This window comes from Nicotiana sylvestris, chromosome 5 (genome assembly GCF_000393655.2).
Source record: "Nicotiana sylvestris chromosome 5, ASM39365v2, whole genome shotgun sequence".
NCBI classification, from domain to species: Eukaryota; Viridiplantae; Streptophyta; class Magnoliopsida; order Solanales; family Solanaceae; genus Nicotiana; species Nicotiana sylvestris.
The window spans coordinates 121,159,896-121,231,984 of record NC_091061.1 but is presented as its reverse complement, the minus strand read 5'-3'; the positions used below and the strand labels follow the sequence as shown (position 1 = coordinate 121,231,984).

The 72,089-nt window shown below is 38.5% G+C and overlaps 2 protein-coding genes across 3 annotated transcripts; both read right to left on the bottom strand.

The window, feature by feature from the left end:
* Positions 1-19,301: 19,301 nt before the first annotated feature.
* Positions 19,302-34,646, bottom strand: LOC104237115 (sodium/hydrogen exchanger 6-like). The gene is made up of 22 exons (XM_009791201.2): positions 34,188-34,646; positions 29,966-30,017; positions 29,792-29,851; positions 29,640-29,664; positions 29,461-29,546; positions 29,262-29,373; positions 27,953-28,015; positions 27,758-27,777; positions 27,554-27,651; positions 27,161-27,189; positions 26,734-26,765; positions 26,598-26,645; positions 26,446-26,506; positions 26,260-26,357; positions 26,083-26,158; positions 25,969-25,988; positions 25,417-25,514; positions 25,224-25,333; positions 20,425-20,508; positions 20,219-20,331; positions 19,976-20,052; positions 19,302-19,748 (listed from the first exon to the last, which is right to left on the bottom strand). The coding sequence occupies exons 1-22, from the start codon at positions 34,369-34,371 to the stop codon at positions 19,696-19,698; spliced, it is 1,599 nt and encodes a 532-aa protein (XP_009789503.1). The 5' UTR covers positions 34,372-34,646; the 3' UTR covers positions 19,302-19,695.
* A 6,891-nt stretch (positions 34,647-41,537) lies between these two features.
* LOC104237116 (uncharacterized) lies at positions 41,538-46,627 on the bottom strand. 2 transcript variants are annotated; one of them, XM_009791203.2, is made up of 7 exons: positions 46,456-46,594; positions 46,077-46,271; positions 44,619-44,964; positions 42,577-42,661; positions 42,402-42,488; positions 42,079-42,309; positions 41,538-41,995 (listed from the first exon to the last, which is right to left on the bottom strand). In XM_009791203.2, exons 2-7 carry the CDS (start codon positions 46,238-46,240, stop codon positions 41,919-41,921), a joined length of 990 nt encoding a protein of 329 aa, XP_009789505.1. In that variant the 5' UTR covers positions 46,241-46,271; positions 46,456-46,594; the 3' UTR covers positions 41,538-41,918. The 2 variants fall into 2 exon arrangements, with proteins under 2 accessions (XP_009789505.1, XP_009789504.1); XM_009791202.2 differs by having other exon boundaries at positions 46,077-46,627.
* Between the last annotated feature and the right edge of the window lie 25,462 nt (positions 46,628-72,089).

Below are 72,089 nucleotides of genomic sequence, written 5' to 3'. Positions count from 1 at the left end.
TGCACAAATCAAAGTTAAGGACATTATGTCCTAAAGTTTAAAACAGACTAATAAACTCTTTTTGATTGTTTACCTATTGTCGTCGTCTATTTTTATGTTAGTGTATGTTCCCGGTTTTTACTTTTCATCATGTACAAGTATGAAGACAATAATTCATAATTCTCTTCAGGAATTCCTCTTATTAAAGCTGAAGCACGTTGAATAGCACTCCACACCTTGTGATAACCAATGTCTAGTCCATGCAATTTTTGCATTTCTGCCATGAGAAGGCTGGTGTAACTTCAAACCTTGGTCCCGAAGATTGTCAATAATGTAACCACTAATCAACTTTGAAGTTGCATGCCTTTGATTAGTTTTCATAGTGTTAACTGAGCAATCATGATTTTTCTCAATCTGTACTATCTTGAATAGTGTTGAATCTTTAATTCTGAAAGCACGCACACACCATCAACACTTTTCATCATTGCAGTTCAATGAATATCTTGTTGAGCTTGATCTAACAACCTTGAATTCAAATGTCCTTTAATTTCTATATTCGAAAAACAGTTAATTATACTCATCTTTTTGTCAAATATTGATCCCATTTTTATTTCATCCAACGAAGCATTTTCTCTTAATATTGTAATTGGGGATTCTTTTTGTTTCGACTTTGAGCTTCGTCTAGTTAGTTGAGTAGAGGATTTTTCAGCAACTTCTTCTATTATTGGTGCACTCTCTAAGACTTGAATACCCAAAGCTTGTTGGTTGTCAATCTCTATAATGCTTTGTCCTTCTACTTGGATAGAATTAAATGTTTGAAGCACCTTTTCAATTATTGGTTCAGGTTCAACTACATCTATTTCCATTTTCTATTGGCATTTGTCTTGATTTTCTTATTGAGTTTCTATATTGACATGTTCAAAGGTGCTTGTAGAGCCAAAAACTCTTTCCGAATCATCAACAATGAAACGACAACCCTTGAAGAGTGAATGACTTTTTAGTAACTCTATACATGTGTGAAGATCTAAATCTTTGGATACAAACATTCCCTTGCTTGTTCCCAGGTTGATATCAAACCATATCATTGCTTCAAACTTGTCTCTATCCAATTTAATAACTTCAAAGACCTGGTTGATGAAATCTTCAAATTGAATTGCCTCAGGTACAAGAACAAGCTTTGTTTGATGATCCAGATACTTATAGTCTACGGTCTGTCTACCATTAAAAGCAACTATAATACATATTATATCCATCCTGCAAGTCAAGAAAATGGAAAATTCAAGACACTATGTCCTTAATATTTACACAATAATCATTAAGTTAAGGATACGATGTCCTAAAATTTATCAGTACAAGTTGCAAATATATGACACTTTGTCCTTAATATTTATACAGTAGTCATGAAGTTAAGGACACGATATCCTAAACTTTATCAATACAAGTTGCAAATACATGACATTATATCCTTAATATTTACACAGTAGTCATAAAGTTAAGGACATCGTGTCCTAAACTTTATCAATACACGTTGCACATACAAGACACTCTATCCTTAATATTTACATAGCAGTCATGAAGTTAAGGGTATCGTGTCCTAAACTTTATTAATACAAGATGCAAATACAAGACATTATGTCCTTAATATTTACACAGTAGTCATAAATTTAAGGACATCGTGTCCTAAACTTTATCAATCCAAAAAAAAGGAAAAAATATCAAATCCCTTGCATCTTATTCTCCAACAACCAAATAAAAATTCACACAAACACACAAAAGCATATAGAGATATCTGAAATTTTAGAACTTACTGTAATTTTATAGTGAAATTTGAACGAGAAAGTTGAATTCTCTAGTTTGAAATTGTGACGACCCGGACGGTCATCTTAAGAATTAACTCCCCAATCCTCTATTAACTACTTTCCCCCAAGTTTATTTCAATGAATTTGAATTGCCGGGATGTTCGGTTTTAAGTTTCGGAGAGTTTTGGGACACTTAGTCCCTAAATGAGAGCTCAATTGGAAAATTGACCGTAGTTGGAACAGTGTGAAAATGGCTCGGAATGGAAATCTGATGGTTCCGTTAGCTCTGTTGGGTAATTTTGGGGTGGGGAGCATGTTCGGAGTGTGTTTTGGAGGTACGTAGCTAATTTAGGCTTGAAATGCCGAAAGTTGAGTTTTTGAAGTTTCAGGTCCGATGGTTAGATTTTGATCCGAGGGTCAAAATGGAATTTTTGAGAGTTTCAGTAGTTCCATCATGTCATTTGGGAGGTGCGTGCAAAATTTCAGGTTATTCGGGGATGGTTTGGTTGGGTTTTTTTATCGAAAGCATATTTTGAGGAAATTTGGAGTTCTTAGGCTTAAATCCTTGATTAATCCGAGGTTTCGATGTTGTTTTAGGTATTTTAAGGATTGGTACAAGTTTGAATAAGGCATTAGGTGATATTGGTGCTTTTGGTTGAGGTCCCGAGGGCCTCGGGGTAATTTCGGATGGTTGACGGGAAGGTTAAAGAAGTGTTGCAGCAACTGTAACATTGTTGCTTCTAGTATTTTTGCATCTGCGGCTTGGGGACCGCAGATGCGGTGCCGCAGAAGCGGATAAAAGGCCGCAGAAGCAGCTTTGGGTCGATTCTTCAGAAATCGCAAATGCAGTGTGAGGCTCGCAGAAGCGGAACCGCTCCTGCGGTTAAAGGTCCGCAGATGCGAAAGCTGGCGTTTTAGTGAGAGCCGCAGATGCGATGTTTTGTCCACAAAAGCGGGACCGCAAATGCGGTCCCAGGGCCACAAATGCGGTAATCGCTGGGCAGAACATATAAATAGTTGCCTTTGCAAAATTGAGCTATTCTTCCACCATTTTCATCCGGGTTTGAAGCTTCTAAGAGTGATATTTGAGGAAAACAAAGGGGAATCACTTGGAGGTAACATCCTTGACTTCATAACTCATTTTTATGTGATTAAAGACCTAATTAGTGGTGAGAAATTTGGGAAAATGGGTAATTAGGGCTTGGGTTTAAGAGGCCTTTAAAAGGGGATTTGAAGGGTTATTTGGATTCCGATTTCAGTGTTCTTGTTATGTATAGACTCGTGAGAGTACGAGGGTTTTGAAAATGTAAATTTCACCCGATTCCGAGACATGGGCCTGAGGGGCATTTTGGTCATTTTACATAATTTTGCGTATTAGCTTAGACTTTAATTGTAGAATCAGTTATTTGAGGTGTTACTTACAATATGCAATTGAATTGAATAGATTTGGGTCATTTGGAGTCGGATACTCGTGGCAAAAGTGTGGTTTCGAGTTGATTTTGAGCCGGTTCGAGGTAAGTGGCTTGTCTAACCTTGTGTGGGGGACCTTCTCCTTAGGATATGATATTTGATTGTGGAAATGCCTTGTACGTGAGGTGACGAACACGTACCTGAGCTAATTGTTGAAAATCCGATTTTACTTTAAGTATTTAAACTGAATTCCTTTCTTACCTGTTTTTATTCTACTTGCAAACTTAGCATGTGTTAGTTTAGAAAAGCATGTTTAGTTGACTTAATTGCCTATTTGCTTAAACGACCTTAATTGCATTACGTGAAACATGTTAGGCTAGAATTAACTATTTACTTGTTATGAACTTAGTATTTATTTTGATATTCTTAAGTTGCTGCTGTGTGTTTTAATTTGGGACTACGGGACGACATCTCAGGAGATCCCCTACACGTATTTATGATCTGGACTGAGGTGCGGGATACCAAGAGATCCCTGGCACGGGTGTTGAGGATACCAAGAGATCCTCGGGATACTAAGAGATCCCTGGCATATATATTGAGGATACCAAGAGATCCTCGGGATACCAAGAGATCCTAGTGTATTTATTGAGGATACTAAGAGATCCCTAGTGTACATATTGAGGATACCAAGAGATCCTCGGGATACCAAGAGATCCCTGGTTATTATCCTTGCTGTGAGCGGTGTTTTCCTTGTGTTATGCCTTTATTTCTGTTTCCGTTATTGTACTCTTATCATACTATATAGAGTCTTACTATAGATTATCATTTATATTGTTTATCTTACCCTGTCATGTTTATTATTATTTACCTCAGTAGGGCCCTAACCTTCTTCGTCACTACACGACCGAGGTTAGGCTTGGCACTTACTGAGTACTGTTGTGGTGTACTCATGCCCCTTTCTGCATATGTTTTTCATGTGTAGATCCAGGTACCTCTACCTAGGCTTATCACCCTTGAGGCAGGGAGATCTTTCAGAGACTTCGAGGTACATCTACCGCGTTTGTAGACCAAGGAGTCTCTATCTTTATTCTGTCCTGTAGTGTTAGCCTTTCTATCTTACTGTTGATGTAGACATTCTGGAGATTAGAGCACTTTACTGTACTTCTTCTAGCTTGTGTTCCTGTGAGTTTTCGGGTTTTGGGATACTGTTGTAGAAGTTTGAGATGTCGTGATGTATATGCCGAGCGGCTTTCTATATATTGCTTCCCTTTTTGGTCATTCTTGGTTTTCCTTTATTTATATTTCCGCAAGTTTCAATTTTATTTCCGCACTTGTTAGGCTTACCTAGTCATAGAGACCAGGTGCCGTCACGACAGTTCACGGAGGGCGAACTGGGGTCGTGACAAGTTGGTATCAGAGCTCTAGGTTCATAGAAGTCATGGAACACAAGCCGGTTTCTTAGAGTCTCGCTGATCGGTACGGAGACGTCTGTACTTATCTACGAGAGGCTATGTAACTGTTAGAAAAATTTCCACTTCTTTTGATTTCCTTGTCGTGCGATATTTTGACACCGCAATTCTAAACTTCTATCTTCTATTCTCTTATAGATGGTGAGGACACGTGCCACTCAAGATGATCAGGCACCCGTGGTGTAGCCAAAGCACCTACTCGAGCTGTCGTCGAGGTACCACCAACAGATCCAACCGGAGTCTAGGCTTCTGATATGCCTACTACTACTACTACTCCAGCCCTTCAGGAGACTCTGGCACAGTTCATGAGCATGTCCACCACTTTGGCTCAGGCAGGGTTGCTTCCCCTTGCTGCAGCTACATCCCAGGCCGGGGGAGGAGCACAGATTCCCACCGCCCGCACTCCTGAGCAGCGAGTGCATGTTGAGCAGGCCCTTGAGATTATTCTTGTACCGCCTACAGTGCCAGTTCAGCCCGAGGGCAAGGCAGCGGCTTCCGAGCAGGAGCAGTTGAGGCTTGAGAGGTTCAAAGGTACAAGCCCCCTGAGTTTAGTGGTCTAGCATCAAAGGATGCTCTGGGATTTCTTGATGAGTGTTACCGCATTCTCCGTACTATGGGTATCTAAGGATCGAGTGGGGTTTCTTTCACTACTTTCCTGCTTCGAGAAGCCGCCTATGATTGGTGGTGCACCTATGAGTTAGACAGTCCAGATGAGGCTGCTTCACTAACTTTGGCTCAGTTTTCAGATCTGTTCCTAAGAGAGTATGTTCCTCAGAGCCTTAGGGATGCATGGCGCGCAGAGTTTGAGCATTTGCACCAGGGTGCTATGACTATTTCAGAGTATGCTATCCGTTACACCAGTTTGGCTACGCATGCACCAACCTTGGTTGCTACTGTTCACGAGAGGGTTCGCCGGTTTATTGAGGGGCTTATTCCCAGCATCAGGTCTAGCATGGCTCGTGAGTTGGAGATGGATATTTCTTATCAGCAGGTGGTGAGCATTGCTAGAAGGATTGAGGGTATGCATGCTAGGGAGAAAGAGGAGAGGGAGGACAAGAGGTCTTGAGAGTCGGGCCATTTCTCAGGTGCCCGTGCCCCAGCTTCACGTCGTCATGGTAGGGGTTATATGAGTCGCCCCATTCATTTAGCTTTTCCAGCAGCCAGTAGTGCTCCAGCTCTTCCTAGCCCTCAGGAGCCTTATTATGCACCTCTGGTTTCTAGCGCGCCTCCTGCGCGGGGTGCTTTCAGAGGTTAGTCTAGCAGACCTGGCCTGAGCCAGTCATAACCACCACATTCTCCTAGAGCTTGTTTTGAGTGTGGTGACACCCACCATGTGGTGAGGGATTTCCCTAGACTTGGGAGGAGTGCACCGCCACAGACTTATCAGCCACAGCGTGCTCTGCAGAGTTCTCAGGCTACGATTATAGCTCCAGTTGCTACCCCACCTGCTCAGCAAGCTAGAGGTGGAGGTCGGGGACGTAGAGGTCGCCCTAGAGGGGGAGGTCAGGCAAGATACTATGCCCTTCCTGCCCGTACCGAGGCTATCACCTCTGATTCTGTCATCATAGGTATTATATTGGTTTGTCACAGAGATGCATCGGTTCTATTTGATCCAGGATCTACTTACTCTTATGTGTCTTCTTATTTTGCTCTGCATTTGGGTATATCTCGGGATTCTTTGAGTTCCCCTGTTTATGTTTCTGATCTTGTGGGGGATTCTCTCATTGTGGATCGTGTTTATCGATCGTGTTTGGTTGCTCTCAGTGGTTTTGATACCAGAGCCAATTTATTGTTACTCAGCATGGTTGATTTTGATATTATCTTGGGCATGGACTGGTTGTCGCCCCATTATGCTATTCTTGATTGTCACGCCAAAACCGTGACGCTGGCTATGCCAGGTACACCACGTGTCGAGTGGAGAGGTACCTTAGATTACACCCCCAGTAGAGTTATTTCTTTTCTTAAAGCTTAGTGTATGGTTGAGAAGGGGTGTGATGCGTATTTATCTTATGTGAGAGATGTCAGTATTGATACCCCTTCAGTTGATTCAGTTCCAGTTGTACGGGATTTTCCCGATATGTTTCCAGCTGACCTTCCAAGCATGCCGCCTGATAGAGATATTGATTTTGGCATTGATCTATTATCGGTCACTCAGCCCATTTCTATTCCTCCGTATCGTATGGCTTCTATTGAGTTGAAGGAGTTGAAGGATCAGTTACAGGAATTGCTTGATAAGGGTTTTATTCGTCCTAGTGTATCACCTTGGGGTGCTCCTATCTTGTTTGTGAAGAAAAAGGATGGTTCTATGCATATATGTATTGATTATCACCAGTTGAATAAGGTTACAGTGAAGAACCATTATCCTTTTCCTCGTATTGATGATTTGTTTGACCAGCTTCAGGGTGCACGGGTGTTTTCTAAGATTGATTTGCGCTCAGGTTACCATCAGTTGAAGATTCGGGAGCCAGACATCCCGAAGACTGTTTTCAAGACTTGGTATAGTCATTACGAGTTCCTTGTTATGTCATTTGGGCTGACCAATGCCTCGACAGCCTTTATGCATTTGATGCATAGTGTGTTCCGGTCGTATCTTGACTCGTTCGTCATTGTCTTTATTGATGATATTTTGGTGCATTCCCGGAGCCGGAAAGATCATGAGCAACACCTGAGGACTGTGCTTCAGACTCTGAGAGAGAAGAAGTTATATGCTAAGTTCTCAAAATGTGAGTTTTGGTTGGATTCAGTGGCTTTCTTAGGTCACGTGGTATCGAGTGAGGGTATTCAGGTGGATCCAAAGAAGATAGAGGTCGTGCATAGTTGGCCCAGACCATCCTCAGCTACAGAGATTCGTAGTTTCCTTGGCTTGGCGGGCTATTACCGTCGCTTTATAGAGGGGTTTTTATCGATCGCATCCCCTATGACCAGATTGACCTAGAAGGGTGCTCCATTTCAGTGGACGGAGGAGTGTAAGGCGAGCTTTCAGAAGCTCAAGACAGCATTGACTACAGCCCCAGTTTTGGTATTACCTTCGGATTTAGGACCTTATACGGTCTATTGTGATGCCTCGAGGATTGGCCTCGAAGCGGTGTTGATGCAGTACGGTAGGATGATTGCCTATGCGTCCACACAATTGAAGATATATGAGAAGAACTACCCTTATCACGACCTTGAATTAGCTGCCATTGTTCACGCCTTGAATATTTGGCGCCATTATTTATACGGGGTTCCCTATGAGATTTATACTGATCATCGGAGCTTGCAGCACCTATTCAAGCAAAAGGATCTAAATTTGCACCAGATTAGGTGGTTAGAGTTACTAAAGGACTATGATATCACTATTTTGTATCACCCGGGCAAGGCCAATATGGTGGTTGATGCCTTGAGTCGTCGGGCAGAGAGTTTGGGGAGTTTGGCATATTTACCAGCATCGAAGAGGCCTATGGCGATGGATGTTCAAGCCTTAGCCAGCCAGTTTGTGAGATTGGATCTTTCAGAGCCTAGTCGGGTTCTAGCTTGCGTGGTTTCTCAATCTTTCTTAGTTGACTGTGTTAGGGAGCGGCAGTATGATGACCCTCATTTGCTTGTCCTCAAGGACAAGGTTCAGCGCGGTGATGCCAGAGATGTGACTATTGGTGACGATGGGGTATTGAGGATGCAGGGTCAGATTTGTGTGCCCAATGTTGATGGCCTGCAAGAGTTGATTCTAGAGGAGGCCCATAGTTCGCGGTATTCCATCCATTCGAGTGCCGCAAAAATGTATCAGGATTTGAGGCAACACTATTGGTGGAGGAAGATGAAGAAAGATAAGTTGGATTTGTAGCTCGGTGCCTCAACTGCCAGCAGGTGAAGTATGAGCACTAAAGACCAGGTGGGTTGCTTCAACAAATAGAGATTCCGGAGTGAAAGTGGGAGCGAATCACCATGGACTTTGTAGTTGGACTCCCATGGACTTTGAAAAAGTTTAATTCTATTTGGGTGATTGTGGATCGGCTGACCAAGTCCGCTCATTTCATTCCTGTGTGTACTACTTATTCTTCGGAGCGGTTGGCGGAGATTTTTATCTGGGAGATTGTTCGTCTGCATGGTATTCCAGTTTCCATCATTTCAAATAGAGGTACCCTGTTCACATCACGGTTCTGGAGAGTCGTTCAGCATAAGTTAGGTACTCGGGTAGAGTTGAGTACAACATTTCACCCTCAGACGGATGGACAGTCCGAGCGCACTCTTTATATTCTTGAGGATATGCTCCGTGCGTGTGTGATTGAGTTTGGATGATCTTGGGATCAGTTCTTGCTATTGACGGAGTTTACTTACAACAATAGGTATTAGTCCAGCATTCAGATGGCACCGTATGAGGCTTTATATGGGAGGCGGTGCAGATCTCCGATGGGTTGGTTTGAGCCGGGTGAGGCTAGACTATTGGGCACAGATTTGGTTTAGGATGCCTTGGAGAAGGTTAAGGTGATTCAGGATAGACTCCGTACGGCCCAATCCAGACAGAAGAGCTATGCAGACTGGAAGGTTCGTGATATTTCCTATATGGTTGGAGAGCGGGTTCTGCTTCGGGTTTTACCTATGAAGAGCGTTATGAGATTTGGGAATAAAGGTAAGTTGAGTCCGAGGTTTATTGGACCTTTTGAGATATTGAGGCGTGTTGGGGAGGTTGCTTACGAGTTTGCCTTACCTCCAGCTTGGCAGGAGTTTATCCGATATTTCATGTTTCGATGCTCCGGAGGTATCACGGGGATCCATCGCACGTGTTATTTCAGTTCAGTCCAGTTGGACAAGGATCTATCTTATGTTGAGGAGCCAGTGATGATATTGGACAGTCAGGTCAGAAAGCTGAGGTCAAAGAACATTGCATTAGTGAAGGTTCAGTGGCGGGGTCAGCTGGTCGAGGAGGCGACCTGGGAGACCGAGTAGGGTATGCGCAGTCGTTACCCTCATCTTTTCACTACTTCAGGTATGTCTCTATGCTTGTTCGAGGACGAACGAATGTTTAAGTGTAGGAGGATGTGACGACCCGGCCGGTCATCTTAAGAATTAACACCCCGATCCACTATTAACTACTTTCCCCCAAGTTTAATTCTGCTAATTTGAATTGTCGGGATGTTCGGTTTTAAGTTTCGGAGAGTTTTGGGACACTTAGTCCCTAAATGAGAGCTTAAGTGTTGGAAAATTGACCATAGTCAGAACAGTGCGAAGACGGCCTCGGAATGGAAATCTGATGGTTCTGTTAGCTCCGTTGGGTGATTTCGGGGTGGGAAGCATGTTCGGAGTGTACTTTGGAGGTACGTAACTAATTTAGGCTTGAAATGCCGAAAGTTGAGTTTTTGAAGTTTCCAGTCCGATAGTGAGATTTTGATCCGAGGGCCGGAATGGAATTTTCGAGAGTTTCAGTAGTTCCATCATGTCATTTGGGATATGTGTGCAACATTTCAGGTTATTCGGGGATGGTTTGGTTGGGTTTTTTATCGAAAGCGTATTTTGAGAAAAATTGGAGTTCTTAGGCTTAAACCCTTGATTAATCAGAGGTTTCGATGTTGTTTTAGGTGTTTTAAGGATTGGTACAAGTTTGAATAAGGTATTAGGTGATATTGGTGCTTTTGGTTGAGGTCTCGGGGGCCTCGGGGTGATTTCGGATGGTTAATGGGAAGGTTGAAGAAGTGTTGTAGCAACTGTAGCATTGCTGCTTTTGGTATTTTCGCATCTACGGCTTGGGGACCGCAGATGCGGCACCGCAGAAGCTGCTAAAGGGCCGCAGAAGCTGCTTTGGGTCGATTCTTCAGAAACCGCAGATGCGGTGTGAGTCTCGCAGAAGCGGAACCGCTCCTGCGGTTAAAGGTCCGCAGATGCGGAAGCTGGCGTTTTAGTGAGATTCGCATATGCGATGTTTTGTCTGTAGAAGCGGGACCGCAGATGCAGTCTCAGGGCCGTAAATGCGGTAATCGCTGGGCAGAACATATAAATAGTTGCCTTTGCAAAATTGAGCCATTCTTCCACCATTTTCATCTGGGTTTGAAGCTTCTAAGAGAGATATTTGAGGAAAACAAAGGGGAATCACTTGGAGGTAACATCTTTGACTTCATAACTCGTTTTATGTGATTAAAGACCTAATTAGTGGTGAAAATTTTGGAAAAATGGGTAATTAGGGGTTGAGTTTAAGAGGCATTTAAAAGGGGATTTGAAGGGTCATTTGGACTCCGATTTCAGTGTTCTTATTATGTATAGAGTCGTGAGAGTACGAGGGTTTTTGAAATGTAAATTTCACCTGATTCCGAGACGTGGGCCTAAGGGGCATTTTGGTCATTTTACATAATTTCACGTATTAGCTTAGATTCTAATTGTAGAATCAGTTACTTGAGGTGTTACTTACAATATGAAATTGAATTGAATAGATTTGGGCTATTTAGAGTCGGATACTTGTGGCAAAAGTGTGGTTTTGAGTTGATTTTGAGCCGGTTCGAGGTAAGTGGCTTGTCTAACCTTGTGTGAGAGACCTTACCCTTAGGATATGATATTTGATAGTTGAAATGCCTTGTACGTGAGGTGACGAGTGCGTACTTGAGCTAATTATTGAAAATCCGGTTTTACTTTAAGTATTTAAACTGAGTTCCTTTCTTACCTGTTTTTAGTTTACTTACAAACTTAGCCTGTGTTAGTTTAGAAAAGCATGCTTAGTTGACTTAATTGCCCATTTGTTAAACGGCCTTAATTGCGTTATGTGAAGCATGTTAGGCTAGAATTAACTGTTTACTTGTTACAAAATTAGTATTTATTTTGATATTCTTGAGTTGCTACTGTGTGTTTTAATTTGGGACTACGGGACGGCATCCCGGGAGATCCCGTGTACGTATTTATGATCTGGACTGAGGTGCAGGATACCAAGAGATCCCTGGCACGGGTGTTGAGGATACCAAGAGATCCCTAGTGTATTTATTAAGGATACCAAGAGATCCCTAGTGTATTTATTGAGGATACCAAAAGATCTTCGGGATACCAAGAGATCCCTAGTGTACATATTGAGGATACCAAGAGATCCCCAGTTATTATCCTTGTTGTGAGCGGTGTTTTCCTTGTGTTATGCCTTTATTTCTATTTCTGTTATTGTACTCTTATCATACTGTATAAATTCTTACTGTAGATTCTCATTTATACTATTTATCTTACCTTGTCATGTTTATTATTATTTACCTCAGTAGGGCCTTGACCTTCCTCTTCACTACTCGACCGAGGTTAGGCTTGGCACTTACTGAGTACCACTGTGGTGTACTCATGCCCCTTTCTGCGCATGTTTTTCATGTGCAGATCCAGGTACCTCTACCCAGGCTTATCACCCTTGAGGCAGGGAGATCTTTCGGAGACTTTGAGGTATATCTGCCGCGTCCGTAGACCAAGGAGTCTCTATCTTTATTCTTTCTTGTAGTGTTAGCCTTTCTATCTTACTGTTGATGTAGACATTCTGGAGATTAGAGCACTTTACTCTACTTCTTCTAGATTGTGTTCCCGTGAGTTTTCGGGTTTTGGGATAGTGTTGTAGAAGTTTGAGATGTCGTGATGTATATGCCAAATGACTTTCTATATATTGCTTCCCTTTTTGGTTATTATTGGTTTTCCTTTATTTATATTTCCGCAAGTTTCAATTTTATTTCTGCACTTGTTAGGCTTACCTAGTCATAGAGACTAGGTGCCGTCACGATAGTTCACGGAGGGCGAACTGGGGTCGTGACAGAAATAGGAGGAGAAAGGAGGATAAAAGCTTCTGTAGTTTGGACGATCATAGACAAAGTTTTAGCGAGAAAGGAGGAGAAAAGCTTCTGTAGTTTGGACGATCATAGGCAACGTTTGAGCGAAGTTCTCTGCAATCCTAAAAAGCACGTAAAATAAGCAGATAGCGTAGGTTTCAGCGAATTATAGTAGAAGGGTATTTTCGTCTGGGCGGGTAAAGATTTATTAAAGCAGTGGCTAAAGACTAAAGACATTAAAAGTAAATACATGTCTTATTACTGGCTAACTGTGCACTTCCCCCGCCATACACTTGTACAGTTTTTCTTCTTTATTTTAGTAGGGTCTTGACTTGCGTCACTACTCTAGTTAGGTTAGGCTTGACACTTACTGGGTATCGTTGTGGTGTACGCATGCTACGCTTCTGCACATCTTTTCTTGCAGATACAGGTACCTCCTACTGCCACGACCCTAAAACCGATCCGGTCGTGATGGCGCCTATCGTGAAATTAGGCCAGCCGACACAATTCCCGATTCAAACTATTATTCTATAAAAGTCATTTTTAAGCCATTAATTAACAAGAAATCTCATAATATAAGTCTACATAACCAATGCGGAATAAATACACAAGCTCGAAATCGGGGTGTCACAAGTGAAGAGCAACTACAACTCTGTCTCAATACAATAAAGTCTAAACAAGACTGGAAGACCATACTAAGTAAATCTAGGAAAGATATGAGGGATAAGAACAGGGTTATGAACATAACCCGTCGAACCTCGCCACTCAATCTGTGGCATCCTTAACATAGCCAATGCCTCCATCTTAGCGTAACAGTCTAGAATAGCACGACACAGAGACAACCAATCCATACCCAATATCAAATCAAAATCCACCATGCTAAGCAACAACGAATCCACTCGGGCCTCCCAACCACCAATAGTCACCACACAAGACCGATATACGCGGCCCACAACCACGACATAACTTGTCTATAAGAACTCTCGGTCTCCAAATCCATAAAGCACACGGATCACCATATCCGATCCCAACTCCATCCCTCGAATACATAACACACCTCTAATACTCAATCATCCCACGAGGGATACTCCTATAATTCTTCCGTGCCACCAAGAAAACTTGAATATTAGCAGTCTATCCAATAAGGGACCGCCGCAACACCAATGAAGTACCCTTAACTCAAGCACATTGCCCTTTCTAAAATGTATACCCTCATAAAGCCACACCAATTAGTGATATTATTTACCTAGTCTCCTTAAACTTCCTACGTTGTCTAAGAATTTATGACCTTCCTTTCAGAACTGAACTGTGACCTTACACATTCAAATCTCGATCTTACACAACATACCGCATATACCATACCATCCTAGGATATACATGAGAGCTCTGTATCCATTCCGAACCACAAGCAGCTACGTACTCAACTAGCCAAGAACATTCCATTTGATCACATCTAGAAGAAAATCACTATACATCACATGATCCTCACGCCAGTAGAAAATATACACCTCAAACCGTGGTAGAAACCATCAAGAGCTATCCGAATCCCATTTTCACAAAACCAAACCATCAGGACTGAATTCCTCCAACTCCACCAAGCTATGCAGGCCATCAAAACCTAAGAGCATTGCCTCGAAACACCTGTAGAAACCCACCGCATAAATAAGCACCCAAGAACCGATCATATCCATTACTATGTTGATCCAACCTACTACTAAGTTGTCCTAATTCTCTGAGTTCCTTCCGAATTACCTTCAAATTGATACGTTTCCTTGCTAGTACATTGTTATTCTTAACTAAAACTTGCCCTACGAACTTTAGCGTAAAACCACACCTCCCTAAGGCTCATAAACCGTTGTATTCTTCTGAAGCACCCCCAAAAGTACCACAACTAAGATACTCGCTCTGAAGAGACCTTCTGCGAATCTAATTCCATTACCTTCGCCTTCTTGATACTGGTATGTAGAATTCATAATGATACAGAAATGCCACAAGTCCTGACATCCTCCCATATAAATCTCAGTTTCTAGTTAACACACATCCTGAAGATTCCCAATTACTACATGTAAATCTTGAATCCTTCAAAACCATTCTCGGGAGTCATCCATTTTACTCAGGTTTCAACTAGACTGATCAAATGAATCGAACGACTTGGGCTTCATTAGCACTCCAACACCCTAGAAAGTAGCCCCACCTTAATGAAACCAAATAAATTCTTGCTCCATGCATATTACATCCTTCACCAATAACAACTTAAGTCATTCCATGATTCTTATACACCCATAAAGCATAACACAACCCCTATCCAAAATTTCCTTTACTCGAGTAATCCTCGACCTCAACCCCTGTAAGCCACAACTGATTCGCCAGTATACCTCAAGCTGAAACTGATACGACACTTAGCCGCGCAATCAACTTATCAATAGCATACTCCCCCACTTAGCTCAAAGCCACCGATCAAAACACACCATAACTCATGATACCCATACTCTATTACTGCGATAGTGAGATTAAACTAAATCCTTCATAAGCTCGCGTAACACAAACCAGCTAGTACTTCAAATCATCTGCAACTCTCGCATTCACCCTCGTAATAGTCATGCTCACTCTCATACACGATCCAAACTCAATCTGCAGCATATATAATTCACTGGTAAAGGAGGTCTCCCAACAAACAACATAAGAATCACACAAACTTTAGAACACTCCGTAGGAGATAAGCCACATGCTTCGCCTCAAACTAACATCTCTCCATACCCTTCCATCATCATAAACATCACGCAATCACTTAATCTTCCTGAGTCTGAACACATATCACAACATGAAATCTACTTCACTTCCCAACTAGACAACATGAAAAGATCCTTCAATACACCCATAACTCGGGGCTACGCATCAAATCAAGATGGAAATAAAGCACCAAATAGTTCTTTCTACCCTCAAGCAGACCCCTCTCGTCACATTCAAATCATATGAACACATATCGCAGTCACATCATACTCATAACATAGCCATCCAGTCACCACTTCCACTAATAGGGACACTACCGGACATATAAATCCAGAAGTACGTGCTCACACAATCAATGCCTCAGTGCTCAAGCTATAGGCAAAATTCGGCCTCAAGTCCTCCAGACTGGCCCAACATCAACAAACAGAAATCACATCTCGCCCTTCGATCAGGGAATCACAAATCGTCGATGCACAGTTGATACCGAGCGCTCATGCGCGCATACGAATGCGTGGAAGGAATTCAAAGAGTTACATTTCAAGCTGAATCAAGGACGCCCGATAAGAATTCAAGAATGTGGGATTTCCTAAAGGTTCTACAGCCTCCCGAGGATAAGTACAGACGTCTCCGTACTGATCTATGAGACTCTACTAAACCTACTCATGACTCGTGAGACCTATGTAACCTAGGCTCTAATACCAACTTATCATGACCCTAAAACCGACCCGGTCGTGATGGCACCTATCGTGAAACTAGGACAGCCGACACAATTTCTAATTCAAACTATTATTCTATAAAAGTCATTTTTAAGCCATTAATTAACAAGAAATCTCATAATATTAGTCTAAATAACCAGTGCGAAATAAATACACAAGCCTGACATCAGGGTGTTACAAGTCATGAGCAACTACAGCTCTATCTCAATACAATAAAGTCTAAACAAGACTAGAAGATCAAAAGAAATAAATCTAGGAAAGATATGAGGGATAAGAACAGGGCTGTGAACTCCATGCAGCTACCTTGTCGACTCCGATGAACCTGCCACTGAGTAATCAACACCCACTACTGGGTTCAGAAATACCTGAATTTGCACACAAGGTGCAGGGAGTAATGTGAGTATGCCAACTCAGTAAGTAATAAGAGTAAATAAAAACTGAACAGTAAGAAAACACATAGTCCACGTCATAACACCATAGTAAGTACAGTGTGTTTCCAAAAAAGTATATAAATCAAATCATTTCATTAAAAATCTAGTTTTCGGTAGAAATCATTTGAAGATATGTAAAATTCCATTTAAAACATCTTTCAGCAGTTTTCAAACAAATGATGAAACAGTGAGTAGAAATGATGAAAACATAGTCGGCCCCTCGGGCAAAAACTCACTCGTATACAGCCCCTCGGGCACAATGAATTATAAAGCGCCCCTCGGGCAAAATATCAACAGAACCAGCCCCTCGGGCTATCTCACAATCACTTGTAATCAGCCCCTCGGGCACTACATAAGTCAATAACAGCCCCTCAGGCAACATCACATCCCTCACACTGGGTACCCGCGCTCACTGGGGGTGTTCAGACTCCGGAGGGGATCCTACAACCCAAGCGTTATAACAAGCCATCTCGTGGCATAATCAATCAGGCCCTCGGCCTCACATAACAAGCCACCACGTGGCATCATAAATCAGGCCCTCGGTCTCTCATACATAACAAATCAGTACAATATGCTGCGGCGCACAGCCCACTCCCATTATATCCTCACAACACAAACCCTCGGCCTCACTCAGTCAAAAATCTCTCATTCCACTCGGGCGATAGTAAAACAGGATGCTGAGCCCAAAATATCATTTAAAATATCAAAACAGTGTAAATATAGCTGAGTTGTGAAATAAGTAAAGCACAGCATGATTGGGTACAGATATTAAGTTTAAACAGTGAGGAATAGTAGTAAAAAGTCCCTAAGGGTCCAAAACAGTTGGCACGAGGCCCAAATATGGCATTCAGCCCACAATATAGTAATACTTTCCAAAACACAATAGTATCAAATAGTTTTCAATCAAATACGCGACTTAAAAATCATACGGGACGGATCAAGTCACAATCCCCAATGGTGCACGCCCCCACGCTCGTCATCTAGTGTGTGTGTCACCTCAAAGTAGCACCACGATGTGAATTCCGGGGTTTCATATGCTCAGGACAACATTTATAATCATTACTTACCTCAAACCGGTTCAAGCTCTAGCCCACGATGTCTTTTGCCTCTCGACTCGGCTCCAAATGCGCCAAACCTAACCAAAATCAGTATATATTCACCAATATATGCTAAAGGAACAAAGCCCAAGCGAAAATAGTCACATTAACTCAAAAATCCCGAAATTGGCTCGAACCCGGCCTCTGGGACCACGTCTCGGAATCTGATAAAAATCACAAAACTAAAAAGCTCATTCACTCACGAGTCTACCCATATCAAATTCACCAAAATCCAACATCAAATGGCCATCCAAATCCTTAAAATCAACTCTCCAAATTTTCTTCCATTTTCCCTAATTTTCACCCCAAATTCCTAAATTAAATGATAAAAATCAAGACTTAATCATAGAATTTAACCAAATTTGAGTGAAGAACACTTACCCCAATCAATCCTCTGAAAATCCCCTCCAAAATCGCCTTTTCCCGAGCTCTCTAATGAATTTTGAAGTTATGGACTAAAACCCTTGATTTTGAACTTAAAGTTTCTGCCGAGGTGTTTTCTTCTTCGCGAACGCGGAAGCTCCCTCGCATTCGCGAAACACAAGCTTCCTCAGACCAAATTCCCTTCTTCGCGAATACGAGGGCCCAGGCGCGAACGCGAAGACCATCCAGCTCGACCCAACACGAACGCGGAACACCCATTGCGAATGTCTAGGCTTAATTGCCTGAACTCCACACCTTCGCGAACGCGGGACCTACATCGCGAATGCGAAGCACTACTAGGTTGCCCCTCTCAAGAGCCCTTTCGCGAACGGGAAGAAGGATTCCTCTGCAACAAAATACCAAAAAATCTGCCAACTTCCAAAACCAAGAATTGGTCTGTTAACCACCCGAAACTCACCCGAGGCCCTCGGGACCTCAACCAAACATGCCAACACATCCCATAACGTCATTCAAACTTAGTCGAGCCTTTGAATCACTCAAAACAACACCAAAACACCAAATCAACCTCGGATTCAAGCCTAAGAACTTACAAACTTTCAAATTCTAGAAACAACGCCGAAACTTATCAAACCTCGTCCGAATGACCTAAAATTTTGCACACACATCACAAATGACACTACGCACCTACTCCAACTTCCTGAATTCCATTCCGAGCCTGATATCAAGATTTCCACTGTCGACCGGAAACTCCAAGTATTGAATTTCGCCAATTCAAGCCTAAATCTACCACGAACCTCCAATTCACATTTCGGACGCGCTCCCAAGTCCACAATCACCTAACGGAGCTAACCAAATCATAAAAATTCAAATCCGAGATCGAATACTAAAAAGTTAAAACTTGGTCAAACCTTTTAAATTTAAAGCTTCAAACTGGGAATTGTTCTTCCAAATCTATTTCGATTATCCTGAAAACCAAAACCGACGATTTACCTAAGTCATAATATATCACACAAGGCTAGCCATGCCCGAGAACTGGCGAGCGAAGTGCAAGTGCTCAAAACGACCGGTCGGATCATTACACCTACTAGCCCAAGTATTAACAAGAGCTCAGCTGCGGAGACTTCAAGGTGTACTTGCCAACGTCCGCAGGCCGCGAAGTCCCCCTCTACGTAGACTATTCTATTTTCCTTATCCTTTTTTTATAGACATTGATGTATAGGATTATTCAGTACTACTATTTAAAGCTTGTGACTTGTATTCGCCAAGTTTTGGGAGTTGTATACGCTGAGTTGCAGAGCTTATTTTACATAGTTGCTGAGTTTTGAGACTTCAATTATTATTTCAGTTACTTCTGCATGAATGTTAGGCTTAACTAGTTTTAAAGATTAGGTGTCATCACGACATCCTATGGAGGAAAATTGGGATCGTAACAACTTCAGTTATCTCTACAAGCTAAACAGAATATACATTTTACTTGATAATCAGGAAGGAGCACCCGTAACTCTTTACCACAGTTTAAACCTGTACTAACTTCCAAAAAGTTAGAGATAAAACATTTTTAGACCTGCATTAACCTGTAAAATTTAAAGATGAACGAATAGTATAGCCATTTCAGCATATACAAGCCACTCTCAATGGAATCCTGTTTCCGGTCCTAATCCTGGCTTGAATATTCATATTCATATACAATATATCAGGTGCTTTGCTCTGCCAGGTATGTTTAATCCTGAACTTCCTATACCGATACCATCTGTTATTTCTTTTTGTACCCCTAAAGAATCTAAACTTTTCGTCATAATTGATGCATAATTACAATCAACAAGCCACTCATCCCCATTGATCCGCAGAGTATGCTTGAAGTTGATTTTATCTTTGCAGCAAAAAGTAGTTTGTACGAGTCTTGTTATCTGGAAATTTGACTGTGGTCTTTGAAAGTCAGTTGTGGCCATCATAAACACCCCTTCTGGAGCTGTGCATAATTGGCTCATCTGTGTAGCAGGAAAAATAAAGTCATATTTGCCTGAGCTTCTACAGCTTGTAGAAACTGATTTGCATGAGCTTATCGAGTTATTCGTTGTATATATGATTAGACAAAATAATTGATGAGCACAACAAGAAACGTAGGCAAGTGGTTACTAGCGTGTTAACAGAAATAGTCCGGTTCTCATATCAAGTCCTCAAAACATTATAGAGTGTAAATAAAGCGCAAGATTACCTTCATCTTCATCTCCACCTTGAGTAGTAAAGAATGGAGTGAGGTAGTTTTTGTCCAGTGCTGAAAATGAAGTCGTGCTGGAGAAAATAAAATGCATTAAAAGACAGGAAATGATGAGGACCACCTGTGTCTCCCAGCAGTAAAATCCACCAGCCAGTTAGCTGGGATGACTTGGTAACGTTGAGGCGACCAAGGTTCAAATCTCCCTACACTTACATTGTGTCACAAGCAAGTAAACATTACCTTTTGTGGAACTCCTTAAGTTTCATCCTGAACCTGTTCCCTGATGACGATTCACCATCATAAGATTCATCACTATAAGAAGGAGCTATATATCCATTGTTCCCCTCAAAGGTCTAAAGACAGAAAAGAGCAGGAAAAAGTATTAGTGCACTGAGCAGAATTCAACTTATTACACTGTTGGAAAACACCATTGCTAATACACTTACTTCACCCAAGGAGCCAGCATGACCATCACCCACAACTTCCAAGGCTTCTAACATGGTTCCTGTTGATCCTCCAATAATCAAAACCTGAAAAGTTGCAGTTTGATTAGATTATATCCAGAACATATTGTGAAAGAGATCATCCATCCAGTATGAAGGAAGAATGGGTACAAAAGAGTAATAGTAATCAAAATGGAAGCAAAGCGATAAAAATCAGTTTAAATGAATCAATATTTGGAAAATGTCAGAGTACATGGCTTCCACAGAACACAGACATTATTCACCACCAGTTCGTGTCTGTCTTTTTTAATCAGCTTTTTCTTGTTCTTTCTCTTTTTCGTGATAAAGTTCTCTAACTCTACTCCAACATAGAGTTCTCTAAGGGGTGATTTGGTAGGATGTATAAGAATAATGCGGAATAAGGTGTATTAGTAATGCATGGTTTAGTAATGCATGTGTTAGTAATGCAAGCATTAGTTGTGCATATATTATTTCTTATCTACTGTTTGGTGTGGTGTATTAAAATTATAATGCATTGCAAAAATTTTAAGAAAAATAGTTGTTTACAAAAATGCCCTCCATATTCTCTAGCTTTAAAGGACTTTAAGGACAATTTTGTCTTTAAACATACTAATGCATGCATTAATAGCCTTGGTATTACTAATGTCATGGTTTTATATGCATTACTAATGCATAGGATAATACCAAGTATGATGTATAACTAATACAAGTATTACTTATACACATGTTGAAAAAATGTACCAAGCAAGGTATTAGTAATGCATAGAGTTAATGTTTGCATTATTTTTTCTAATGCCTCCTACCAAATGACCCCCCCTAAGTGACTGTCTAATACAATGATCTTTAGAGCTGTGTGTAATATTAGACTTCTGTTTACCTTTATCTCGCACATACATTAATAGCATGTTTGGCCAAGCTTCTAAAATCAGCTTATTTTGAGAAGTGCTTTTCTCAAAAGTACTTTTAAAAAAAGTGAAGTGCTTTTGGTGAGAAGCAGTTTGTGTTTGACTAATTAATTTGAAAAGCACTTTTGAGCAGTAATTAGTGTTTGACCAAGCTTTTGAAAACTGCTTCTAAGTGTATTTTTCTCAAAAGTGTTTCTCAAAAAAGTGCTTTTGGAGAGAAGCTATTTTTTCCTGCTTCTCAAAAACTGTTTCTGCTTCTCCTCAAAAGCACTTTTTTCCTTCCAAAAGCTTGGTCGATTTTGGCCAAAAGTGCTTTTGGCAAAAAAAGAAAAAAAAAAAAAAAAGCACTTTTGACCAAAAAAAAAGCTTGGCCAAACAGGCTATAAGACCAGTTGTTAGAAAAGCATGTGGTTTCAGATAGTGCCACTGTGAATTACAATGCTCTTACAGAAGCCTTCGGGGTCATTTGGTAGGGTATACAAGAATAGCACTGAATAGGGTGTATTAAACCATTATATTGTTACACCATATATCCCGTTTTTAATGCTATGAACCAAAAATCTCCTAGAGAAAAGCATACACACTAAATGATCAAGTGATCATTAGTCCCTATATTATTCACCCATTGAATGGTTAAGGTTACTGAGGAGTTCGATAACCCCTTTCATGCTTTGGAATGTCTCTCCAACCTCGGGAAGAATAACCACAGGCATTGCTTGCGCAGGCATAGGTGGAGGATTGTCTTTGAACATTGACATCTCTACCACGATGATAATCCAGCTGAGGCATGTGGTTGGCCTTTTGATTGCAAACAAAAATGCATGGTCGTCCAACTTTTAGTTTATTGCTTCAAAGTCATAAAACTAATCTTCCTAATGGAAAAACAACTCAAATACGCCTCTATATCATAGAAAATAAAAAAAACGCCAAAAATGCTAAATCTGGTCCCTGGAAATACAACTAGGCTATCACATGTAGGAATTGTTGAGCTATTTTTCCGTTACAAAAAAATGGGTTTATATCTCTAAAAAAAAAGTACCCAAAAAATCTATGGCCAGGGTTGTCGGGTTGTGTGTGTGCGTGGTTGGGGGTGGGGTGGGGGGGTTTCAAATGGCAAATGTCGAGGGACCTATGACTTAGGCCACAGGTTTAAGCCCTGGACCATGCAAACGAAACATGATATGTTTAAGTGGAGAAGAGTAGAGGCGCAGACCCATTATCCCCGAGTGTCGAAGGCTGCAGTTGGTTCTAAGAGTTGGCCCAGACGGATTTCTCAGTCATCCAAAAACAAAACAAAAATTGAAAGTTGGATGATATCTATGAAATTAACCTTTCGTTGGTTATCTAATAAACTATGTAATGGAATGGTATTACATTGGTCCTGATAGAAGCCTTCTGATGTCAGGTAACACCTTTTGATGTCAGGTAACAGGTAAAGCCTAAAGGTTATTCCTGTCCCTGTCCGGAAATGTTAATCATCTCTCTTTTTACAAATATAAAAGTCTTCGGTGTATTTTGTTAGACTTCCAGGGTTTTCTTTTATGTAGATACATTGTTTCCTCCTCTCTTCTTTTTTTCGTGTATGCATCCCATCTTCTCATCAACGATTACAGAAAATCAAATTCAACAGCTTCCTTATAAAAGTACGTGCTCCTAAACTCTAAATACACCCTCTCGTATTATTAATAGTTGACTGGTCAATCTCCACATCTCAAAGCAAACTTCCTAACCACAATCAAGGAAGAACTGCTTCCTTAGGAGCAATAATTAGTCTCGCCATTACAAAGTATCATGTTTTACTTCTCGCAATATTTCTTCAACAGGAAGACTTACTTTATCGTATAAAAGATTTATCTGATACTTTTTCTCCATTATCTCAGGAAAATATAATGTCAAATTCTCTCTTCACCTACTAGCCATTCTGCTGCCCAAAATTTATTAGTATCATATGGCGTGCGGTTACTAGACTACTGCTCCATTAACTTCAATTCCAAATTTATGACTCCTGAGGCACTCCTGTCCACAGGCTAAATCGTATCTTTTCAGCATAACAAGAAGCTAGCAAATGCTAAAACGCTGCTTCAGGTACTTTAATGCCCCACCAATCTTGTGACCTATGAAAAAACTAAAAATAAATCGAAAGCTAAACAGTCGAGGAAAAATGTGAACGGAAATTGGCGGATTGGAAAAAGAAAATATTTTCTTTAGGAAACAGAATGGTGTTTATAAATTTTGTGCTGGATGCACTGCCAACTTAACCCTTGTCCATGTTCCAATGTTCAAATAGGTAGAGAAAAGAATTGACAAACTGAGGGGAATATCTATAGCAGGTCACAACACGCATAAAATTGGTCAACTTGAATACTGCCAGGGCAGCCAGAAAAGAAGGGCTGGGAATAAAAAAATAACAGGGATCAACACAAAGGCAGGACATCCAACTCAGGAGACACTTCAATGATTGGGAACTAGAGAGCATATGCGAAGTTGCCAACTACTCCAGCACATCAGCAACACTCAAATATCACAAGGCATTCCAGACTATTTGATATGGAAAGGAAGCAGAAGTAGCCATTCCACAATTCAGCATACAGGTTTCTGTCCAGCAAACAAATGCTGGCTGACCATGGAAGCTTATTTGGAAAAATAAAGCACCTTACAGGGGAATGTTTCCCATGGCCAGTGGCGGATCCAGGATTTTAAAGTTATGGGTGCTCGCTCAATATTTATCTAAATATTTGTAAGGTTACCTATATAAATTTATTAATATAGTCAAAGTTAATGGGTGCTTAAGCACCCACAACTCCCTACGTGCATCCGCCACTGCCCATGGCGGGTAGCGCACGAAGCATGTCCAACGGAAAACTTATAAAGGAGAGGAATTGTTATATGCAACTGATATGTGCTTTCTGAGGAAGGATATGAGGATACAAATTATTTATTCATCCACTGCAGACTGACAAGCAATTATGGGACATGATGCTGAACCCACTGGATCTTCATGTGTGTGCCAAGCAAAAGAGCTGTTACAGTGTTGGTTCAGGAGAGCATAAGAAAGCAGAATAGGAGATATGGAACACTGAATACAATCCCTGCGACCATTTGGTGGGTGGTTTGGAAAGAGCGGAACCAGAGAATTTGAGAAGGAAGAAGCAATGCATCCTTGCACTAAATTTAGATGTATATTTTTGCTATCATCTTTGAATTGGGAGACAGATGTACATGATACAGGTTTAATGATAGAATCTCGCAGTTCATTACGTGCAGTAAAAGAACCGAGCTTTTGTTACTTCCCCTGATTCAATTTAGACGACACACTTTCCTTATTAGTCCGTTCCAAAAAAGAATGACACATTTCTACCATTAGAAATAATTTAACTTTAAACTCTTTATTTTACCCTTAACGAGAAGCTTGTATAACTACACAAATGTCATGGCCCCACAAAGCTTTTACCCTTTAAGCTTTTATGACCACAAATTTCAAAAGCCTTTCTTTTTTTTCTTAAACTCCGTGCCGAGTCAAACTACCTCATCTAAAATTGAAATGGAGGGAGTATTTGGTAATGCACAGGCCCCGCAATCACTTGATGCTGGAAAAATATATTTTACCTTCTTTCATTTATTAAAAGAAAAACAAAGGCACAAAAGTTTTGGATCAGCAACTCTAATGCTTGCAATTAGCAAAGGAGGAAAATTTGCAGCTGCTAATCTGACTTCAATGTTTGTATCGAAGTACTCATTCAATCAACACTTTCTCACCCACAGAATAAGAGTCAGCTTATCAATTAGTTTCTCTTTACTGCTTGTCTCTGGATAGTTCGTTCACCCATATTAGGCCATCAATAAGAAGTAAATCAAAACTCGAGTTAGTTTGCCTACCGTTAATACAACAATGGCAGTGGTAGCAGTGAATATTGTCTGACCATGTCCTTCAGGAAGATCATGGACTGACTGCAAAGCAAGGGCAAAAGCCATAGCGCCTCGAAGGCCTATATGTCCACATCAATAATGAGTCAAATTAGAATTGAAAATCCAAAACGTAGGTTGAAAAAATAATTTCTTCACCACTTACCACTGTACCAGAGTGCTTTTTGATGGTTTGCTGGTATCTTCCGGTGTGGAGGTCGAACAAGATTCACCAAATATGCACAACCAAACACATTGGCAGCCCTTGATGAAAGAGAGGAAAAAGATTAGCAAATTTTGTATGGACAACCTCGTGATCATTCTATCCAATCTAATGCAAATTAGGGGGAAAATATAGAGCAATATAGAGCATTGGGACAATGAGCCAGGGATAAAACCATGTAGACAAGGGTAATCAACAACAACAACGACCCAGTATAATCCCACAAGTGGGGTCTGGGGAGGGTAATATGTACGCAGACCTTACCCCTACCCCGAAGGGTAGAGAGGCTGTTTCCAGGAGACCCTCGGCTCAAAAAGCAATTAGAGATGATATATTAGTACCATAAAAATGGGTATTAAAAATAACAACAATATATAAGAGATATGAAATATGAAATACAAAATACGAAATACGAAATACGAAATAGATGGCTGGTATAATACAACTAGAAGGACAAGGGTAATCCCAGATAAGAAAACAGAGTAACAAACATACCTTGCAATCACAATGAACAGCTGGGGGGAACAAGAAGTTAAGGGAAAAAAGGTTGATTCACAATAACATTAAGGAACGAGTTTCTATATAAAAAAGACTACATGTCAAGGATACAATTGAGAAAAAAATAAATCCAACATGGGACCAGCTATGTTTTTCCATTGCGATATCAAATCCCATATATATAAATCTGCACGTTAGACCAAAAAATCAAGCATTTACTGAAGATATTTAACAAAATGGGAAGTACAGAATATCACAAATCCTCAAGAACTTGAACGCCCAACTTACACAAAGGTTTCAGCCAATGATGATATCAGATGAAAGAATGCTGACACAAATCGCTGTGAACTTTCCGATAGATTTGAGTACGTATAGCGCTTCATAACCTACAAAACCAAATCCAGAAGTACTAAGCATATCTTAGAAATTAGAAAATGAAAAAAAAAAATGGAGAAACGATAGATGAGAACTTACGACTCCAGTGAACAATATAGACACTATGCCAGAGAGACCAAGTCCTTCTGCTAGCATATATCTGAAAGATGATGGTTAACAATAAATTACATGTCAGGTACAAGAACAAGATAGAATGTGGAAAATTGAGGGAATCTGATGTAGTAGCTTACGAGAAATATGGAAAGAGGACAAACAAACAGCTCTCCAAGTTCTGAAGACTGCCAATGGAATTCGTGGAAATACCATCAGTATAATCACAGTCAGAAATAGATCAAGCTGCGAAAAGCTATAAAATACTTGACTTACTTGTCAATATCCAAGCCAGCATATTTGAAAAGGTGTGTGGAGTCAAGGAAGCGCAACACTTTTATGAGCTAGAAAGCATCAAATACACATTTCATAATATGAAGAGTAAAAGAAGTGGACAACAAACAGAAGAGAATGAAAAGACCAAAAAGGTAAAGGCTGAGAGAATGAGAAGATGAATAACTTTCACTGCTGTTTGGTTATGCAGGATATAAAGGAAAATAAATATAACAAAATACAGTAGAACCTTTAAGCTTATTAAATAACAATCATGGTGCATTGAAACAATTAGCGATTATAGAGGCACCGTAATCTTTAGAAGATCTAGAGAGTTTGGTTATAAATCATTAAGAAGGCAACCCCTTCCTGGTTCATTTTTTCTGTGCATGAGCTGCACTATCGGAAGAAAGTAGAACATGAAGGATATCAAAGCAGAAACAAATCCAACTCCAACACCTGTAGAATCATAGCAGCAAGCAGTTAGTTGACTCCAAAAGAGCTAGAAGTCAAACTATTAAGAAATAATCACTGATCTTAGAACAAATGCATACAAATACTGACTCCAGAAGTTTCATTTGACTTTCTTTTTTTGGATAAATTTCTGGGCTCCAGCAGTTACAACGGAATCTATTCAGACTGCTTAAAAAGAGAGCATCCTCTTGGTCTCAGGCATTTCCAGAAAATGACATAATTTGAATAGTTTAAATAGTTTTGTTTTCCTAAAAACAACACCTGCTTGACCTTCTCTTCTTATGCCAACATTAGCTTTCACTGAGAGAAGAAGATGAGAGGAAAAAAGTAAACAGTAGAAGATACTAACCAGCTGACAAGGAGCCCATAAAAGTTTCAAAAAACCGGACAGTTATCATGAAGTAATTTTGACCAGTTGACATGTTGCTTCTGACCAATGACATTGTCCTACAAAACAATCCAGTGCCTGATTTTCAATCCTTCTGGATCTATTTATATGTGCAGATGCTCCTTGAAAATCAAATCCACAGCTGTTAAGCATACGTGTACTAACCTGTACAACGAAATTGCCATCTTCCAAGAGTGCACCATACAAAGAAAAACAAAGAAATAAATACACAAAATACAAATACATAACCTTGTTTTTTTGGGATAAATAGCAAATACAAATATTTAAAGTGCCAATGGGAAAACAAGTAATCGCCATAGTGAAATGTCAATTTTTCATATAAGAATGCGTAGGACTTACTGCATCATTTAAAACAGATTCCCCAAACACTAACGCATATAGGTTCACGTCTGTGCCAAGCTCCTACAATAATGTTAAAGAAAAACTCATTCAACAAAAGCACAGTACGCTTGGCCAATGATGAAACAGTAGACCTAGCTATATCAATTTGAAAGTTTTGAAAAGCCAGCATCACATAAGTTGGCAAAGAGAGATATCAGAAAGATAATCAATTGGTAAAGAGAGAAATAGTTGTATAAAAATGATAACAAATCCGGCAAAAAGAGATAACAGTTGCTAACAATATATAATACTAAAAGGTTTATTTATCAAAAATAAATAAATATAAGCTAGTCAACAGATCAGATACCAAAATTGATTATTTCAAAAAAAAGCAAAGCAAAGGAATGTGCCACATCAGTGCTATATTTTACTTATTCTAAAACTTATCCATCTTCAGTGTTTAAGATTTTCTCTACCTTTGTCATTCATAAAATAACAGTAGAACTTGTCTTAATGTTCTTCTAACTGTTGCATCTAAAGTTAAAGTAATGCAGAGCTTTCAGAGTTATCTTAAAATCAGACATAGCAGCAGATGCTTGAGCACGATACTGATCAGGCGGCACTAGTGATCCTCACACTTCTTCGTGGAGGACTTAGTAGTCTATCTTATTTTGTTTACACTTTTAAGTTGCACCCATTTTCAGTTATATGCTTCAGGTAGATGCTCCACCAACTGGTCCAACTCCACGTCCATTGTCGGTGGACAAGTTGACTAGTATGTTATGGTTTGTCTCTAGAGGACCAATTTATTATGTGATTAGGCCATTGAGACAAGTTTGAGACTCGGCACAGTTTTTCTCAGAATTGTTGCATGTTATCTGATGGTACGGGACCACCCAGAGTCCCATTGTTTGTTTGACTTAGGTCAGTCAAGGTTCACTTGGTGGTTAGATTGCTCGCAAAGTGCGGGTAACAACCTTCCAGTTTTGGGCCGTGACAATTAGAACATTGATCTAACATATCTCTTACTCCTTACTCAGTCGGCCTTCTGCTGGCGTTCATATACACAGAACTCAAGGGCTAACATGATCAATGACATTACATTGTAAATAGTATAGATGTCACCAGAAAAGAGCTTTTTTTAGATAATGAGAAGGAATTCCTTTTATGGATTTTATTGTGTAGACATATGTTGTAAATTGTACAAAACCAAACAAACAAAAAATTAAATAAAAAAAAATAGAAGACAGTCAAAAGTGCCTAGTCTAATACAGGAAGCAAAGCAGTTGATTAGAACTGTGCAGAATGCCAATAAAGAAAGACTAACCTGGAAAATAGACAGAACAGTGACAGGATCACTTGCCGATATAAGAGCACCAAACATCAGACACTCGACAAATGGAAGTTTGTACATGAGATACGTGACTCCACCAAGGTAACTGCAAAATTTGCATTCACAATAAATTAATTATATGAGCGTGGAAACTGATAATACAAAGAAAATCATAGATGCAAGCAGTACTCACACCAGAATGCCTGTGACAATAGAAGCAATGAAAGTTCCTAAAATAGCAAAAGTGATAATTGCTCCAAAGTTTGAAAAGAACGGTTTCTGCTTACAGCATCAATAAAAGCCATAATGTTAAGCAATGCAAAAACAAAAGGAGGTTGCATATCGAGTAAGTAACAAGAGAAGAAAACTTACAGGTGATAGACTAAATCCTGACTGAGTAAGCAAACGAGGTCAAGGAAAAGAACTTTTGCAAATAAATTCACGAAGAAGCTGAATATTTAACTACAGCACGAAGAACGAAAATAATAGAAAATTTCTGCAGGAAAGAATCTAAATGTGGATATAATATGATCGGTGGCAATAAAAAGAGAAAGAAAAACTCTTCATGGAAGTTAAACCATGCCCTGCCAAGCAAGAAGCAAAAGGGAAAAAAAAGAGTCAAAAGTCCAGCAACAAGAATCGGTAGAAATAAATAAAATCTTCAAGAACCAAATGGTGATGAAAATTCAAAAAATTACCTAATGCTTGTTTCTGTATTTGATATATTAGCCAATCCTCCTACAATCAAACCTGCCACAAAGAAAATCCATGCAACATAAATTCAGCAAGTTCCAAGATAAAAGGGTACCTCAATCGATCAAGTCAATAGCATATGCTGAACAACCTTCAAAATACAGTACTCGAATTGCATTTTACTGACTCACTAGAACAATGAACCATTACCAACATCAACCAAACCAAAATATCACAATCCCAAACTAGATGAGTTCAGCTATGTGAATATTCTATTCACTCTGCCCCCTTTGGGTCTCATTCATTCTAATACTCAATTTATGGGTTCTCTAAAGCTAGATAACACAACATACAGAGCTCTAACCAAACTAACAAGACTCCTAGGCCTAACGTAAATGCACCAACAACAACTAAATTCCCAACTCGTCGACAAAGCCTAGATGGATACTTTGCTCCACTGACTTCTTAAACAATTGCCCACGAGGCCACGACAGCAAAGTCAAATTGGCGCAACAACATTCCCAGCAAATTCCAGCTAAAAGGAAACCTCAAATTTTTTTTTCTTCTTTTCTTTTTATGAAAGAGGTGTTCGGGCTAGCTTGCGTGTACCTCGACTATTCCGCCGGAACTTGCTACCTCCCACCAACACAGGTACCAAGTAACTGCCACCAAAAGCTTTTTTTCCCTTTGATAAGGTAAAGTATTATTAATAAAAAGTATACCAAAAGGGTACACAAGAGCAGAAAACATAGCCTACAGAGAACACCCTAATCCAAAAATTCCAGATACTGGTCCATACTTTCTAATAAACACCTGGTACACCAGAAAACAGATTATGCAGATATAAATTTTTAAGACTAAAAATATTATTCTTTTTATTCTCAATGCAAACACTATCTCTTTCTGTCCAAATGGTCCAGAAAATGCACAGGGGAATGGTCCTACAAAGCTGCTTCTGAGACTTTGATATCTTTTGCACGTGCTTGACTTAGACTCCTAATATATGAAGGCATAGCCCAAATGACATCACAAAGATTCAGGAAGAGCTCCCAGCATGCTTACCAACTTTGCAGTGAATAAAAAGATGATTTACCGACTCCAAGCTTTCTCGATTCTTCACATAGATAACACCTGCTGCTTAAGGAAAGCCTCTTCTCTGTAGATTATCTTGAGTTAAACAGGCTTCTCTGATAGCAACCCATCCAAAACAATCCACTTTGATAGGTGCTTTGGTTCTCTATAGCATTTTCCATGGCCAATTCAGTACATAAATAATCAGATTGTTTTTGGAGAAGAGTGTAACAGCTCTTGACAGAATACTTCATGTCATTACTAGCTGTCCAAACCATGGCATCCTCTCTATCTTCTTCAACCACCACCATCTCCAGTATTTGAAATAATTGTCCAACTTCTTCCAACTCCCAATCATTAAAATCTCTTCGAAAATGTAGCTGCCACCCACTAGGAGAATAAAAATCAGAAACAGTCCCTGCTTTGTTGGTGGAGCAGTTGTATAAGGTAGGGAATTTAATGTTCAAACTTACGCCCCCCTCCACACATCAGTCCAAAATTTGATTCTGACACCATAGCCCAGATTCAGTTAAGTGTATTGTTGAAAATGATTCCATAGTCTACTGATGTTACTCCAGATATCACCCTTTGAAGAGCTTGACACGCAGGGGGACACCCTTTGAAGAGCTTTGAAATGCAGGGGGGCACCCTTTGAAGAGCTTTCGCATTTATCAAATTCTTCCAAATGCTTACTTTTCCATCATCATATTTCCACAACCATTTATATAATAGGATTTTATGTGTAGTCTCAAGTTCCTGGCCCCCATGCCTCTTCCTTATCAGTATCAAATTTTGCCATTTGACAACATGATTCTTTGTTTTTTCTGCATTTCCTTCCCTAAAAAGTTACTCCTAATAGTGTTCAATTTCTTTACTGAAACAGAGACATCAGATCCGTTGGAATCCCATCCAACGCACTACTTACGAAAGTGAGTCTGCCTCCAAGTAATAAGTACTGCTTTTTCCAAGTTGTTAACTTACTGGAACACCTATCCAGCTTTTTCGAATGAGAAAAATCACATAGTGGTTTTTTTGTGTGAAAGGTACCTCAATTTGAAAATGCTATGGTGGATTAAGAGTAAACTATGGAAAACCTTACTCATATAGGCATTTTCAAACATACATTATTATATAAACCAACAACAACAACAACAACCCAGTGTAATCCCACAAGTGGAGTCTGGGGAGGGAAATATGGACGCAGACTTTACCTCTACCCCGAGGGGAAGAGAGGCTGTTTCCAGGAGACCCTCGGCTCAAAGAGGCAACAAGAGACACTATATTAGTACTATCAATAGACTCATAATAAAACACCATAAAATACCATAAAATCCATAACATAACATAAATAGCATAAAAACAAAGTAACAGCAATATAAGGGATATAGGAAATACGAGAATATGTAGGGTATTAATACACAGAAGATAAAGCTCATCATCAGTAGTTGATCAATAGCATCCTAAGACTAATTCCTAACTGGCTAGTCTCACTCTAGTGCGCTGTAAAAAAGACATCACAATTTCCCCTAACCTACAACCTTAATGCTCGATCTCCACAATTCCCTGTTTAGGGCCATGTCCTCAGTAACCCTAAGTCGCGCCATATCCTGCCTGATCACCTCTCCCCAATACTTCTTAGGTCTCCCTCTACCTCTCCTCGTACCCACCACCGCCAGTCGTTCACACCTTCTCACCGGTGCATCAGTGTTCCTCCTCTGAATGTGCCCGAACCATCTGAGTCTTGCTTCCCGCATCTTGTCCTCCATGGGGGCCACACCCACCTTATCTCGAATATCTTCATTTCTAATCTTATCCTTCCTTGTATGCCCGCACATCCACCTCAACATCCTCATCTCTGCAACTTTCATCCTTTGGATGTGTGAGATCTTCACCGGCCAACACTCGGTCCCATACAACATAGCAGGCCTAACCACTGCCCTATAAAATTTACCTTTCAGTAACAGAGGCACTTTCTTGTCACACAGGACTCCCGTCGCTAACCTCCATTTCATCCACCCCACCCCTATACGGTGTGTGACATCCTCGTCGATCTCCCCGGACCCCTGAATAAACGACCCCAGGTACTTGAAACTACCCCTCTTAGGGATGACTTGAGAATCAAGCCTCACTTCCACTCCCGCTTCCGTCGGCTCTGCCCCAAATTTGCACTCAAGGTATTCCGTCTTCGTCCTGCTCAACCTGAAACCTTTGGACTCAAGGGTATGTCTCCAAACCTCTAACCTCTCGCTGACGCCGCGTCGTGTCTCGTCGATTAGGACTATGTCATCAGCAAATAGCATGCACCATGGCACCTCCCCCTGAATATGATGCGTCATAGCATCCATCACCAGGGCAAATAGGAAAGGGCTGAACGCAGACCCTTGGTGCAACCCCGTAATAACCGGAAAATAATCTGAATCGCCTCCTGCTGTCCTAACCCGAGTCTTAGCTCCATCATACATGTCCTTAATCGCCCTAATGTAGGCAACCGGGACCCCTTTAGCCTCTAAGCATCTCCATAAGACCTCCCTAGGAACCCTGTCGTACGCTTTCTCTAGATCGATAAACACCATGTGGAGATCCTTCTTCTTATCCCTGTATTGTTCCACCATCCTCCTAATAAGGTGGATAGCTTCTGTGGTAGATCGCCCCGGCATGAACCCGAACTGGTTGTCTGAAATAGACACCGTCCTTCGCACTCTCATTTCTACCACTCTCTCCCAGACTTTCATGGTATGACTTAGTAATTTAATACCCCTATAGTTGTTACAGATCTGGATATCGCCTTTGTTCTTATACAACGGGACCATTGTACTCCACCTCCACTCTCCGGGCATCCTATTAGTCTTGGATATAACATTAAGCAACTTAGTAAGCCATTCCAAGCCTGCTCTACCCACACACCTCCAAAGTTCAACCGGAATTTCATCTGGTCCGGTATTATATAAAAATGGCATTATAGACTCACAAATTGAATGGCTCAACCGGAATTATATAAACCCAGAACACAAAAATGGCAAATTGAATGTGAAAACCCTACCCATATTAGCATTTTTAGACTCACATTATAAGAACGGAGAAACTGAAATTTAAACGCTAAAAATATGAAAAAATTAAACAATACACAAAAGGAAAAAGGGAGAAGTGAAAGAGTACCAATTAAAAGAGAGGCACTGGCTTCAGGAATATAATAAAAGCGATGACGACGAAGGACATGACCAAGCACAAATGAGAGTACAAGCATCATGATCTGAAGAAGTATGCCTACTCCTGCGGCTTGTTGCTCTTTCCCTGGACTTGCTTTTGCCCCGGCCGGAGAAATCTGAAGATGATCCTCCATTGGAAGTAAACACTGACTGCAATTGATGCAAAGTCAGCAAAAGAGAAGAAGAAAATCACCCACTTTGATCAACTATCGCTTAATAGAGAGTTGAATTGGTGATTTTTATGGAATCAACGACGAAACCTAGGAAATTTTCCGGTAACGCGCTGGCTTCGAGACGTTTACTCTTTTGGGTTTTGCTTGTTTGAAAAGGCTCTTTGTGAGACAGATGGAGAGTATCTAAGAGAGCTTTCAGTCAGGTCTTGAAAGTTAAGCTAACAAATCGAAAAATTCAAAAGTGCAAGGTGAACGAATAATAAAATGGGAAAGGTCAAAGGAATAGAAAATGAAAGAAAGAAAGAAAGGGAAACTTGTATTAAAAAATAAATATATATTAGAGGTCTAATTTGGTTTGAGGAGAAACGAGAAAGAAAATGTGGGAGAAAATTTATTTTCCTATTGGACCTACAAATTTAAATCTATGAGATTAAAAGGCCAAATATTTTTGGCGTATTATCACTTCTAGCTCACGCCATAAACTATTTATATTAGGTAGCCAAAAAACTATATACAATTTGTATAATATTTTTATATAACAGACATATTATATAATTATATATATATTCGACTATTATTTTGAGAGCGACTATGCAATGTCATTTTCCCAAAAAAAAATTCTTTGCATTCGTCTAAAACAGGTGGGGTGCCTTGACTAAGGACAAAGCTCAGGTGTTGGGGGAGAAGTTATTGGCTATGGAGTCTAGAGGAGTAGTGGGGACTCAAGAGAGGTGCTAGGTGTCTCAAGGGTTTCTCCAGTGGCCGCAAAGGGGACTAGTGGTGGAATGAAGAGGTTCAAGGTAAAGTGGAAACCAAGAAAGCGGCATATAAAAAGCTTGCAGAGAGCATAGACGAGGTGGAGAATAGGGCCAACTGGGAGTGGTATAAGAAGGTTAAGAAGGAGACAAAGTTAGCTGTCATTGCAGCTAAGACTACGGCGTTTGGACATTCGTATGAAGAGTTGAGGAAGAGAGCCGGGGATAAGAAGCTATACAGGCTGGCCAAAGTGAGAGAAAGGAAGGCTCGTGATCTGGATCAAGTGAAGTGCATAAAAGACGAGGAAGGTAGAGTGTTGATGGATGAGGCTCAAATTAGGTGGAGATGGCAGTTATACTTTCATAAACTCTTGAATGATGGGGGAATAGGGATATTGTGTCGGGTGATATGAAGCACGCGGGGAGTCATCAGGACTTTGGGTACTGTCGGCGCATCAGTGTGGGGAAGGTCGAGGGAGCGATGCGTAAGATGAGCAGGGATAGAGCTACCAGGCCAGACGAGATCCCGATAGAATTCTGGAGGAGCGCGAGTAAGGCATGCCTGGAATGACTCTCTAGGTTGTTCAATATCATTTTTAGGACGGAGAGGATGTCTGAGGAATGGAGGTGAAGTACGATGATTCCATTGTACAAGAACAAGGGTGACATCCAAAATTATAATAACTATACGGGTATCAAGATACTAAGTTATATGATGAAAGTTTGGGAGAGAGCGGTGAAAGGGAGGGTGAGAAGGAGTGTGTCTATTTCTGAGAACCAGTTCGGTTTCATGACATGTGTACGACTACAGAAGCCATTCATCTGGTGAGGAGATTGGTAGAGCAGTATAGGACAATGAAGAAGGACTTACATATGGTGTTCATTGACTTAGAGAGAGCATATGACAAAGTTTCGAGAGAGGTTTTGTGGAGGTGTTTAGAGAGTAAAGGTGTGCATGTTGGCTACATTAGAGTGATTAAGGGCATGTATGACGGAGCTAAGACACTGGTCAGGATAGTGGGAGGAGACTCAGAACACTTCTCGATTGTAATGGAACTGCATCAGGGATCAACCCTTAGCCCATTTTTGTTTCCATTAGCGATCGATGCATTAACATAATACATTCAAGAAGAGGTACCGTGGTGTATATTTTTTGCGGATGATATAGTTCGGATTGACGAGACCCGAGGAAATGTTGACGACACACTAGAGGTTTGGAGGTAGACTCTTGAATCTAAAGGTTTCAAGCTGAGCAGGATCAAGACGGAGTATATAGAGTGCAAGTTTAGTAAAGTTACCCAGGAAGCAGACATGTGTGTAAGGCTTGATACACAGATCATCTCCAAGAGAGAGAGAGAGAGAGGGGGGGGGGGAGAGAGTTTCAAGTACCTTGGATTTATAATACAAGGTAACAGGGAGATTGATGAGGATGTCACGCACCGTATCGAAGCAGGATGGATGAAGTGGAGGCTCGCTTTCAGTGTCTTGTGTGATAAGAATGTGCCACTGAGACTTAAAGGTAAGTTCTACAAGGTAGTAGTTAAACCGACTATGTTGTACGAAGTAGAGTGTTGGCCTGTCAAGAACTCTCATATTCAGAAGATGAAAGTAGCTGAGATGAGGATGTTAAGGTGAAGAAGCATATAAGCCCCAGTTAGAAGGTGCGAGAAGGTTAGCCTTAGTGGGTATCAGGAGGGGTAAAGGTAGACCTAAGAAGTCTTGGGGAAAGGTGATGATCAAGAGAGACATGACACATCTAGAGCTGATTGAGGACATGGCTCTAGATAGGAGGGCGTGGAGGTCGAAGATTAGGGTAGAAGGCTAGTATGTAATCGAATGTTTCTCTTTGTCTTAGTTTGCTAGCATTAGTGTTAGTATGATATACTTTTATTCATTGATTGATATTACTACCTAGAGTTTAACTGTTTTCTTGGCTTCGGTCTTGTTTTTATCTTGTTGTTATTCCTATTTGTTGCCATTACTTTTTTCATCCGTTCTCCAGCTGAGGGTCTATCAGAAACAGTCTCTCTGCCCTTCCGGGGTAGGGGTAAGATTGCGTACATCTTATCCTCCCCAAACCCTACTTGTAGGAAATTGCTGGATTTTTTTGTTGTTGTTGTGGTTGTTGTTGTATTCGCCTAAAGCACACAATGGAGAGAAAGACAAAAAACATACTTCTCTATTCATTTTTTTAGTTTATAAACATTGAAAAGATAAAAAAAATATTAAGAAAATAAAGTTTGCTTCTGACTTATTCGTATTTTAACTGAGTTAGGTTGTTTAGAAATAGCATAGCTTAGTTTGATTTCAATCAAAACAGCTCGTTTCACTTTGGACTAGTTGAAGTTTAGTCAAAATAGACTCAATTAAAGATGGGAGTCATGGGACTAGTCGAGCTAGCTCGGCTCGGATGAATTGGTCTGATTGATCTCCTAACATTAAAAAAGTTCATTTATGTATTTGGAAATTAATATTTAACTTGAATATTATAAATTAAGTTTGTTAGTTTGCACTTTGCACTTCTTACTCAATGTAATTAAGTTTTTATAATAATGTAGACTAGGCCATACTTTATAGGCAACATAATATATAATTAAAATTTTAGTTTAAACAATTCAAATTATTAATGAGGTTCAATTTAGTACATAGTTTTTTTTTTAATTGTTGACTTGTTCTTTTGATTATAAATAAAAGTTCAATTTGGTGTTTCATATTTACTGGACATTCAAATTTAAGTTTTAATTTAATGGAAAATTTCATGTTGAGCTACTAGTCAAAGGAGAGTTCTATCTTCCTTTCTTGTTTCCTTCCCTACTTACCAAGCAAAACAACTAAATTTGTAAGCTTATTTGATTTGATTCTAAGGGGATTTAATGAAGAAGATAATGCTAAATTAGTCATTCTTGTCAGATGATTAAATTAAAATATTATATAGTAACAATTTACGTCACTTGTAGTTGAACTAGGTTGTCACAAGAAAGGTTGTCCTTTTGTCACAAATTTACTACGCCCTAATTTTACTTCTATAACCTTTTAACTTCTTATTTACCTTTGTGGGAAGAGTTCAATTGGTCTTTTCTTGTTTGATAGTATATATAGAAATTAGAATTGCCCAAATAAATAATATTTTGAAGGAAAATTGTAATACCAATTGCTTGCATCAGCCAAGTTCATATAATTTTGCAAGGACTGCTAAGATTAGCAAAAATGAGACCAGGAAACTAGCAAGAAAAAATGCAAAAGGAAAAGATACCGAACAATTACATGAGCACTAGGACAGATTATCATGAATGGTGTGACCTTGCAATTAATGTAGTGGATGAAAATTATGACATTCAGAGTTCAAAAATCCAACATAGACAAAAAGATGTTAGGTGTTCTCTTCTCAACTGTCTAAACTTTGATGGACAGAGTTACACAATATTATGCAAATTCTTTTGCTATCTAAAAAGACTAGTGAAGTTATGCCCGGGCTAAGCCCGGACCCAACGGCGTACCATTCAAAAACCTTTTAAATATACTTTATTTGACATACATTGTTTATTATAGTAATTTAATCATTAAGTAGTTGGCGACAATTTAAATATTTAATTAAATATTATTTGAATTTGTAGTTTTAAATTAGAGACTATTTGAGTAATTGTAAATTTCGATTATTAATGTACTTCAATTTAATAAAAATCAAAAGAAAAAGTGAAAATACTAACACAATTCAAAAAAAAAATTATGTAGCGTATATGACCAATATTTTTTTGGTCCTGGTTCTAAGCAAAATTTTAAAATAATTGAAAGTAATAAAATAACTTAACGCTATCATTTTCTCCATTGTTGATGGTGTTAATATGCGTACAGTCGAGTGTTACTATTTCAAAAATAAAAAATTATTAAATATTTTCTCATTTTGTTTCTAAATAATAAACCGTTTAAATTCTTCAATTTACGTAATGCCAATTACTAACCGCAAATTTTATGTGTAAAACATTGTCGATAAAAGAATTAGCATTTTGGTTACGAATGTGATAAAAGAATTAGCATTTTGGTTACGAATGTAAAGCACATTGTGATTCAAATTTTCTAGTGTACTTTTTTCCATGAGAAATCTTTCTAATATTTAAGAAAGAGATAATTGGCTTACGAAAGGAAAGTTATTTTCCCTTCTTATCTAGCACCGGCTCAGCCAACGATCTTTATAATTTATATAGTTTTTTTCCTCTATTCTTCGTATTCTTTTTAAAAAAAAAATCTTTCCCTCTCTTGCTTTAGTAAATAATGTCATGACGAATATGATATTTTTCATTAAATAATTTACTTTATCATAACTTTTTACTCCTGTATTTTAACTTGTTTTGAAAATGCTTTTCTTTAGTTAAGGGTCTATCAAAAACATCCTCCCTACCTTATACAAGATAGGAGTAAGGTTTGTGTACATACCATCTTCTCATATTCCATTTGTGGGTACACACTAAGTACGTTATCGTTATATCTAAAATAAGTCAGAGCAAAATTTTTTATAAATGAAAACGTCTTAATTAATAATTAATAAAAATAACTCAACGTTTTGGGTTTGAGATGACATAGTAATATTTAAGGATGAGCCTTACGTAAATAATTTACAGTGTAGAATCATTTAGTTACTTGTTTATAATAGTTAATATTCTGTTTGTTCTTATTTTTATATCCAATAGAAAATTAAGAAAAAGAATGCTTAGACAATGTTAAGCTGGTATATATCTATCCCAAAACACTCTCAAATTAATATTTGTACAGTAAATCATACATTTGGAAAATATATCCTATTTGCTCTTTTAAGTGCTTATGTTTCATAATTTTGTTTATTTTTACGTAAAATATTTCACTCTTAAAAATTTGCAATGGAAAAAGATGAGAAAAAACTTGACCTATCGTTTTTTTCCTTTCGACGTAGACCTATTATATGATTATCTAGTCTCTGGATTTATCGTGTTTAAAATTTTAAATGGCTAAGTATATAAGACTGATAAGAGACATCCACAGAATCTACAGTTCTACATCAAAAAAGGCCAAAAGTGGGTCCCTTGCGAAATGATTGTATTGGGAAAATGTACAATGACATAACTAAAGGGTAGAATTGTCAAATACGATATCAGTTTTCAAGGTAACAGTCGTAACTTTTTTAGTCAACCAATACAATTATTTTATTTTACAATAATTACGATAATAACCGTCTTGACCCGATTTTGTACCGGATGCAGCTCATTTTCTAACCGGAGGCTGCTCTCGTTCTGGCTTATTAATAGTAGTAAAGTAAAATAAGGAATCAGAACATTTTAAAAAAAAAAAAACTATTCCTCCAAATGAACATTACCAAGTCCAATGGAGAAATAATGATTTCTTCAACACCAACATGGAGCATTTACTCAATATCATCCCTTGGTGCAGATTTTAATAGGTTCGACAGACCGGCACGGTTGACCACTAATAACACATGTATTTACTTTTAAGCCACCGTTTAAAATGTCTTTAGTCTTTAGCCACTGCTTTAATAAACTTTAACTGCCCGGACGAAAATACCCTTCTGCTCATGTCCTTAACTTCAGGACTACATGTCCTTAACTTTTGAACTTGGAACTCAAACTTCAAGACCAAGCGTCCTTAACTTTTGAACTTGTAAGTCAAAGTTAAGGACCTATTATCCTTAACTTTTGAACTTGTAACTGTAAGTTAAGGACTGCTTGTCCTTAACTTTTGAACGTGTAACTATAAGTTAAGGTCTGTCTATCCTTAACTTTTGAACTTAGAAATCAAAGTTAAGGACCTATTACTTTTGAACTTGTAACTGTAAGTTAAGGACTGACTGTCCTTAACTTTTGAACTTGTAACTGTAAGTCAAGGACCGCCTGTCCTTAACTTTTGAACTTGTGTCCTTAATTATTGAACTTAACTTTAGGACTTCAAGACTACATTTCCTTAACTTTTGAACTTGAAACTCTAAGTTCAGGACCATGTCCTTAACTTTTGAATTTAACTTTAGGACTTCAAAACTACATGTCCTTAACTTATGGGAAGGAATTGCATTTCCTGTTTACTCATCACTCTTTTTATTATTTTCACGTCATATCTTAATTTTTTTTTAAAATCTGGAACCTCTCCCCATTCTCCTTTTGCTTTTGTAATCGTTCCCTTATGTTCTTCATGCTTGTTTAGCTTATCAACAAGAACTATAACCAAAGACACTTAACATACAGTAGCATTAATAGAAGTTCGTACCATTTGGTGCTATCGTTGACCTTCCTTACCAATGGGTGAAGGTGAGGTTCCGAATACACGATTGCGCACCTTAGATGCGGAAATGAAACAGTATAAATACACTGCATTTCCGTTTGTGAAAAGAGATAGAAGAAAGGGTAATACAGTCTTTTCATATTAATTTTAATAGACTAGTGGCTATTATTGCTAAGCATTAAAAATGCTGGATAAAAAGTAAATACCAGCTTAAACAGTGGCTATCCCACGCCATTTCTACACCAACTACAACTATCCATAAGAAGGATGTTATGAACCAGATAAACAAGAACTAGATCCAAAATAAAAGAACTCATAATGTCATAGATTGCTTATTGTATCTATGACAAATATTATTCCAAAGCTAAAGGAACCAAGTAAAAGGAAAGCACAAAATTGCACTTCTTAATTAGGAGTGAAAAAAAAAAAACTTCAACCACCACATTACCCTATATCAATTATGACCTTGATATATAACCAGGAAGAGAGTCATCACAGTTCTATGTGAAGAACTTTGTCAAAGCAAAAAGCTACTATGACCGGGCCAGCCACATCCCCAATTGCGCATCCTGAAAAAACATGATTTGTTTAACTAGATATATTGTAAAGATGCTGTTTGTTATAGGTACGGAAGAGCATACTATTAACTTACCAATCCACTGGCCAGTTGTCGGGCGGAACATCATTGCTCCTATCCCTGCCCCTATAGAAGCAAAAACAAGAGATGCACCACATCTGACAGTAGCAATGTAAATCTTCCTTCCTAGAAGCTGAGCTTTTTCTGATCTGTCAAGCATGTCATCATCTTGTTTAGATTTGAAAAATCGCCAGATATCAATGCCAACTTGCACAAACCATGATGCCAAAACTCCCAGAAAATGACCTGATCAGATAGCGGGAAGGTGAATAATCAAGAATTGTGGCTAGTCTAGGTGAACCAGAAGAGAAGAATAGTATTGCCATATAATGTTAAACCTCTGGAAGTTGTTCTTGTGACACTGCAAAAATAGGTCACACTTGGCATTCCCCTTTGAGCCTTGCGTGCAGCTGACTTGGGAACGTCTGCAGAAATAGATAAACGCTAGGTTTCTTTCAATGCCGATCAGAACAAGGACTATAGATTTAAGCTTACAGACAAGAAAGAAAGTACCTTTTAGAAGCTTCCATGCCATGCGCTGAGAAACATAGTGGACAGCTAATCTTTCCAGGACACGTCTCGTAGTTACAACAGCAGTCTGACCAGAAGATACATAATGTTAATTGCAAACAATATTTAGTGCATGATTTGAAGCATAATTAGAGAGAGTTTAAAGGCAACAAAACTAAACCATTAGGTCACTTTAAACTACTAATATGGGAAGCAAGTTATACAAAAAACACATCATTCCAAGAAAAGGTAAGATGTAAGAAATCAGTTAAGGGACCATAATATACTCAACAAGGAACTCCTCCATTCTCAACAAGGAATCAAGTCTATACTAAACTCCCTTCTCCAGTCAACCCACTATAAAAGCAAATGTAATGCATAATGTGATAAAACATTCCGCTTCCTGGAATTGATGGAGATGATATTTAATATGGCTACTACGTCAGCTGCTAACAGTCAATCTATCTGAAGATAAAAGAGTGCTTATGACATGGAGAAACATGAAGGTACGGAGTGTCCATACAAAAAGTGAAACATCGCTTACTCTTTTTTGATAGTTTAAACTTAAATAAAAACACAGCTCAACTTGAAAAGGAGAGGAATGCAGCTTTGTAGAAAAGGAGGAAGAAAGCAGGATATTATTTTTGCATTGCCCAGTTACTGGGCAGATTTGGAATCTCTTTTGGTATATTTTTGGGATAAATTCGATGATGCCATCAACTATAAAAAAAAGCTACTCCCTCCGTCCCAATTTATGTGGCGGTGTTTGACCGGGCACAAAGATTAACAAAGAAAGAGAGACTTTTAAAACTTGTGGTCCAAAAGAAGCCATAGATATTTGTGTGGCTGTAAATCATCTCATCAAGGGTAAACGGGAAAATATAAAGTTGAATTATTTCTAAATAAGGAAGTATAACACTCTTTTCGGGACAGACTAAAAAGGAAAATATGACACATCAATTGGGACAGAGGGAGTACTAAAAAGCTGGATACTTTTTAAAAGGAACAAAGAGTTGAAGAAATCTGGAGAACCATTCCAGCATGTGTTTTTTGGACAATCTCGAGAAGGAACCAGAAATGTTTTGAAGGGAATGCATCATCAATACATGTCTTAAAACATAAATGTTTTATGTAAACCAGCATTCTGATGTATTTGCCTGATGTAAATGATGTGAAAAAGTGTTAAGAGTTTATCAGTTGCTTAAAGAACAGTCAGACCTAGTAATATCCAAAACAGCTGTTCCATAACGCCTAGCACCATCTTAGTGCTTGGCAATTTAATAGTAATGAAATCTTTTGCTTACCGATACGAAAAAAAAAGCTAAAAACAAAGTGCTCTCAATGAATAAGACAAAATACCTTCAACTGTTCACATTTACACTTTCAACCACTATTTGTTTTTGCTACACTGTTTACCTAGACCATCGGATCGTCGAATGAACACAAGCTATTAGCTATACAAGATGTTGAGTGAACCTCTAGGTTCAAGTGAAATAGATCAAGACGTCACAAGTTAGCTGATGCCTCAACACTCAAACTTGCCTAAGCATTATAAATTTCCGTTAAATTACTGCTCAGTCATTCTAACTATCAATCAATTATATTTAAGGCAAGATACAAGTACAAACTTTTAAATTGACCCCACAAAATAAGCACCTCCAGTTTTGGATGAATTTTTTTCATCTCCCAGTGATGCAGGGATATAAGAATCCGCTATAATTACAAGAAAGTAAAAATTTCTTAGGACTTATCCTGCCATCTTGTGGCAGCCTATATTCTTGACCAATCAAGACGATGCAACTTCAATTAAGCAAGTTAGCCATTATATACTGCAAATACATGCTACAACAAGTTCTAGGACCAGAGCATGGAAATAAAAATACCAAAGCAAACCAAAGTGAATACTGGACGAATGAAATATCACTAGAGATGTATCGTTTAACACTTTCAACAAAAGATATTGAAGAAAAAATTAGGCAGTTGGTTAAGTGACAAGAGCATAGCATGGAGAAATGAGGGGTCGGGGAGCAGTTCTGCAAGGTTACCTCACGACCAATCTGTTTCACTGATTTCTTGAAAGGAGTCACCAAATCGACTCGGCGATCTTCCTCAGTATCCTGTAGGAAATCCTCATCATCCTCATCCTCCATGTTAGCACGGGGCTCCAGAAGAGGTAAATAAAATAGTAGGAAAGATCTCAAGGAAGTCAGTGCAAGATTCCTCCACATAAATGCTGAGAATAAAGGTTTTAACTCAATGTTGTATTGTTTGGTACTGTGCTTTAACGAGTCATACTGAAAGTTAATTATCGATTCACTTGGTATGCTAGAAATATAATCTTCAGAAAATCCTGTGCCAGCATCGCAAAATGCAACTCCTGCTGCACCATTACTGCCAAACCAACACACAGTCAAGGTTTTGCTCATAGTAGAAACAAATTAGTGTCGAGAGGCAGAGAACAAACTTATTTCTTATGACAGAAGACATGGACAAACATAAGGAAAAAATCTAGTAAACCAACTCGTGTCGCTGTAGTCTGTTCTAGCATGAGAAAACTAAATTATTTAAATAGGCAAGAAGCAGCTAGCTAGCTACACCAACCCACTCAGTCTTCTGAGCAGTAAAGATATTTGCCAATTGGTGTTGCAGATCTTATAGAGTAATTAGTGATGCTGGGGAATTAAATATGAGAATTACAGTTTGCTTTATGAGAAATCCCTCTAATGAAGACTACAGTAACATATTTCTAATAAATTTCATCACAAATGAGTCGGGTTTGAAACAGATATCATAATAGATATTACACTTTAACCAAATTCTAGGTCATTGAGAGAAAGAGCATACAGTCAACAAACTCCAGAGTCTACATTATCCAATCTGATTTCGAGAACTTAAAACTTAATATGTCATACGCCAAAGGATTGCCCCAGGGATTAATTTGGTCTAGTGGGAAGAGCACAGCTCGTGCTATGTGGGTTAGGCAAAGCGGAGAAGGATAGAGGGGTGGGCCCAATATCCACCGAGTTTCGAACCTACTAGCCCTGTGGGATTTCCTGGTTAAAAAAAATGTCATACACAAAGGTAATTGATCTTGTCACATTCAATCACAACCCAAAAGCCCCTAACAAGGAAAACTAGCACGAGTTCTACAAAACAAGGTTGCCTCCACTAATTGAACTATGAATATTAGAGTCATACGATCAAGGAATGCAATTACCAAAAGTCATCATAACTAGCATAATTAACCATCAGGTATTCAACCACTGGAAAAAGGAGCACATTAACCAATTAACTCCACATTACCACTCTGACTTCAAAAAATTACAACTTAACACGTCAAACACATAAGAATTTGGTTTTATCTCATTAAATCACTATCCGAAAACAACTAAACGACTAAGTACATTATAAAATCTAAGATAATGTCACTCCTATAAAGCCCCTACTATTAAAAACAAACATAGAATATATAGTAGTAAAGAGTGAAGAGTATATAGACATACCCAAAAAAAGCCCTAGCAGCAAAAGGGTAAGTGGCAGCAACAGAAGAAGCAGCAGCAGCTGAGGCAGCAACTTTGGCTGAGAAAGCGCCATAAGAATTAAGGGTTTGACCAGTAAAGCTTGGATTTTTCCTCAGTAGATCCAATACTATTGCTATTCCCGCCATTGATGGGTTGTTTATTCAGAAACTTTTTATTCTATAAATGAAAAAAGTGTATTTTTTTAATGTAACTATTCAAGATTCAACACCATAACCAAGATTCTTGATTCGAACCAACTCTCTCAAACACCAAATATGAACTAAAAATTATTGTCTTTTTGGGGTTTAGAGCAGAGAATAGATCGAAAGAGTGAATTAAAATTGTGGGTATAGGGTTGGACCTGTTGATAATGAATCTTGAGAATTGATTTTGATCGTCCGAGGTGGCATCGAGTACATATGAAACAGGAATAGGAAGAGCCGTATTTGTCTGATTTCAGGAAGTTGGGAGTTTCTTGCTGAAAGGCTAACCCATCCACTATCCCAACTAATGTGTAACTGATAAGAAAAAAATAAAATATAAAAACAAACTAAAATAAAGGTCGGATATCTAAAAAAAACCTAAACTTGACATCAATTATTAATTGTACCTAAATATTAATTTGTAGTATTAATTACCTCATGAACTCGGCTATTTAATATTTAATTATTTTTTTTATTGTTTTCACAACTATTAAGGAATTCACCTTTTAGTATTAATTAGCAATGAAGTTGACTATACTAACCTTAATTTGTTCATTAAAAATATATAATTCTAGGTTCTTCACTCCAAGAGCAATTTTGAAAAAAAAAGAGTTAATTCCTTCTTGATAACTAAAAAATCAAATATTATATTGAAAAAAAAAAGCCAAAAAATTAATATAAATGGACAAGAGAGTAGTTGTTACCCTTGGACCTCGATTTAAACTAAAAAGGGATTTTTTCATTCCTATACACTATGAAAACTTTATTACCCTAAATGTCCATGTTTAGTAAATTACCCGACCTACACAAGTTTTGTTTACAAAATATATACATTCCACCTTAAAAAACTCCTAATTCATTATTAGTACCTTCAATTAAGGGATTTAGTTACACCCTTTATATTTTTTTCTCTTCTTCTCTTTCCTTATTTTTCTGATGCACTATATTAATCGATTCGCTGGGTCAAAGATGTTGTGATTCTCGGATCAATATGAAGATTATTTGGGAGGAAAAACAACTTTATTTCACAAGAATAGAATTACAGAGAATTTACACCAAGAATTTCTCTCTACAAAAAAACCTCACCAAACTCTCTTTTTGTTCTCACAATCTCTTCCTGGATTGTATTTCAATCTCTCTGGATTGATATTTCTGTGTAAAACATAAGGCTCTATTTATAGCCTTAAAGAAGGTGGTTGGTGGTTGAATTCTTCATTCAACAATGGAGGCTTCAACAATGGTGGCTTCTAGAATGGGTTGGTGGCTTCAACAATGGTGGGCTTCTAGAATTGGTAGTTGGCAGCAGCTGAACTTATCAATTCTCCCCCTTCAAGCTGCATTCCAACGCAGCTACTATTTGAAAGTTATTCCAACTATGTCTCTGCACAGCTCTAACTTTTCTTGAGTGACCACCTTTGTTAACATGTCTGCTGGATTCTCCTTCGTATGGATCTTCACTAGTTTCAACAGTTGTTGATTCATCACCTCGCGTATCCAGTGATAGCGAATGTCGATGTGCTTTGTCCGAGAATGATACATTGAGTTTTTGCTTAAATCAATTGCACTTTGACTATCACAATGTATCTTATACTCTGTTTGATTTATCCCTAGTTCTTGGAGAAACCGCTTTAGCCACAACATTTCTTTTCCAGCTTCCGCTACAGCAATATACTCTGCTTCAGTTGTGGATAGTGCAACACACTTCTGCAATCTTGACTGCCATGACACAGCTCCCCCTGCAAAAGTATAAACATATCCTGAGGTTGATTTTCTTCCATCAGGATCTCCGGCCATATCTGAATCTGTATAGCCTTCCAAGACTGGATCAGCTCCCCAAAGCACAGACTTGATTTTGAAGTACCTTTAAGATACCTGAAAATCCACTTAACTGCCTCCCAATGTTTCTTTCCAGGGTTAGAAAGAAAACGACTTACCACACCTACCGCATGTGCGATATCTGGCCTCGTGCAAACCATGGCATACATCAGACTTCCAACTGCTGAAGAATATGGAATTGTAGACATCTCCTCAATCTCTTTCTTGGATGAGGGGCACAAACTCTTGCTCAACTTGAAGTGATTTGCCAAAGGGGCACCTACCGGTTTGGCATTACTCATATTGAACCGTTTGATCACCCGTTCAATGTAATTTTCTTGAGATAGCCATAACTTCTTGTTTCTCCTATCTCGAGTTATCTGCAATCCCAAAATATGTTGAGCTGGACCTAAGTCTTTCATTTCAAAGGACTTAGAGAGTTCTTTCTTCAACTGTCTAATTTTTGTTGCATCTTGTCCGACGATCAACATGTCGTCTACATAAAGTAGAAGTACAATAAAATTGCCATCCGAAAATCTCTGAATGTAAACATACTGATCTGCAGCAGTCCTTTTATATCCTTGACTTACCATAAATGAGTCAAACTTTTTGTACCACTGCCTCGGTGCTTGCTTTAGGCCATATAAACTTTTCGTAAGCTTATAGACGAGGTTTTCTTTTCCTGAAACCTCAAAACCTTCCGGCTGCTCCATATAGATTTCTTCATTTAGATCACCATGAAGAAATGCTGTCTTGACATCCATTTGTTCAAGCTCCAAATTCAAACTGGCTACCAATCCAAGGATGATGCGGATTGAAGTCAATTTTACAACTGGTGAAAATATTTCATCAAAGTCAATTCCCTTTTTCTGTAGGAATCCTTTGACTACTAACCGGGCTTTGTGCTTCACCACCTTTCCGCTGCCATCTTTCTTGAGCTTGAATACCCATTTACTCTTCAGTACCTTCTTTCCTTGTGGAAGTTTCACAATCTTATAAGTGTTGTTTTTCTGTAAAGAGTTCATCTCTTCAGTCATTGCCTGCAGCCATTTTTCTTTATCCTTATGAGATATAGCTTCATGGAAACTCTCTGGTTCTCCATCTTCAGAAAGTAGAATATACTCGGTTTCTGGGTATCGAGTTGATGGAATCTGACCTCGTTCAGATCGACGAGGTTGTTGATTATTAGCTTTAGGAGGTGTACCATCATCGTTCCCCTGTGATAGTTCTGTAGTTTCCTGAGGGGTTTGTGCCTCCCCCTGCCAAACATTCTCCTGTTCTGCTTCTGGTACTACTTCATGCTCCCCCATGCAATTTGTGTCAAACTGCAATGGTAGTGGATCTGGACCAACTTTTTGGGCACTGGAACCTCTTTCATAAGACATTGTGGGCTTTTCAATGTCTTCAATTGTCTGGTTTTCGTGGAATACAACATCCCTACTTCTGATCACCGTCTTCTGTATTGGATCCCATAATCTATACCCAAATTCTTCATCTCCATAGCCTATGAAGATACATGGTATAGTTCTACCATCAAGCTTCTTCCTGAGCTCCTTGGATACATGTGCATGTGCTAAACAACCGAATACCCTTAAGTGAGAATATGAGGGATTCTTACCAGACCATATTTTCTCTGGAACCTCAAAATTCAATGGGGCTGATGGTGACCGGTTGATTAGGTAGCAGGCGGCGCAAACAGCTTCTCCCCAGAATGTCTTAGGCAACTTTGCCATATTGATCATACTTCTGACTCTTTCCATAATTGTCCGGTTCATTCTCTCGGCTACTCCATTGTGTTGTGGGGTGCGTGGGACCGTCTTTTCATGTCGAATCCCTTGTCTCTTGCAATAGGAATCGAACTCCTTGGAAGTATACTCGCCTCCATTATCTGAGCGAAGGCATTTTAATTTCTTTCCCGTTTCACGCTCTACCATGGCATGAAATATCTTGAAATAATCAAAAGCCTGGTCCTTTGTCTTTAAGAAGTACACCCACACCTTTCGAGAAGCATCATCAATGAAAGTCAGAAAATACCTATTGCCGCCAAGTGACTTCTCCTCCATGGGACCACAAATATCAGAGTGTACCAGACTGAGTAACTCTGATTTTCTGGTTGAAGAAAATGTAAAAGAGACTCTATGTTGCTTTCCGAATAAGCAATGATTACAAGGGTCTAAAGCAGCATTCTTGTCCATTCTGATAAGCTGCTTTTTCGTTAGAATTGATATCCCCTTTTCACTCATGTGACCGAGTCTCTGGTGCCACAGGTTTTGAGACGCCTCTTTTTCCATAACATTGAGGCTGTCTGAACATACCTTCACATGAGTTTTATATAAGTTGCCACAAATATGTCCTCGAGCGAGAATCATAACCCCTTTCAGCAATTTCCATGTGCCTTTTCCGAAATAACTTTCATAGCCCTGTTTGTCAAGAGCTATACCTGATATTAGGTTTAGACGAAGATCTGGCACATGACGGACATCCTTCAATATCATTGTACTCCCGATATTTGTTTGTATTTTGATATCACCAATTCCAACTATCTCACAGGAAGAAGTGTTCCCCATCTTCACTACTCCAAAGTCTCCTACTTTGTATGTTGTGAAGAAATCTTTTCGGGATGTGGCGTGGTATGATGCTGCAGTATCTACCACCCATTCGTTTTCTTCTTGACTTGATACGTGAAGGCATGTCTCTTCTTGGATGGAACAAATGGCTACCTCTCCGTGGGTAGTGACTAATGCATCTCCATCCTTTTGCTTCAACTGCTCCTTCTCCTTATGCAATTTTCTACAGTTCTTCTTTAAATGGCCCTTTATTCCACAGTGGTAGCACGCATATGATGACTTCCTACCATCTGTGGATTTTCCCATACTCTTGCTTCTTCCTCTCCTCTTATCTTGACTTCTTTCTTGTTGTCTCCCTCTTTCTATAATAAGGGCATGCGACTCACCATGATCGATGTCCTTTCTTCTGGCTTCTTCATTAAATAAGGCATCTTTAACCATAGACATGGTCAGATTTCCACTAGGAGTTGAATTACTGAGAGAGACTACCAGCGTCTCCCAGCTATCAGGAAGAGAACTAAGAAGTAGTAGGGCTTGCATCTCATCCCCGAGCGGCATGTCAACAGACGATAATTGATTTATCAAGCTCTGAAACTCACTAGTATGCTCGGCAACTGAAGTTCCGTGCTTTAACTTCAAATTTACCAAACGCCTCATCAACAAGACTTTGTTCCTCGCGGTCTTGGCTTGATACATCCCTTCTAACTTCACCCAGAGGGCATACGCATCTGTCTCTTGTGCAACATGATGAAAAACGCTATCGTCAATCCATTGTCGAATTTGACCGATAGTTTTTCTGTTTAATTTCTTCCACTCTGCTTCTTTGGTGGAATCGGGGTTCCTACCCTTTGCTTCTATGGGATCAAACAAATCTTTACAACTGAGGAGATCTTCCATCCGAGGTCTCCAACAATGTGTAATTTGTGGCAGTAAGCTTTATCATAGCTCCAGATGATGATGACTCTTCCATTATGTCTTTAAAATGGCTTGGTCAAAATTTTGGAGCAGAATCTCACCAAACGGAACTCACCAACACGTCCGGAATGGTGAAAAATGGTAGGATTGACTCTTCTTGGGTCAAAATAGGGCCTCCAGAAAATTTTCAAAATTTACACCAAACTTTTGGGGTTAAATCGAAAATATACTGAACTTGTGGGGCAAATTTATAATTTCAGTAACTTCAGGGGTTATTTCATAAATTTCTAAAAAATTTATGATGACTGGGCGCTAACTAGATGCTGACTGGATGTTGACGTGGCGCTGACTGGATGCTGACTAGATTCTGACTGGATGATGACGTGGCGCTGACTGGGCAGTTACTATTCATCATCTTCTTCCTTGGGCAGAAGAGAAAAAATTGCCATAATTTCTTCGTTTTAGCTTTGTTTGGCCTCCGAAAAATTGCGTTGAATTCGTACCGACGCAAGGAATCTAATGAAATGATCAAAACACACCGAAGATCACGTTTTCGAAAAACGTAACTCCAGGTTGAAATTTTCAGTGTTCCGATATTTCTCGATGAACACAGAATCGAGGGCTCTGATACCACTTGTTGTGATTCTCGGATCAATTTGAAGATTATTTGGGAGGAAAAACAACTCTATTTCACAAGAATAGAATTACAGAGAATTTACACCAAGAATTTCTCTCTACAAGAAAAACCTCACCAAACTCTCTTTTTGTTCTCACAATCTCTTCCTGGATTGTATTTCAATCTCTCTGGATTGATATTTCTGTGTAAAACATAAGGCTCTATTTATAGCCTTAAAGAAGGTGGTTGGTGGTTGAATTCTCCATTCAACAATGGAGGCTTCAACAATGGTGGCTTCTAGAATGGGTTGGTGGCTTCAACAATGGTGGGCTTCTAGAATTGGTAGTTGGCAGCAGCTGAACTTATCAAAAGAAACCATAGAAGAATGGAGAAAAGAAGATAAAGAAATTATGGAAACAAAGGTCCTTCAGGTGCAGAACAGATACATTATAACTGAGAAAATTACTACCATATGAAGAAGAACTCATGCCACATCAGTTATAGAATTAGATTGTGTGTACATATAAAATTTAGAGAGTGAAAGACGGGCTAAATTTTATTTGACAAAAAATGAAGAGGACAAATAAACACAGTGACAAGAGGAAAAACTAAATCCATGTTCTAATTCACAAAAGCAAAGACAAGTCTAACATGATAAGGAAGCAAACATAAGATGAACAGAGAAATAAAAACTCCTAACTGAATCTACAGCCTCATGCAAATAACAAGCTGCTTAGTTCCTAGCGAATCCTATGATTATGTCATTGCCAAAGCTCCTAATCATTTCTGGTATTTTCATTACAACCACTTTCTCCCTCCCTATTTCTCCTCTTTCTTACTCTTCCTTTCTCGGATCTATCGGCTCTGTTGGAGCAACGGACGCCGACGGCAAAATAACAGCTTCCCGCTGAGCATCCAATATTCTCCTAAGCCTCTCTTCACTAACAACAAATGCAGCTACAAATTCAGGTCCTCTCATGCTTTGTATTATTGAATTCTGACCTACCAAGAACTATGGACATAATTGTTAGTAATCTGTATTTGTAAACTAATTTTGGAAAAAATAGAATAACATATAAACAGAAAATGTAAAGAAACAAGAGTTAATCCGAGCCCACTGAATTCACAATGTGTCCTTAAGGAATTTAATCCCTTTCTAGTATTCAAGGTTATAGATTATTTCCTCCCACGATAAAACGAATTACACACTGGTGTAGTGGTACTTCAAACCCTAGTGTTTCAACGAACACAAAGTTCGGTAGCAAATCACTCTTACTGTTGCTTTCTTTGAAGTTAAAACAATGCAGAAGAAGGAGGAGAAACTCAGAAATTCGTATGGAAATTCTGTGAGGATAGACTTGTATTTATAGCCAAAGTTGGGCTGATATCTGAAGAGGTGCAACTCTTCAGAATGGCTGTTTATGCAAAAAGGTCATAGCATAAATGGATATTTACTCAATAATAAAGAGGGAAAATTGAAGAGGGTAGATTAATTTTTTTCAGTTACACAGCTGGAAAATGAAAAACTGATTGGATTTAATATTAATATTTATTTTAATATTAATATTATGTTATTAAAACGAATATTTAATAATATTTCTGTTAATATTTTACTATTAACAAATAAATTTGGTCCAAAAAATTAATCAATCAATCGATCATTTGACCAAATCCGAATTCGAATTCGAAGCCAAAGCCGAAACTGAAGCCGAGTCGAGCGAGCGACGACGACGACGACGCGAGGCTTGCCTTCTTCTCAACTCTTTAAGAGCTAGAAGAAGAGCAATTGGAACAATTTGGTTCCCGTTATCATTAGTCATTTCTGTAAGAAAGTGACACAAACGTTAAAATCACGTAGATTTTAATCTCTAACAGAATAGAAAACCACAAAGGTTTTAAACTCCAAAACAGTGAATATAACACAAATACAGAATACAAAATTTAAATTCCTTAAGCTTGTTAGTAATCTGTATTTGTAAACTAATTCTGGAAAAAATAGAATAACATATAAACAGAAAATGTAAAGAAACAAGGGTTAATCCGAGCCCACTGAATTCACAGTGTTTTCTTAAGGAATTTAATCCCTCCTAGTACCTAAGGTTATGTATTATTTCCTCCTAGGATAGAAGAATTACACACTGGTGTAGTGGTACTTCAAACCTAATGTTTCAGCGAACACAAAGTTCGGTAGCAAATCACACTTACTATTGCTTTCTTTGAAGTTAAAACAATGCAGAAGAAGGAGGAGAAACTCAAAAATCCGTATGGAAATTCTGTGATGATAGACTTGTATTTATAGCCAAAGTTGGGCTGAAATCTGAAGAGGTGCAACTTTTCAGAATGGTTGTTTATGCAAAACGGCCATAACATAAATGCCATAACATAAATGGCTATTTACTCAACAATAAAGAGGGAAAATAAAGAAGTAAAATTGAAGAGGGTAGATTAATTTTTTTCAGTTACGCAACTGAAAAATGAAAAACTGATTGGATTTAATATTAATATTTATTTTAATATTAATATCCTATTATTAAAACGAATACGACGACGACGGCGCGAGGCTTGCCTTCTTCTCAACTCTTTAAGAGCTAAAAAAAGAGCAATTGCTTCTATACCCATAAAAAACTTATTCCTCTTGTAATATGGACCAATGTTCATTCATCAAGGGGGGAGACTTACAATTTTATTTTCCTCAATTTCCCATTCACCCTCTTTTAAGCATTTAATATACTTAAAACCCCAACAAGAATTATACGAAGCAGAAATCCAAAACATATGAACCTGGGTCCATTCATATTGGATGAATTTTGAATACCGAATCGTCTAAATTAAAAGAGACCGAAAAAATTCCAAAGTTTATGTCATATGCTTGTAAAACTTATCTACAACTTTCATGCATTATTTATACCCAGTTATATACAACTACAATATCATACAACTTAAACACAATTTTTATACAAATTTTATACAATATGTCTTTTGTATATTTTGTATCTGATTTATACATAGTAAAAACAAGTTTCATACAACTAATTATATATTATACAACTTATCTACAACTTTCACACGTTATTTCTACCCAGTTAAATACAACTACAATAACATACAACTTAAATATAAATTTTATACAAAAATTATACAATATGTCTTTTGTATATTTTGTATCTGATTTATACATAGTAAAAGTACATTTCATACAACTAATTATATATTATACAACTTATCTACAATTTTCATACATTATTTCTACTCAGTTATATACAACTACAATATCATACAACTTAAATATAATTTTTATACAATATTATTCAACTTTCATACAATAGTTAAATAATATATATATATATATATATACATATATAAACAACATAATACAATTTTCTATATTTTTTCTACAATTTCGTAAATATAATACATATCATGTCTTCTTCTTCTTCTTCTTCTTCTAAAATTAAGCCAAAATCAAGTCTAATCTTCACCGAAACACACTCAAAATTGAGATATGAACTCCAAACCATATTTTTAATTGTTTGCAACAACACCCAATCCAAACAAATAATGATTTTTCAAAACCCAAATTCGAATTCAAAGCTTGAAAGCTTTTTAATAGCTATCAATGGTGGAATTGCTGCTCTCTTTTCCTTTGCTTAAATTACTGAAATTAGGGATTAAGAGACAGAGAGAGACGTAGAGAGAATTCCCAATTCTTTGCAACAACACCTAATTCAAACAAATAATTTTTTTTGGAAGAATTCTCTAAGAAAACACCCAAATCAAATGTAAGAATATCAGTTTCTTTGCCTTTTTAGGACTGTTCGTTGAAGTTATTTTCTTCTTCATTGAAAATCAAGCTAAGTACAGGCATTAATGGAGGTGATTTTTTGAAGAAGAGAGTAAAAAATTAGAATGCTTATGGAAGAAGAGAGGAAATAGGCGTTAATGGAGGGATTCTGAATTTTGTGAAGAGAAAATCGTGGGTGAGTGCAAGATACGTGGGGGAGGGAAGGGATGGGTGGGATGTGGAGAGAGAAACGTGGGGGGAGTGGAAGATACGTTAAAGTGATTTTAGGACACTAATTATTATCATTAATTCCCTTAAAATGTACATAAATGGTAATTGGGTGTATAAAATGTAATTATAGTAAAATTTGAGTAGAGAGGGTAATATAGTTTCATATAGTGTATAGAAATGTAAAAATAAAAATAGCCGTATGATCCATAACCATAAGTACGGGTTAGGTGCATTTTGGTCTTAATATATGTCCGTGAACATAAAGTACACTTTTATTTTGTGAAAAGTAAATCCTTTTAGTACAAATCAAGACTGAACCCTAAAACTAGGGGTGTCAATGGATATTTAAAAATCGATTAAATCGATCGAACCGTATCGCATCAAACCGTTTTTATGTTTCTTTTAATAAATTGTAGGTTTTTATATAAATCTATAACCGTATGATAATTAGGGTATGTATTTTATTTTATGAAAATAAACCAAAAAACCGAACCGTACCAAATAAATTTACATGAAAAATATATATTTAGATATTAAGTTTAAAAATAATAAAGCATTAAATTTTTTCTTAGGCCTTGAAATTATGAAAACGGTTATAAGTCAACAATTAATTAAACTCAAAATCCTAATTCCCAAACCTATTATATTACTATTGAAACTAAATTATTTCCTGTATATTCACTAGCAAGACACAAGGTATTCTAGTGATTATGAGTAGCAAACTACAATGTATTGAATATTTTTTCTTTCGTATGATTTAAATTTAAATTTTCGAATATTTAATCTTCTCTATACTTTATTCTTGAGTCCCACCTTACTTAATATTTTTTCACTTGTGTGATTTATATTTTCTTTATCTTTGCTTAGTTTCTTTTACGTTACTGTAGAATTGTTGATGGATCTATACTCTCGCCATCTTTCATGTTTTCTGAATTCATCACCCTTTAAATAACTTTGCTAAGTCCTATAAAGTACGCGTGTTGTTGCATTCTGCTTCTACTAGTAAATTTTAAGTGACATTAAAAAAGATATCTAAAATTAACTGAACCATACCGATATCGAAAAGAAACCGGCATAATTGGTACGGTTTCTAAAAGTTTAATTTTGATTATACATAAGAGAATAACCGAAAAATTAGTATGGTACAAATTTTATAAAATAATCGATCAAACTGAATCATTGACACCCCCACCAAAAACTAACAGAAATATAATTAAGGTAACAAAACTATAATTAAGGTTATTGGAGCGTTAAAAAAAAGTAAAAAAGGTTAATGAAGCGGCAGTAAAATCAGTGTAAACAAAACAAAAAGAGCCATTTTTCTTCTCAAATTAATATGAGAAGTTAAATTATAAAACAAAAAATGGTCATATTTCTTCCTCTTAGCTTTTGGCGTCAAATTAAGTCTTCTAAAGTCAAAGGCGTTGAATAGTCATTTTTTACCAACAATGTTGATTAAGAGGAATTATAACCAAATTGACCCCCCTGCAAAGATGAGATTTGGAGGAATTATAACAAAATTGGCATTTGTTTGTTATAACATATGTATTTGTTTTTATCTACACTTATCATTGTCTAACATTAAAGGATATTATGGGGGATTCACCAAACATTTATTGACCAAACATTATGTTGGAAATAGATAGATTACTGTAATAAACTAGAATCGAAAGAAGAGAATTAAGGCTAAATCTCAGTAGTTTTATTGATTTGTGCTATTACAATCTACTCTCACTCAATTACTACATGGATTACAATGATTAGTAATAGAGTTTGAGGTGATCATCAATGGTGGAATCCTGTAAGAAGAAGAGGAAGTAAAATGAGAAGAGGATCAGGAAGAGAAAGAGAAAGAAGAAGAATCGAAGAGAAGGAGATGAGAAATACCATATTTCATAACTGCTAGTGCTCTCCTTCAGTTGTCTATTTAACGGCCCAGCTGTAATTAACAACCCACTGTAACGGCCCAAGCTACCCAACTCATCTAGGCCTTTTATTTGATAACACTATTTTTAATCTGAACCGTCTAAATAATATGAGTAATTCCATCTCCTGTTGCCACGTCATCTCTTCACTAATACACTTTAAATTCCCAATTTAGCAATAGGGTTTCCTATTTCAGCTGAGTTTCGACATAACAATACCCTCCCGTTTAGAACGACCTTGTCCTCAAGGTTGGAGTTGACTGATAAAGTCGGGAAATTGGCTCTTAATGTACCCCCAATCCTCCCACGTAGCTTCTTCTGGGCTCAAATTAGACCATTCTTCTAAAACCTTCATAGTAGCTGCATTACTGATCTTCACCACGCGTCTCCTTAAAATAGTCATAGGCTGCACCATCACACAACCATCATCGTCGCAAAGGGGAGGCTGATGCTGAGAATTGATGTCAGGACCAACCCTCTTCTTCAGCTGTGAAACGTGAAAGACAGGGTGGATCTGGGATCCCACTAGAAGTTCTAGCCGGTATGCCACTGCTCCTATCTTTTCAAGAATATTGTAAGGGCCATAATATTTAGCACTCAGCTTTAGATTCTTTCTAACTGCTACTGCTACTGATGCTTGCTTGTAGGGCTGTAGTTTTAGGTAGACCATATCACCTTCATTCAATACTCTTTCAGTTTTGTTCTTGTCTGCAAAAAATTTCATACGGGCTTGGGCCACTTGTAAATTCTCCTTAAGCTGTTGTAGAATGTGTTGCCTCTGAGCCATGCATGCACCCTCTTGAGTGTTTGTAGAATAAGGTAGGGGTCCCAATGGTACTTGAGAAGGGGAAAACCCATATAAGGCTTCAAATGGTGTAGCCTTGAGGGCTGTGTGATGGTTGGTGTTGTACCACCATTCAGCCATAGGAAGCCATCTCAACCAGTGCTTAGGATTAGCAAACACCATAGACCTCAAATTAGTTTCTAAGCACCTATTTATCCTTTCAGTTTGGCCATCTGTCTGGGGATGGTAGGAAGTGGACATAGTAAGTTTGGTTCCCATAGACTTGAACAACTGTTGCCAAAACTGGCTAGTGAATACAAGGTTTCTGTCTATGACAATGGTTTTGGGCAAGCCATGTAGTGTGTGCACCTCTTTAAGAAACAAATTTGCAATGTCTTTAGCTGTGTAGGGATGTTTGAGGACTATAAAATGGCCATATTTAGTCAACCTGTCAACTACTAATAGAATAACATTCCTGTGAGTAGAGGAAGGCGGGCCTTTTATAAAATCCATGGCAATGTCATGCCATGGTGCATCAGGGATATGTAAAGGTTGCAGTAGGCCAGGATAGTGCACATTCTTAGTTTTTATCTTCTGACAAACATCACACTCAGACACCTATTTGCATATATCACCTTTCATACTTGGCCAATAGAAGACCATACTAACTTATTGTAAGTGCCTTGCTGCCCAGAATGTCTACCTAAAGGGGACTGATGCAATTCCCTGAAAATCTTAGCCCTCAGTTCAACTCCTTTGCCTACAAAATGTTCTGGTTATATCTGATAATGCCCTGATGTAGAGTATATCCTGGTTTGGAAGTTGGGTCAGTTATCAATTCAGTTAGCAATTGCAAGGCTGTAGGATCATGCTCATAGCTGTGAGCTATTTTCTGCATCCATGTGGGTTCAGCTACTGACAATACATTCAATGTTGGCTCCTCTTCTTCCTGCCTTCTTGACAAGGCATCAGCCACCCTATTCTCTGATCCTTTCTTGTACTGCACTTTATAGTCTAGCCCCAACAATTTGGTTAACCCTTTCTGTTGTAGTGCAGTAGTGACCCTTTGTTCCAACAGGTATTTCAAGCTGTGATGGTCTGTCCTAATTATAAAATGGGCCCCTTGAAGGTAGTACCTCCATTTATTCACTACTAATAGGACATCCATGAATTCTTTTTCATTAGTAGATAACCCCAGATGTCTAGGAGCCAAAGCTTTACAGAAGTAGGCCAAGGGTCTCCCATTCTGCATGAGTACTGCTCCAATGCCTTTAGAGCATGCATCAGTTTCTACTATGAATTCCTTAGTAAAATCAGCTAATGCTAAGACTGGGGCTGTTGTCATAGCTTTTTAAGTGCTTGGATGGCCTTTTCAGCATCTGTAGTCCATTGAAAAGCATTCTTTTTCAGCAGGTCAGTCAATGGCCTGCTAATAATCCTATAGGATTTGACAAACCTTCTATAATACCCAGTCAGCCCCAAGAACCCTCTCAAGGCTTTTACTGATTTAGGGACTGGCCAACTTGCCATAGCTTTAATTTTGGAAGGGTCTGTAGACACATCTTCCCATGTGATAATGTGCCCAGGTATTCCACTTTTGGTTGACCAAAAGAACACTTAGATAGTTTGGCAAAAAGTTATTTTTTCTTAGTATTTCCAACACTTTTCTGAGATGCTCCACATGGTCATCTACTGATGCACTATACACTAGTATGTCATAAAAAAATACCAACATAAACTTCCTCAAATAGGCATTGAACACATGGTTCATTAGGGATTGAAAAGTAGCGAGTGCATTGGTCAGTCCAAAGGGTATGACCTTGAACTCATAGTGCCCTAAATGAGTTCTGAAGGCTGTCTTGTAAATATCTGCCTAACCCATTCTGATTTGGTGATATCCTGCTCTAAGATCAATCTTAGAATATATGCTAGATCCATTTATCTCATTCATCAAATCATCCACTAAAGGTATGAGGAATTTATCTTTAATGGTCATATTGTTTAGGGCTTTATAATCAATACAAAATCTCCAACTGTCATCCTTCTTTTTAACCAACAGTACAGGAGAAGAAAATGGGGAATTACTAGGTTGTATAATTCCATTATTGAGCATGTCATTTACTTATTTTTCAATCTCATTTTTCTGAAAAAAGTTATACCTATAAGGTCTTATACTCATTGGACTTGATTTTGCCTTCAGGGGAATATAATGGTCATGGTTCCTTTGAGGAGAAAGAGTTGTGGGCTCAGCAAACACATCTAGAAATTGTATCAATAGCTTATCAATATTTGCAGACACCTCCTCTCCACTCTTCATCTCTATAGCTGTTACAGTAAAAAGGTGAGCCCAAATTGCTTGTCCTTTCTTCAAAAATCGTTTGACTCCTTTGCTTGACATTCCTTGTAACTCTCCTTGACTGTATATACCTTTCAATTCCACTCTCTTCCCCTTGTGAGTCACCTGTACTTTATATGCAATGAAGTCTAGTAGCACAAGATTATGAGCCTTCATCCAATCACCCCCAAGTATCATGTCATTTCCCCCAGTCTGATAAGTCTAACTGAGTCTTCAAACTCTACCCCTTGAATCCTCCATTTGAACTTATGGAAGATGTGTAGGCTCATTAGGTGATTACCATTAGCTACTGTCACTCTCATAGGAGCAGCCTCATTGATCACACACCCCATCTTTTTAGCAGTTTCTAAGTCTAAGAAACTATGAGTGCTTCCAGAATCCAAGAGGACGGTCATTTGATTCTTCTTGGATTCTCCATTTAGCTTAATAGTGTTTGGTACTTCAGTTCCTGATAAGGCATTTAAACTGATTGCCTCATCCACTATTTATTCCTTTGGGATCATCTCTACCATAACTTCCTCTCCCACATGTTCTTATTGCTGGACCATCACCTCTTGTTCTTCAGAACCAGTCATTGCATTAATCTGCTTCTGTTTGCATTAATGGCTTGGGAAGTACTTGTCTCCATATTTGTAACACAATCTATTTTTCTTCTATACTGCATTCCTCTGTTAGTGTTGTAATTCTGTGTACCTACTCCCATGTTAACTATGCCTAGATTCTGTGCTGAATTGATTAGAGGTTGTGGTAGTGGTCCCTTTTCCCTAAGTGGTCTTCCCTTTTCTATTCCAAGAGTCAATTACCTTCTCTTGGTGTCTAGCCTTTTCAACAGCTTGACTGAGTGTGTATGGATTCATCATCTTGACTGTGTGTCTGATGTCCTCTTTCAGTCATTCCACAAAGAATTCTAGGAAGAACCCTTCAGGAATGGTGGGGTTCCTAATGAGAACCCAAAGCTTTCAAATCCTCAAACCTCTCCAAGTAGTCATTGACTGACCCTTTTTGTTCAATATTTTTGAATTCTCCAATAATATTGAATTTAATATTATCTGCATCTTGAAATCTTTTACAAAGTTCTTCACAGAATTCTTGCCAAGTAATATTTCCTTTGCTTAATTGATAGGAAAAATACCAGGATTCAGCTCTCCCATTGAGATGAAGAACAACCTCCTCCAACTTCTACTCTGCAACTGTGATGTGATTGAAGTGGAAATATCTCTCACACCTCCTCAACCAAGAACAAGGATCCGATCCTGCTGCTCCATCAAAATAAGGAAACTCCACTCTAGAACTGGAGTTGGAATGATGGTTGTGATAAGGTCTCTCCATTGCCATGGAATGGGTATACTGGTCCATTCGAGTTCTGTTTCCTTGTCCATCAGGAGGTTGAGCATCTGTTGGGACACTACCCAATATGCCTACTTGATTTGGAAGCAACTTCTCCATCAATAACCCCATCTGCTGTGCCAACCTATCCATCTTAGCATCCATGGACTCTGCCATCTTCCCTGCTTCTGCTATGTGGTTTTGCAGCTGGGTCTCCAATTTCTTTATGTTTTCTTCCATAGTTTTGGATCTAGTTTCTGTAACTATCATAATTGTTGGGCCAAGAATGAGCTCTGATACCAAATGTAATGAACTAGAATTGAAAAGAAGAGAATTAAGGTTAAATCTCAGTAGTTTTATTGATTTTTGCTATTACAATCTACTCTCACTCAATTACTACAAGGATTACAATGATTAGTAATAGAGCTTGAGCTGATCATCAATGGTGGAATCCTGTAAGAAGAAGAGAAAGTTAAATGAGAAGAAGATCAGAAAGAGAAAGAGAAAGAAGAAGAATCGAAGAGAAGGAAATGAGAAATACCAGATTTTATAACTACCAATGCTCTCTTTCAGCTGTCTATTTAACAACCAGCTGTAATTAACAACCCACTGTAACAACCCAAACTACCCAACTCATCTGGGCCTTTTATTTGGTAACACTACTTTTAATCTAAACCGTCTAAACTAATATGAGTAATTCCATCTCCTGCTGCTACATCATCTCTTTACTAATACACTTCAAATTCCCAATTTAGAAATAGGGTTTCCCATTTCAGCTGAGTTCCGATATAACAATTACTTTGACAATATTAAAGCAACTTATGATTCAAGAGCATAAGATTTTGGGTAATGCAGACGTTCCTTCGAATCTCTCCATGTTTTCATCGACTCCTCCGATTCAATTATTTGACACTGAGGCAATGGATTCCACCTAATTTTGGTTGCATATTAGGTCGTCGGATTTTAAAATTAGGTCTTTCTTTTGAGGTTGAATATATTTTGGGCCGTCGTTTAAATTTTGACCCACTAAAAGAAGTTTTGAAAAATAGCCTATTGTTTACCCATAAAATGGTACGGTTGAATTTATAGTATGGTTTATAGACAAGCGAATCGATTTGATCTTAAAATGATAAATAAATTAAATAAAATATAGGACTTATTGTTGAAATCGAGATTGAATAGCAGATAGCTTGGTTCCGAGAACAAGACTTATGAAGGCAACAATAGGAATATTGTTAGACAGAAAATAAAGTATTATTTAGCTTGGAATAATATGTAGCATAAGTATGTCAGAATTTTCGTGTCTTACAATGGTTGTTGAAGTTACTATTTATAGCTATACCTAGGGAGCAAGTTCCTAGGATCAAGTCTCTCTTAAATGACAATAATAAGGCCCGTTGATGAATATGTAACGACAAGTCATGAATGCCAAAATTTTCTATAACAGATGTGTAATTAATACTGAGGAATATTCTTTATTGAATGTCATATGGTGGCAAGTATTTATTTGCTCTCGTTGATAATGTTCCCTTCGGGATCTACCCAATGCAACCGAAGTTTTTGTCCTCAATCTTGGTTTCCACTCTCTTCATCTTCCGTCTGTCCCTGGTTTCACGTGTCACTCTATCATTCAAGTATTTAATGTGAACTGATTTTCCCTATATAGATTGTTCCCTTGCTTTATAGTGGCGCATCTTTGTATCACTGGGAAGTTGATGAAGATTCCTTTCTTGGCGGATTTTTTTTAACCTTTTTGAAATTTTTTTGACGCTTGACAAGATGCACATCTCTTCAAATTTAATACCCCGAACACGTGTTACTCCATGATTTAGCAATATTTTTGCCGGTTCTCGAGGTAATCATGGCCACGATTTTAGCTACCAATTCCTTTACTTATATGCCTCATTCTTCTTCTTTTACACTTAACAGTTTTACAAACTCTCTCAACTTCTTTGCATTCATCTCTTTTATGCTTTCATCCTTCTTTAATCTTCTTCAAAGAACTCTTATCACCTTTTAATGATCATGGTTTTTTCACTAACTCTTCTAATAACTCCGGTTTTCTTTTCAGTGGGGGTTCGAAGGAGAGCAAAGACAACAAAATTGACGTTGATGCTGGTCCTATATGGTGAGCACCATCATCCCCATAACGTCTCAACACAACCAAGGACTTCTAAGAGAAGTTCCCTGCTTCAAATTCCCGCACTTGGGATATTGGCAAATACCCATCTTCTATTCGCCCTTCCAATATTCCTGCTATGAAGGAGGACCGAGATTTCCACAACAACATTATTGGTCCCAATCTGGTGGAGCGAGTAACCTTCACTAAGAAGGGATTCATGTACATTTACACGTACCCATTCACTTCGGGTGCATTTTATTTGAGCAAGGGACTTGACCCTGTGCCATTGGTATTAGGTTTGTTTGGCACATATGGGCCCTTCCGTATGGACAACGGTGGTCTGTTTGTGGCAGGTGTTCTAGGAAACGAAGGAGGAGCTCACCTTGGCTCGTATGATGAATCTCTACTCCCCCAAGATTTTCCATGGGGGAATAATAAATTTCAGCAACGTGGCCACCACGCTTTGCTCACCAGCATGGATGACGACAATGACTGTGGGTGGATGGAGTGATTTGTTGTTATTGCCACCATTGATATCATAACGACCACAACTCCGTCCTTCCCTGAGTCCTGGACTCGTACATGTAAGTTCAAAGTCTATATCATTTTTCTTTAAAAAAGGTTATTTCATGTCATTGTTGATCCTTCTCCTTGCATTATTTCAGCAATTCGGTGGACACCACCAAGGGTTGAAGGCCTGGACCAGTGGATTTAGAAGATTCTGGACATCACCATACCTGAGACCCGCCGGTGGAAAGAGTTGGGCCCCAAATACGGATGGAAGGCAAAGAATCATGGTAAGCTGACTCATAAAACTGATTCTGCCTTCATTTCATCTTTGTACATAAGAAAACTGATTAACCTTACCTTTTGTTGGATTCAGGTCTCCCGCAGGGCTCTGTTACCATACCCGATAAGGACATTTTGGTTGATTCCGTAGAGGCTACAAGGTTGTTGAAGGAGGCTCTCACCCGAACATGTGCTATCAGATCTACTTCCGGTGCAAGCGCTTCCTCTCGGAGTCCCCGTTCGGAGAATAAGCAACCAAAAAAGCGGCATTCTTCCCAGTCAAGGACAAGAATAAAAAGGTGAAGAAATACGCACCTAAGCCAATCACAACCACTGTGGTTATTGATGATGATGTGAAACCAGTGATGAAAGGGCTTCCCTACAAATGAGACAACGACCTTCATCAGCTCAATAGAACGCTCAATCTGAAGAGCTATAACCCCAACCAAGGACGATGCCCAAGCGCTCTAGGGAGGATTTGATTTGGTGGAGAATGCCAATTCTCCCTTTCCGGTCCCAGTTGCTGCTCCTGGTACTATGAGGCCGAGTACCGGGCCTCTTCCGTCTTCGGTTGGTAAGCAACCAACAAACAACACTGTTTCTATCGCAGCTGCTTCTCAACCCATAACACCATCAACTTCATCTCCTTCCATGCTATCCATACCTTCTTCGCCAGCAACTGCTACATAACTCCCACCAACCGCAGACGTCCAAGAGGAGGACGTCCCTCCTCCACAGTCCTCAGACCATGGGAATTTAGGGCACTACTACTCACCCCCTTCTACAGATCCGTAGAGGAGGAGGAGTGTCTCCCTCTCAGTATCTACCAAGTTCCATCTACTGTTTTGGCCGGTGGAACTCACCAATTATCTGAAGCCGTTGGATTTAGAAAAGGATAAGAAGAAAATATACTTCTTTCGGGAGAGTGTTTGTTAAATAACGCCATGCACAATGCGACAACGGTAACGTACTTGTTCTCTTCACTACTTATTTATTTTTGACTTTCTATAACAAGGTTTATAAGTTGGGTTTTTGCTTCGCATGCCGACTTATTTGCTTCTGAGGGCCTTCAAAAATTAATCCTCGATAAAGAAGGACTCAAGTGCGAGCAGGATCAGTTATCGTCTGAGAAGAACCAAATCGATGTTCGCCTCCTGGTGCTGGAAGCAAAAGCTGCTAAGGTGAGTGAATTAGAGGCTCGGTTGTTACAGACTGAGCAGGAAGTGATGGACCTCAGCCAAGAAGCCTCTAAGCTAAGTGTACAGTTTCAATAAGCTAAGGCTAAATGGTTTGAGGTCCAAGATGATGTGCTTGCTGCTTCCGAGCACAAATCTGCCTCCATTGAGAGAATGAATAACTTGGAAGAAGCCTCGAACTCCAAAGCTGAAGAGGTTGCTGCTGTCGAGGAGAAGCGTTCCCAGATGGAGGATAGGTATAAGAGGATCATAGAACATAATAAGGTTCATATAACCATTATTCGTCTTCTTGATCTTAGCCTTAGTGCCACGAGATCTAAGCGGGATGTCCTTCTGAGCGAGGTTGATTAGCTTAAATTAGAACCTCAGCACCGAGTGGATTCCCTCATCATTGAAAAAATGGAAAAGGGTCAAAAATACCCCTTTACTATTGGAAATTGTTTAAAGTTACTCTCCGTTATACTAATCGAGCAAAAGTACTCCTACCGTCTTACTATTAAACAAATATATTCCCAAGTTAACGAAGGTGCCACATGGTAGCCATTTAAGCCACTAGGTCCATTCAGGTTTATTTTTACAGTAACCCGACCCGATACCAAGTATCCACACTAGAAATTAAACCCTTATTCAACATCCCCGACGACCCCTCCCCTAAGTTCTAAGTCTTCAATCAGGACAAACATAACCATACCTTTAGATATTTTAGCTGCATAGGCTTCATAAATCCTACTACCAAAGAAGTGTGTAATATCTTCCAATCAACCTCCATAAACAATTGATCTTGGATTCTTTGGCATTACCCTTTCAAATAATTCAGTGCTACTGTCACTCCCATTATTTTTACTCTAAATTGATCTCAAAGCTAACCTCTTCTTGTTAAGATGTTGCCCGAATTCTAATTGTTGCTCAAGCTTACACTATTCATTCCTCGTAATGTTACTTCAATTTTTTTTTTCAAAAATTAAATTCTCTTACTGAATTTCTGTTGATTTCTTCTTCTTCTTCTTATTGTTATATGGTTTATTTTCGGAATTTTGGATAAATAGTGAGAAAGAAATCCACCTTCTTCATCCATTACCACTCTAAAAAGTTGCCAACAATAACTAGATCTAAGTGATAAGAAATATAAACAGGTTGTATTTTTTACTCTTATGGAGATTTAACCTTTCTTTTCTTGTGTTTATCAATGTGGATGTGTAGATAGAGATTGACCTTCATTTCTTGAGTTCTTCAAAGTGCATTTACAGATAAAAGGCTCCAACGAAGGGGATGAAGTAAGGACCAAAAAGTTAGATTCAGACTTTAAAGTGGTTGAACAAGGGTTTATTATTTAGGGTGGGTATCGGGTTTTGGGTCAAGTCAGTATAAAAATAAACTCGGATGGATCAAATAGCTTAAATGACTGCCACGTGGCCTCTTCGTTAACTTGGGGGTATATTTGTCCAATAGTATGACAATAAGGGTATTTTTGCTCGATTAGTATAATAGAGGGTAATTTTAAATGATTTTCGATAGTAGAGGAATATTTTTTACCATTCTCTATTAAAAAACACATTACATGTATAATATAGGAGAAAAACCTTGAAAGAGTTCAAAGCGGGCGTCATTGATATTGATGATGAGATCGCCAAGGCCCGATAGCTGGAGTTAACTGCTCGAGGATGCCTCCCGGATTATCTTGATGTAACTGACTCATTTGGTTCCGGGTTTGAATTCTTAGGAACCGAGGAGGAACTTGAGGATAATAACGATGAAGTCCAAGATCCTAAGCCGGTGGCAGATCCGGCTACTTCTCCCAAGGGCACTGATACTTCTCTTCCCCCGAGTTCTGGTTGGAGACGTAGTTTAGTTTTTGCTTTCTTTTCCTTTGTTGCTTTTTGTATTTTTGTACTTGTGCTGCTTGTCACATTTAATAAATAAAAATGATTTTCTGTTTAAGCATTGCGCAAAATTTATTCCTTTTGCGTCAGATTAGATAATGCTTTAGGTGCATTTTTCCTCGATAGCATTTGGGTTTTGGGCATAAACTTTTCCGGAACCAACCTTTTACTGTGAGGGTTTTATCATAGAGGGCTCTCTTATATTTACAATACTCTTGAAGAGGACGTCTCTTGTTCATTTCGGCACTAGCATTTGAAGTACTTGATTAACTTTTAAATGATAAAATCAATTCATCGTTTGAGTAAGAAATAAGATAAAAATAAAAGGATTTTATTTTATTCCTTATATTTTCAAAAAGAACATAAGCATTCATTTATCTGAAAGAAAAGAAATTGTCATTACATGTGGCTAATTTGTACAACTTGTTTCTACGGGGCTGACTGTGTAGTCCCCGGTCTCGATAATGTAAATTTGTTCCCGGATCTCATAGTCCTAATTTTTGTGGAAATCAAGTTGCTGTATTCTCATATTATTCCCCAATATTCGAATGCGAAGAATGCGAATTGGAACACTGAAAGTCTTGCTCCTTTGAGGGTTCTACTAGTGAATGGTTAGATAATCTTTAGTTCGATAAAAAGCTTCATTTCACGTTAGGAACTTTACTATCGAGCCAAAGATTATCTAACTACCCCGTAGTGGCTTATAGGGAAAACACTTGTAAATTATTAAATAGCCTTTGTTCCGGTGGCAAGTTTTGCTTCCTATTACTAAAGGTCTAATTTCCCATTAGTATGCTTTCCGTTGCTGCCTCCTTATCAACCTTGCCAGAAAACCCGATTAGGACAAAAACTGGGCGAAGGAAAAAAGAGTGTAGCACTTACTTTCAGTACAAGTGGTTCTCATCAGCAATAATACCTTTTGAGGTGGGTCACATTCCAATTACCTGGCAATTTGACTTCATCTTGGTTTTCTAGTTCATAGGATCCTTTCCCAGTGAAAACGAAAACTCGGTAGGGGCCTTCCCATGTCGGACCCAGCTTCCCTATGTTGAGCTCCTAGGTGTTTTGAGTCACTTTTCTTAAAACCAAGTCCCCCACTTTGAAATAACGGAGATTGGCCTTTTGATTATAGTACCTTTCCATTCTTTGTTTCTGGGCCACCATCCTTATGCGCGCCAAGTCCCTGCATTCGTCGAGCAACTCCAATTTGAGTAGCAATGCTCGTTGTTGTATCGCAAGGTTGATTCTCCTACTTCCATTGATATCAGAACTTCTACTACATATACAAAATAGAAAGGTGTCTCTCATGTACTTGAATTAGTCATCGTCTGGTATACCCACAACACTCCCGGTAACTCTTCGGGCCACTTGCCTTTGGCTGCTTCCAATCTCTTTTTGAGGTTTTAAATAATCACCTTATTGGTTGATTCCGCCTGCCCATTTGCACTCGGATGTTATGAGAAGATGTGATTCTTTTAATCTTCAAGTCTTCAAGGAATTTTGTGACCTTTGAGCCTATGAAATGTGGTCCGTTGTCGTAGGCAATCTCTTTCGGTATTCCAGACGGGCAGATTATTTTTTCCCATAGGCAATCATCCGCTTCGCGCTCGTCGATTTTCTAGTAAGGACCTGCTTCAACCCACTTAGTGAAGTAATCAGTTAAAATTAAAAAAAAAACCTTACCTTTTGGGAGCCGGTGGCAGCGGTCCGACTATATCCATCCCCTGAGTGTCTTGTTCTATCGAGGGCCAGTAGTATCCTGCCCTAACTAATTTTAACACCAACGAAATTGCACCTGAATGATTTCCACAAATTCATTCATGAACCTCTCTTATGACGTAATTAGCCTCGGAGGCTTCTAAGCATCGGTCCAACGGGCCTTGGAACGACCTTCTGTATAACTGTCCTCCCTAGAAGCTATAACGAGCTGCTTTGGTGCGTGGTGCTGGGATGCCTTCAGGTTTTCGGGCCACTTGCCGTGCTCAAGGTAGTCGATGATCTCATTCCTCCAGTTCCATACCAGGTTGGTTGTATTTATTTCATAATAACCGTCCACATCCAGTATCGAGTGCATGAGCTGTACGACCATACCAGAATATGATCCCTTCATTTCCGTGGACGAGCCCAAATTGGCCAATGCATCTACTTCTGCATTTTCTTCTCTCGAGATGTGGGTGATTGACCATTCCCTGAACCGTGCGAGCAGAGTTTGGACTTTAACCACATATTGTTGGAGTCCATTTCTTAGAAGGTCACTCAACTATTCCAAATTATCTACTAAAGTCAGTTTTCTTTCGTTTGTAACACTTAACTATGCAGAAGATCACTCTACTAGATTTTCCAAACTTTGGATTACCAAATACCTATTCTATCCTCTACATTATCAACTTTTATCTTTTTTTTTTTTACTTTTTAAATATTATCATTTTTCTCCTTTTAATCTACATTGTGGACTTACCTATAGAATAAATATATTTTATTTATATAATAAAAGATTATAACTTAGTTTCCAACTTATACAATGTCGGAATAATAATATAATTGAGTGTAATTTTCAAGAATATATAATGTATATTATAAAAAAATCTTTATTTAAATAATTATTTTTATATTACGTGCATGGAATATATATTTTGCTATCTTTATTTTCTTTTATTCTCAATTGTGTAAATAAATTTTTGATTTTTTTAGTTAATATGAAAATTATTATTATGAACAAATTATTCTAATTAATATTTTTTACTATGCTCAATATTTTATTATTCTAGCATTATATATGCTTAACTACTTTTTATTTTTTAATTTATAAGTAAAATTTATTTATTTTATAGGTAAGTCCATAATATAAATTGAAAAAAAATCATAATATTAAAAAGTAAAAATAAAATAAAAAGAAGACAAATGTTTATAATTTAGAGGGTAAAATAGGTATTTGGCAATCCAAAATCTGGAAAATCTAGTTGAGTGACTTTCTGAGTGCTATAGGCTTAGTCAAGTGACTTTGTTGTTACAAACAAAAGAAAAATAACTTTAGTAGATAATTTGGAATAGTTAAATGATCATTTGAGTGATGGACTCCATATTGTTGCATGCGTTCCTCCTTGGTGTCGAAGATTCCATATACTTGATTTACCACTAGTTGGGAATCACATTTGATTTTAATGACCTCGGAGTCCAGTCCCAGGGCCAACTTAAGTCCTGCAATCAAAGCCTCATACTCGACTTCATTGTTAGCCAAGGGAATACTTTTTATGGATTGCTTTAGGACATCTCCCGAGGGCGTGATTAAGACTACCCGAGCTCGGACCCTTTCACGTTTGAGGCTCCATCCGTGTACAAGGTCCAGCTCCTGATGTCATTTTCGGCACCATCACCGCTTCCTTTGTGGCCAAAGGCAGTAGCCCAGGACTAAAGTCGGCCATGAAGTTGTCCAAAACTTATGATTTAATCGCAGTCCTGGGCTTATATTCGATATCAAATGCAATAATT

What these genes read in the sequence shown, in the direction of transcription:
- LOC104237115 (XM_009791201.2), bottom strand. Translation starts at nt 34,371, where the DNA reads ATGGAGGATCATCTTCAGATTTCTCCGGCCGGGGCAAAAGCAAGTCCA. An exon ending in TCATTGGCTGAAACCTTTGT is followed by an intron (nt 26,159 to 26,259) that starts GTAAGTTGGGCG and finishes TCTAACGTGCAG; the next exon opens with ATTTATATATATGGGATTTG. An exon ending in AAAAGCACTCTGGTACAGTG is followed by an intron (nt 25,334 to 25,416) that starts GTAAGTGGTGAA and finishes GTGGACATATAG; the next exon opens with GCCTTCGAGGCGCTATGGCT.
- LOC104237116 (XM_009791202.2), bottom strand. Translation starts at nt 46,240, where the DNA reads ATGGCGGGAATAGCAATAGTATTGGATCTACTGAGGAAAAATCCAAGC. An exon ending in CACAAGAACAACTTCCAGAG is followed by an intron (nt 42,310 to 42,401) that starts GTTTAACATTAT and finishes CTATCTGATCAG; the next exon opens with GTCATTTTCTGGGAGTTTTG. An exon ending in GACAACTGGCCAGTGGATTG is followed by an intron (nt 41,996 to 42,078) that starts GTAAGTTAATAG and finishes ATGTTTTTTCAG; the next exon opens with GATGCGCAATTGGGGATGTG.